General features: G+C 47.3%; 2 protein-coding genes across 2 annotated transcripts; both read right to left on the bottom strand.

Annotated features, from left to right (window-relative positions):
- Positions 1 to 14,816: 14,816 nt before the first annotated feature.
- Positions 14,817 to 30,218, bottom strand: LOC119432007 (protein FAM135A-like). Its single transcript, XM_037699457.2, has 3 exons — positions 30,113 to 30,218; positions 24,624 to 24,740; positions 14,817 to 15,736 (listed from the first exon to the last, which is right to left on the bottom strand). The coding sequence occupies exons 1-3, from the start codon at positions 30,174 to 30,176 to the stop codon at positions 15,540 to 15,542; spliced, it is 378 nt and encodes a 125-aa protein (XP_037555385.2). The 5' UTR covers positions 30,177 to 30,218; the 3' UTR covers positions 14,817 to 15,539.
- Positions 30,182 to 60,037, bottom strand: LOC119431430 (protein FAM135A). The gene is made up of 13 exons (XM_037698919.2): positions 59,823 to 60,037; positions 54,482 to 54,542; positions 53,285 to 53,414; positions 52,638 to 52,687; positions 48,183 to 48,436; positions 46,114 to 46,286; positions 41,056 to 41,305; positions 39,165 to 39,224; positions 37,599 to 37,696; positions 35,676 to 35,767; positions 35,134 to 35,234; positions 31,476 to 31,653; positions 30,182 to 30,223 (listed from the first exon to the last, which is right to left on the bottom strand). Exons 1-13 carry the CDS (start codon positions 60,035 to 60,037, stop codon positions 30,182 to 30,184), a joined length of 1,704 nt encoding a protein of 567 aa, XP_037554847.2.
- Positions 60,038 to 68,788: the final 8,751 nt, after the last annotated feature.

The following is a 68,788-nucleotide window of genomic DNA, read 5'->3' as shown; positions in this document are numbered from 1 at the left end:
TCGTCGCGGACCGAGAGGGTAGTGGGTCGATTTCCAAATTTTGCATGTTTGTGGAACTTTTTCTTCTGGTTTCTTTCTTTGTATTATGTTCGGGTACATTGTAAAGCTGACGTATTTCCGTGACGGAAATACGTCACTGAAGTCTTGGTGGACCCCGGCATAAAACACTTTCGTGTTAAAAGAGGAGGTTGACCGCGCCGGCGAGGGCGTTGCGGCGTAGATCAAAGCGTGTCGCTACTTTCTAACATCAAGGGGTTTTAAGAGAAGCCAGCTCCGAGCGCCCTCTCCAGGCTATGCACGATTGTAATGTTTACAATATTGGAGCCCAGCACGTGACCTCCACAGCCCAGCATTTGCATTTTAACGCGATAGCGTTAAGGGCCCCGTGTCGCAGAAAATCTGGCGTCGGTGTCGGCGTGGGTGTGCCGGCGTCGGTGACGGAGAAAAATCATCCAAACCGCGCAGGCCCTCCGCGTGGTGCAAGGCGTTAGTGAACAAAATTGAATGTCTCGACGTAAAATCCGTAGGAAAAATGGTAAAGTACAACTTCACCATAGCCTACAGACGCGATAGCGTCGGACTGTAATTTGAATGTAGGAGAAAACATAATTCTGTTACGAGGAAACTCAAACACAAACACCTTTTCCGGCATTTCTACCATACTAACACCGGCGCGCAGAGGCGAAGGTGGAGAAAAATTAGTAGCTCTTCCCCTGTCGAGGAAATGGGGGTAAGCGAAGCCTGTCGTGTGTTTCTTTGGTGTTCCTCCGAAGGAATTGCACTGCCGAGTACCACGTTGTGGTCGAACCACAAACCGGTCTCACGCACTGCAGCTGGCTCCGATCGAAGTTCCGGTTGAGAAATTCGCGTTGAAACCTGGCCGTTGCACCGGGGAAGTTGTCGCTAGCGGTGTCGAGGCGTGCACCACCGTTGTCGGGTTCCTGGAGGGCTAGACGACGCTGACGTTTGGCCTCGACATCGCGCTCCCTCAAATCGGGATCCGCGGCTCTTCGCTGATGTTTCGCCTGGGCTTCGGAAGCCCTCACGCTAGAATCAGCACGTCGACGACGAGCCCTTTCCCGAGTACGTTCTGGATGGATTTCCATGAAAGTTCTGCAAAATGAAATCTGTCGGTTACATAAGACAATCAATGCTTCGTACCCCCTTAAGCAATGGCTCATACCCCAGTAAACGCGGCCTCCCCATTACGATGACAGAAAAGTGAAATTCTACGTACGCCTGCAATGATTAGCGGCAACGCAGCCAGCTGTAGAAGCAGACGACAACGCCGGAGCAGTGGCACGAGCGCGCGCCGAGCACGAGCGTGTGCCGACCACCTGTGCAGCTCTGAGAGCAGCTGTCTTTACAGCGAAGCTGTTAAGGGCTCATTCTTCAATGGTCGCGTCCGGCAATAGAAAAAAAAACTTATTGGCCGTATGCTGTATGTGCGAGTGAAAGCGCGCAAGGGCGAGGGACGCGCGCTTTCACGGGGAGCGAACGCACGGCGGAGAGCAAACGCGATTTATGTGCGAGTGAAAGCGCGTGAGGGCGAGGGACACGAGCTTTCACGGGGAGCGAACGCATGGCGGAGAGCAAACGCGGTCTTCCCAGTGGAAGGGGAGCGGTGGGCGAGGAGGGCATCGAGGCACCCTATACTCCATGTCACAAGCTGTTGTAGCACTGTGGAAGCTACACGAATTCTTAGCCAATAGGAAGGCCGAATGCTCCTTGAGATGTGCTCATCCGCGCTGCGTCGTCTGGTCAGCGTCTGCTTGCCATCCATTTACATGCTCCATAGTTGGTGGATTGACGCAAAAAATGTTTTGACGCCATAACCATAAGCTGCGTTTGCATGCAAGTGACAGCAGGGCTTCGCTTTACCTCTACGCTTTTCCTGTAGTTACTTTGCAGCCTCCTTATTAAGTAATAAGGACAAACGCCCTCATAAATGTTCACCTGCGGCGCCGCAGCGTCTGCTCGGCGTCTATACTTGGCATTTGCTCGCTACAGTCATCCAGTACCATGCTAGAGCGGGGTAGTGAATTAATGATGCAGTGAACAATTAGGCTTTTATAGCGTTGCGCATCGTCAACGCATCACCAATGCTAATGCTGTGGCGCCATCTGCTAACTAGAAATCAAACCAGTTTGACGGCTTGGTGTCGTGTCTGTAGTCCTAGCAGCGTGAAAACAAACAGCTGATCTCAACAATTACGACAAAACATACCTAATGTTTGACGTCACCCTGAGATGAGACTTAGCGATGACGGATTTCGCCCCTTATTTCTTGCTGACATGGCGGAGAGTCAATAAAAAGTTTGTCGAAGTTTCACGTGAAAGGCGAAGCATCAATTGCGATAGCAAATTAGTAGAGAACTATACGGAGTAAGGATAGTAGTTTTATCAGCTGTATAAACTTGGACATGCAGCAGCACCAGCATCGCGCAGAACGGTTGTCGACGCTGTCGGCGTTTTGCCCGCGTTCGCACCGAACGCGCGTGGCGTTGGTGACTGTTGCCGGTGCCTCTGGGGGCGGCTCGGAGGTTTTCGACGAGATCAGAATGGGACACTCGTCGAGCAGCATCGGAAATCTTACCCACCTTCTAGCCTCGCAACTATTTTATATAAATACGCATTGGTGCCGCAGCTAGATGTCGCCTCCCCTCCCTATTCCCTAGGGAGCCTACATGCAACGCCGTTTTAAAACGGCGTTGCATGTAGGCTCCCTACTATTCCCGTCCCTCCATGGCCTTTCGCGCGACGGGAAATGACGCGTTTGCTCTCTGTCTCTCTCTCTCTCTCTCTCTCTCTCTCTCTCTCTCTCTATATATATATATATATATATATATATATATATGGTGATTGTAAAGGAGGAAAGAGACGCTTAATTCTGTAGCCCTTCAGGGAGCACGGCGCAGAACGCGCGTTTGCTCTCCGACGTGCGTTCGCTCCCCGTGAAAGCGCGCGTCCCTCGCACGCTTTCACTCGTACATACAGCAGACGGCGCGCGACGACGACGATTTCATCGACGTTGGACTCTATACGAAACCTCACGTCGACGGCAGAAATCCGCTTGGAGTGTCCATATAATTGCTATCGCAACAAAATATTAGGCCTAACATTAAGAGACAGGAGGAGAGCAGTGTGGATCAGAGAGCAAACGGCGATAGCCGATATTCTAGTTGACATTAAGAGGAAAAATGTGGTTGATCCCTCTTATATAGGAATCGGTATAGAACACGAAAGTGAAACGTGTCTTCACAGAAGTAGTGTAATGTTTATTGCACATTGATATATAATGTCTATTGGTGTTTTGTGGCTAAAGCGCCCTTAGGCGTTGATGCACCCACGCTGACGCCTGGTGGCACGTCTCCTCCATCACGACTACCAACGTCGATGACCATGAGCAACCGTCGTGCATATGGAAGCTGCACTACGCTGCACACGCTAGCACAACGCGAAAGACGAAGCACGTAACTGACACACTAATACAACGCGCAAGACAAAGCACGTAACTGAATCGTCACCGAGTCAAATCAGCGCGTACAGCGCGTCGTAATTGCAGCCTCCGCGATCAACTTCAGAAACATTTTCAGAGCTAATTGCGGAGGCCACGCTCCGCTGTGCTGAGTACGGTGAACGCCACCTAGGTGGCGTTGGTAGTGCTTCTTGATGCCAGCGTCCCTTCGAATGCTGCATCGAGGCGTCGTAGTACTGAGACCACCGAAGCGTTCACTGTCGGTGCGCGTTAAGGCCGGAATACATGGAGCGAATAACCGGCGTCCGAGCGAAGAACTTCGTCGGGCGGCGAACGTCCGACGGCCGGCGTCAAGAAATTTGCCGTCCGCAGCCGATCTGCCTGTCCAAACATTTTCGTCGGGCGAACGCCGCCGCCGGAAGCGTCTAGCGCGCAGCGGTGGACGACAGCCAATCAGGAGGCACTAGTTCCGGTCGCAATGCATGCTGGTGTTTCGCGCGCGCGCGCCTTTTCGCGTCGTCTGCAATCGCGTTGGTGTTGCCGTGTCTGCATGTCTCTGCACCGATTGAGTAGTTCCTAGTATGATCTCTCAGGAATCGCGTTGTATTTGTACATCCCATATCCGCTGATCTGCGAGGAAACAGACAAGCAGTGCAAGCTCTCTACAACAACCTTCAACAGAAATCTTCTGATCTCAGAGGCCACATGCTGTCGTCATGCCTATCTCCCGACTTCCCCGATAGATGGCGTTGGCATCGGATATTTCTTTCGCTAGGCTTAGACGCGTTCGAAACGAGAAGCGATCTCGAAAACTACTCAAGGTTATCCATAATACTCTGTCGTCGAAGCGGCCTGAGACTAAGCGAAAGCCGTTTACGCAGTCATTTGCTTCCAACTAAGTGAATTCTACAAGGACAACGCCAAATTCAGTTCGAAGCGGGCGGCCGGGACCGCCGCCAACACGGCGGCCAACGCGCGGCGGCGTTCGCCGCATGTATTGCAACACAGCAAACATCCTGCGTCGTGTCGCCGCGTCGTTACTTGACGCGTGAAGTTCGTCGAGAAAGTTCGCTCCATGTATCCCGGGCTTTAGTGTCATAATGCAGTACTTCTCTTTTCTGCTCATAGGCGGCGGCACCGCCCCGAGCAAGAGCGCGGGTACACGGAGGAGGCGCGTCTGTGTAGCTCTCTGCGAATGCGTTTGTGGCGCAATGGGTTAAACGCTCGGCGATCTATCGTCGCGGACCGAGAGGTCGTGGGTTCGATTCCCAAATTTTGCATGTTTGTGGAACTTTTTCTTCTGGTTTCTTTCTTTGTATTATGTTCTATGACGTATTTCCGTGACGGAAATACGTCAGTGAAGTCTTGGTGGACCCCGGAATAAAACACTTTCGTGTTAAAAAGTGGAGCTGGACAGACCATGTAACGCGTAGGATGGATAACTGGTGGGCCATTAGAGTTACAGAATGGATACCGAGAGGCGACGACGACGACGACGGCAGAAATCCGCTTTGGACTGTCCATATAATTGCTATCGCAATAAAAGCGCGAATTCGGATCGAATCGGGTGGTCGGCGCTGTATGGGTGCTGCCATGTTTCTATAAGTGATCACGGTTAAGGTGGCTATTACGGTCACCGGCGGTAACTGTCACAGTAATTCTCCGTATACGACGTGCATGCGCAAAGGCCATAACATGTCCCGTATGGCTGTACCGTATCATGTAGCGAGCAAAAATAAAACTCTCTAATGTAGCCAATAATCAGTCAGTTACTCCCGGAACTGTATATCGCTGCGCAAGGATAAGGATTGTGTACGCCTTGTACCTTCGGCAGTGCTGACAACAGCTTGTGAGATGGAGTATAGACTGTGCGTTTGCGTGCCCGCTCTCCCACTGCGGCGCTTGCGCGCAGCCCTGCCTGCCGCCAGTGCCGCCGACTCTCTCTGGCCTCTCGCCCGCCTCTCCCCTAACAGTGCCGACAACGGCGTTTACAGTGCCGACAACGGCGTTTGACAGCGGTTGTGTTTGGTCACACGAACAACGCGCACAACTGTTGTCGATGGCGGCGGCGTTTTGCCCGCGTTCGCACTGAACGTGCGCGGCGTTGCATGGTGACGTGTTTATGAAGAGCGTGCCAACCTTTGCCGTACACCCTATGGCGGTGTACCGTAGCGACCATAAGGCCACGGTCCCTGTGGTCACTAAATAAATGAAAACCACCGGATCATATATATTTCTCATTCTTTTATAGTTCAAATAACCAATTACACCATCACATCCTAACAGTCATAAATGGAAATACATAATTCCCACCAATGTACAGCTTCGCTGGTCTCCCATCTCCACCTCAGTGGAAGGGCTGACATTTTTTTACCAATCTTGTCTCTAACAAGAAATCAGTCGTGGTTAGGTAAAAAGAGACATGCTTAATATTAAACTTGTTAGGAATGCTACTTAAACTTAACAATTGTGGCAAGTGCGAGTGAAATAGTTAATCGAAATTGGGAGTATTACTTAGAGCAGGTGATGACGTTTTTTGTTATGGCTTACAAGCAGTGCTGCACTTTGCAAACTGGGTCCAAAGCAACGCTGTATCGTCTATCCATCCCGTGCGGTCGTTAGCCAGGTCAAAGAGCGCCTATAATACCGAGAAAACGGAAACAGATCGCGGGATCGAATCCCGGCCACGGCGGCCGCATTTCGATGGAGGCGAAATGCAAAAACGCCCGTGTGCTTGCGTTGTAGTGCACGTTAAAGAACCCCAGGTGGTCAAAATTAATCCGTAGCCCTCCACTATACGGCGTGCCTCATAATCAGAACTGGTTTTGGCACGTAAAACCCCAGAAAGAAGAAAACGGAAACAGTACTACTGCGCCTTTGACCACAGAGAAAGAAATTCAACATGAGCGGAGACGAACGAGGCATCTTTCATCCGGGATCTTTCATAATCAAGGATGTTTCATAATCGGGGATCTTTCATAATCCCGAACCACGCCGACCGTGCAGGCCCTGCGCGTGGCGTAAGGCGTTAGTGAACACAGTTGAAATTCTCAAAGTAAAATTCACCAGAAAATCGTAAAGTACGACTTAACCACAACCTACAGACATGATAGCGTCGTATCGTAATTTGAATGTACGAGAAAACATAATTCTGTTAGGAGGAAACTCTAACACAAACCCCTATTCCAGCATATTTACCATACCAACAGCGGCGCGCAGAGGCGAAGGTGGAGAAATAAGAAATATGCAGTTGCCGGGAAGCCTGACAAGCATTTAGGGATCTTTGAATGCTATCGCGTTCCACTCTTATAGACGAAGCTTAAGCATCCTCCAATTTATTTTTTGATGCGAAGCAGCTTACGGTCGGGGCTAAGTCACTCCCTCCCTCCGCCGTGCCGCGTCCACACCCGCACTGCGCATGCACATCTTCCTCCCCCTCCTCTCCTCTCAGCATTCCTCCTCTCCGACGCTCCTCTCCTCTCCGGATTGCGCAACGAATGGCAACACCTGCGGCTCCGCGCGCGATAATGCGAAGCAGCTTAGGTTAGAGGCGCGACAGTAGGCGCTGCATACTCCGCTGGGGGGTGCCACAACGCGCAGAACTGTTGTCGACGCCGTCGGCGTTTTATCCGCGTTCGCACCTAACCCGCGTGGCGTTGGTGTCTGTTGCCGGTGCCTCCGGGGGCGGCTCGGAGGTTTTCGACGAGATCAGCCATTACTCGTCGAGCAGCGTCGGAAATCTTACCTACACAACGTCGCGATAAGTGCCACGGACAGCGCCAGCGTCAACGCCAGTGTCAGCGCCGTGGTCGACCCCATGGCTGCTTCGCATACTACTCAGGGTTACCCTACGGGAAGATGGTGTAATTTTTTTCTCTAGTACTGCCTAATTTGTAGTTTTAACCTCAGTGAAATTCCACCAGTTCTTTGCATCTTCAGCCTTCCCAGGCAATTTGTGCTCGGTGGTTCCTATACTTTACAAATTCGGCATCTATGCTTTCTTGGTTGAGTATAACCTTACACAACTATCTGCCTACAGCAGAAGCAGATGGTGATGATGACAATTTTTATTGGCATGCCTTTTGAGCCAACGCGGCGACAAATAGACACGTAGCCTGCTTGATATAATCAGGTTTTACTACAGCTATCGCGCTCTAGCATTTTGCATATCTCTCTATCATCTTTTCTGTCTTCATTAAAACCTCGATCTCTATATCGTAGTCACCTAGCTGTGCCTGTAACGACTCCGGTTTTATCAATCCATCGTAGCAGTACCGATGGAAGCGAGATCTTGGGGTGGTTTATTGAACCGCAAAGCCTCAGAAACGTTATTGTGTTGTTTGCTGTCTAGTCGAACAACAAGAAGAACCACTACACATGCGGGAATGTAACAGTCTGCTGTCTGGCTAGATGGTAAATGACTAGAAGGGGATTGAGGGGCCAAGTAAGACGCGGACTAACAATTATTTGCTCTTGTTCGTGTCTTTTCTTAGTCTGTGTATCATTTTGCGCCTTAATTCCCTTCTATTCATGAACGTATCGCCGCAGACCTTCCTAAACCATAGGTTAATTTGCCCGTCACCTGTGATTCTAGTGGTACGTATAGTAGCTTTGTGCACTCTGGTTAAACGTGGGTTAAACTCGACGTGGCGAGTTTGATCTGCGCTGCCATTGACGTCTTCATCTCCACCATTCTGGTATTCCACAAATGCTATCGCGTATAGGCAGAAGCGGAAAACTTTCTACTGAGATAACAGAACGAAAATGATTGAAGCTGTTAGTGACAGTAAAGTGACAACTAGACACAGGAGAAAAGAACCTACTGAAGGGACGCAGAAGAGAACAGAAGAGCGGTAGAAACGGAGCTTGTCTCAATATCGGAGGCGATCGTCCCTTTCCTGTTTTACGCGCTTGGCCGTAAAAAGGGGATCTCGCCAAGGCAGGTCAGGCTTTTCGATGGCTTCTTACGACCGCCGGACAAGCCGACGGCTTAGAGTCGCGAAAACACGTCCTGGAAATGCGTTTTTTGGGACCGCTATATTCGCATTTGAAAACACAATCAGCTTGCTATATTTAACCAGTGGGCGAGGAGGAGGTCCATATAAAGTGTTATAATCAGCCGCGCCCAACGATTGGTGTGCCTTACGGAATGAAATCATTGCATTGTCAAATGCCGGATCAATTGAATGTCCGTCCAGAGATAGCCTACATAGCGTTGCAGTCTCAGTATCTTATCCCCATCAAAAATCTAATCAAGCTTCTTATATACAGGCATAACTATCGAATTTCATTGTGTAATCACGACTTATCGTAGATATGTTCGCAGATAGCACACTGACTTACATTTTATTTTCAAAGGCAGTGTCACTCAATATCATGTTCAGGCTGTTTCTAAATAAGACCTACACTATTACTTTCTCGGCATGGGCAAGAACAGCAGATATTTCATATTTTGAAGAAATGAGGGCTTTTTTTTTTCGTGACGTGTACCGAAAATTTGAACTGTGCAGGTTATTCGTTCTGAAAACCGTTACTGAATACTCGCTTTCTCTGAATTTTTATGCGTTGTACAAGGTATTAGTTGTTTTCCCCCGGTATCCTCGGTAAGCTATGCGGGGCACGATGTTTATATTTATTCCAATTACAAAGCAATGTTCTGTGTGACGACCCATCAATGCGTTTTTTTTTCTTGTTTTTTTTTCTGTGTAGGTTCATTACAGCTTTTGTAGAAACTTACTCATTATAGCGTTCCAGGGTGTCATACTGCCGCTAATAGAAATGTTTCCCAGGCTTCTTACAACAGCGCGAAATACAGACTTGAAATGCTGTGAAAATGGGAAAAATATTAAGCACAATGCGTTGTGAAACTTTCACATTCCTGCTTTAAATGAAATTAAGTGTTGCGGATCATTAATAAACCCTCGCTTTTCCATGTGGTTTCGTGCATCATACGAGATTCGTAGGCTGTTTCTTTGGAGTCCTCGGTGCGTCGAATAAGGGATCTTGTCTTATCGGGGGGAATTATGGTCATGGTATGGGTAATGTGTACGCAATGTTCCAAATGGGTGGGTTAAATGCGCCTTTTCCAGTAGAATACGTATGCAAGTGGTCCATGGCGTTATAAGTCTGTTTTGCGAGCGCTGTAAAACCTATACTGCTGCGCTGGCAATAGTACAACTACTGAGGTCAAATTTTGCGATCGTATACAGGGAACAATACGGCGAGTTTATGTGTGGTGATCAATGCGTGTTCATCAAGTACAGCTTAAAGAAAAAAAGACAGAAACGACCGTAATCCTTGACTTGGGTGTCTGCTAGTGTCACTCGCACCTCGGCGTTGGTGTAGCCTGGTTTATTGTTTTGGTTAACTGTGTTTTCCTTGTGTTAACTTTGGGTTATTCAAGTGAAGTACGACATAGGCGCAGAGAATGCTGGTGAATTCTTGAAGTGAACAATGTAAACTATACTATACTGCACTACACTACACTAGGTCTGGCGTAAACTATACTACACTACACTACACTAGATCTGGCGTCCTCGTCGTCGGAAACTCGACGGTACTCAACGCTTGGCTCGGCGTCCTCGTCGTCTACTTCCATGGCGAACGGAACGGGCAGGAAACCGAACTCGGAGGAGTGAGCGAACGGAACTGGCGAGAAACCACCACGCACATGGAGCCAAACCACCACGCACATGGGTGTACGGCAATTAGTGGCTTCTAATTATTATCTAATCATTCCTGTCACTTAACTCAATTTGTAACAAAACTTATGCTCTGATGTCATATCTATCATCAACATTTAGTTGAACCGTCGATTGCGTACAGTTTTTAAAGCGAATTTAACGCGAACCACAACAGTTTTAAAGCGAACCATCCCTACGGAGTAATTGGGCGGTGTTCTTTAATCTGACTTATAGTGAGCAACGCTAAATCACTTTGGAATCACGAAGTGGTATTTCTATGTCGGGGTTTCGATTATACATGGTGGAAAAGCGCTGTGCGCATGCGCAGAAAATGGACGCCTAAGTCTGCCTTTTTTGATTGCTTGCACACTACAGCGCCTATATGCGTGATTGTTGCATCATTGATTACAAATATATTTATGTGTTCGGGCTATTCCTGTGTGGAGAAACAGAGACAGAAAGTTTATTTGTATCCGGACTCTGGAGAGGTTAGCATAGCGACACGCTTGGCATGTGCAGTCGAGATCAGATCATAAGGGATGAAAGAAAGGGAGTGAGAAAAAAATATATAAACAAAAAAGAAAACGAAGGGCACAAACACTAACACATGTACACGCACAAAATATGCGATCCAAATAACCGAGGATTGCTATTACATGTTACAGCAGAGCACGTGGACAACGTGGGCTCGTTGTAAGAGTGGTTGCATGCATATTGTTAAAACATCGCACGCAGTTTCAAATGGGAAGTTTATTGCATCTCGTGTCATGTTTACGAGCTACCGTACTCTTCATTCTTTCCGGGGTCTCATGAATGTTATATAAAAAAGCTACAGAAATTCGGAGAATTGTCTACTAAAGCGTAAGCATTGTTTGGCTCGGCTGTGACTTCACTTTTGCTTAGTTTAGCTTACTTGCCTTTCCTAGCTTATGCACGTCTACCCATGGCCTTTCCGGTGGCAAAGAGTGCTTAGGCTTTAGTAGACAATTGTCAGATTTCCTCGTCGCATCCGACCCCTTCAATGCAATCTTACCAATTGAGCTGGAACGCCGGGCACGAGCGCGCCTCGAGGGAGCAGAGCGGTCGAAAGGGAAACCTGCTGCCGCAGTAACGCGTCAGGTGTTGGTAGAGGGGAGAATGCATTGCCGCGACGCCACGTCACCCTCGCTGTCGCTCTCGCAGGCCCGTGTTATGCGCGCGTTCCTTGTCCACGCAGACTCTCGCCTGCGTTGTGACTGTCCCTCGGTAAGACCCAATGAAAACGCGCCAAGTGTCTCAACGCGCTCGCTTGCCGGCGAGGTGTTCATAACTCGAAGGACGCTCAGCAGCGTTCACCTGGGCATAGAGCCACCCCAATATCTCCAGTAGGCCCGCACCCAAGTTTCAAGTTGGCCTACCCTCTAATTTAAGTACGCCCACCCCACATTTCAAGCTGGCCCACCCACAAATTTCAAGTTAGCCCGCCCCCAAATATAAGTTGGCCCACCCCAATTTCAAGTAGACCCAATCCGAAATTTCAAGTTAACCCACCCCCAAATTTCAGTTAGCCCAACCCTAATATAAGCATCCCCATGCGTTTTCGAAGGAGCCCTATGTAACTCTATGGGTATTGTATTTTATTCGATTTTTCTTCCTTGAAGTTGTACCTTATCGCTTAAAAGTACATTTACACCATCCTAACGATTAAATGTATAAACTTTGCAAATTACGCTTTCTTGTGCAGATACAAGGCATTACACGTTTCGCGTGCAGGGCTGGGGAGCTCGTCAAAGAAAGCTTCCGCTTTCATAGAACAATGGCATACAGCATTGTAGCACATTCACATAAGTGCGTAGCGGTTGCTTTACAATATCGTTCTTTTCGTGAACACCATCTGAGCGAACGTTCGGAAGTAAACTGCTCTGGTAGTTGAAGTCTTCACGCACAACGCTAGATGTTATTGTACATAACCACCACAGTTGTTCTGGCAATTTTAGTCAGTTCTTGACAAATATTTTTTTTCACCGTCTCATAAGGATAACGGCAAAATAGTGTTCATTAATTGCTGCACCGGCAGACTACAGGCTTTAAGCTCAATGCGACCAATGCTAGCATTTAAATAGCGAAAACGCAATATTCAATGTCCTGTTTTACAATATCGCGATGTTGAGAGCTGTTAAAACCACAACATGGACGCCGGCAGCGATTAACGAAAAAAAAAAATCTGCCCCTATCCACGCTGTGAAGGTGGTTGGCCAGCAAAGCTGTGGTATATCACCTGATCCGTTAGACCAAATGTGACATAGCATTGAAACGGATCCTGCCGAGCCTGTGCACGACGCCGTTGTGCACATTGACGTTGCTGTTCCTGACGCCACTGATTGTTTCACGCTGCTCTACGGGAGTCCTAACTATACGTGGCCTTTCTATAGTGCTATCAGAACGTAAATGAAAGCAGTTGCTAGGCCGGGTTCTTCTTTTACATATGAAAGTGTAGTTACGTCACTCCCTGTTTCGTGTGATTCAGTTGCCGCTTACTGGCAACTGCAGCTTCATTATGCAATCGTAATCTTTACCGGGAAACGCTTCCAGCGAACGCTATGCGCGAAGGCGAGCTTTCTGTTCTTTTTTTTTTTTCTCTTTCCTCCGCACGGCCGGCGCATGCCGTGGATGCGCGGAGGCGAGCGTCATCTGGTGCTGCTGCAAGGAACGCAGCGGCGTGCGTCTTCTGCTGTGATTGGTTGAGTTTTTGCCTACGGACATGAGTAAGAATTCTGTGCGCGTCGTCTGCTGACACACTGAGCCGCCAGCTGACCTTGATATTGTTTACTTTTTGTACATGCCTTGATTTGGTTAGAAAACACTCTCAGATGTTCAAGTTTGGATACTGTAACTGCTACGACAAAATAGAATGTAAATAAAATTGAAAAGAAGCTGGGCTTTCGGCCGCAACGTGACCAGAGAAGAAAAAATACCGCCGCCGCCCGCGGCGGCCAATCACCTAGGTGGCCTTTCTTTTACTATGGCGCCCCTAGCGGCAAGCGCTGGCTCTATATTAAAATGAGGCGGGAGTTTCGTGACCAGGAAAAGCTACTAAGGGACTGTGGTACAACTGAGCATCACTTGGCATTATTTCGTACAACGCGCACACACACACGCACGCACATACGCACGCACATACGCACGCACGCACGCACGCACGCACGCACGCACGCACGCACGCACGCACGCACGCACACACACACACACACACACACACACACACACACACACACACACACACACACACACACGCGCGCGCACACGCACGCACACACGCACACACACACGCACGCATACACACACACGCGCACGCATACACACACGCACATACAAATATAAAGTACGCGTCTCAACTTTCAGGCCACGCCGGCCGCATCTGCAGTCTCTCCGGGTTTAACACGGAGAAAGGTGGCCTCTCAGCTTCGGTGGCGCCGCAGCTCGGCGGCTTCATGCGACATATCAAGCTCTCCATAGAGTGACGGCGGAGTTTCGTGACCAGAAAAAGTATTGAGGGACTATGGTACAACTTAGCATCACTTCGTATAGCCAGGGCCAGCTAGGAACCAATCAGCTCCGCTGTGTCTTTAGCCTTGCGCCACTAGTACAAGCTACCCGGAATTTTCTTTTATTGCGATAGCAATTATATGGACACTCCAAAGCAGATTTCTGCCGTCGGCGTCGCCGTTGCGGTTGCCGTGACGTTCCGTATGACGTCAATGGAGATGAAATCGTCGCCGCGCGCCACCGAACGCTGTATGTGCGAGTGAAAGGGCGCGAGGGATGCGCGCTTTCACGGGGAGTGAACCCACGGCGGAGAACAAACGCACGTTCTGCGCCGTGCTCCCTTAAGGCCAGCAGAAGTAGGCGTCTCTTTCCTTCATTACAATCACCATATATGTAGAGCAAACGCACCTTCTTCCGACGCGCGAAAGGCCGTGCGGGGGGGGGAGGGGGAGGGAAGGGAGGCGACGTTTAGCTGCGGCACCAAGTGCCTATTTATATCAGAGGCTCCGGCAACAGTCACCAACGCCGCACGCATTTTGTGCGAACGCGGGCAAAACGCCGACGGCGTCGACAAGTTCTGCGTGTGGCCGGTGCTGCTGCATGTCCAATACAGCTGATAAAGCTACTATCATTACTCCGTATAGCTCTCTACAAATTTGCTATCGCAATTGATGCTTCGCCTTTCAGGTGAAACTGCGACAACTTTTTTCTTCCTATTTGCAGCTGCACAAGTGGGTAACTAGGTAATGAATGTCACATTATAAAATGTATGAGAGCAAGTACGAAAGAAAAGTTCTTAATGCAAAGCATTCTTTCACTGGGGGTCAACGTAATAATTTGTAGACACAATCGTCACGACGTCATCTGCGCACACGTGCTTGTCTAATTTGTGTACAAACCTGTGAGATGGTCCTCTGGTTGCTTATTAGACACAAAGCAAGCTGCCTCGAGCTTCGACGTGAGCTGACCAAAGCTGACATGGGCTGTCACTCAATTGTTTCCTTCGAGTTTTTGCCGAGAGCGATTTCTTTGAATTTACACACAGAACTGCGGCGTGGAAACTGCAACATATTGCAGTCGGCGACATCCTAAGAATGCAGTGGCGAATACACCACTGTCCAATCCAAAGATAATTTGTGGAGATGCACCAGTCAATTACATTCCCTCTTTTCTTTGTCGTCGACGTTGGGGGCGAACTTCTTTCAATATCAACGTCGCCCTGGAATTATGTTTTAGAGCATGGAAGCAGCACATGGCGCATATGTGATGGGGTTTTGTAGGTGGAGCTTGTATTGAATTCTTAGGTAGGTCATCGAATACAGAACAGTATCGATTTTCTATAACTTTTTTTCTTCCTTTTTCGGTTTTGAAAGGAAATGACCCAAAACAACTCGGGACCGTAGCATTTTTATCGCTTAACGTAATATGTCGTCCTGTCTACAAGGTACCCGAGGGGAGAATTGTTTAATTTCGTAGAACATACCCCGCAGATGCACACGCTTATATCAGGGCGATGGTAAATACCGCAATTGGTCTACGCGGCAACGACTGATCGGCCACGCAAGGTTTGCAAGCGAGCGCACGCTACGTCGGGTCTCTCTCACGAGACGCATTCGTTAGTACTGTCGTAAAAATGCGTCGTACGTGTAAACATCAACGCACTGAGTCCTCATTGAGTCGTGGGGCTTACTCCGCGCGTCATCGCCTGCCACGTTCGGCACGACCAATTCGTGCATGACACGGCAGCTTTGTGCGTAGAGTGGGCGGGCTGGTGTGAGTGGATCTGTACACCGGAGGGCGCTTCTGTTGCTAGGGCGCCTGGGTGGAGTTTGGCTGCTCGGGCTTGTGGCAGGTTCAGAGCAGATGTCTCGCGCATGCAACGAGCGCGATCTTCTGGACGAGTATCTCGCAGTCCAGTGGTGCGATGTGCACGTTGGAGGAGATTAGGGAACTGCGGAAAGGAACGTGCACCTCCAGCCGGACGAGGTTCAGGTCCGGCTTGTCGATGAGCGGCTTGAGGATGTTGCGCAGCATTTCCCGGTAGGCGGCGCCTGCGTATACGCCGCCAACGTGGCTGTGTTTAAATGGACTTATATTGAGCAATGCCGAATCGTTTTGGAATTGTGAAGTGTTATTTCCGAGTCGGGGGGTTTCGATTATTAGACGTGGTGGAAAAAGGTTGTTAGCGTGTGGAAAAGATAAACGCCAAAGTCTGACTTTTCTGAATATTGCTTGCAAACAACAGCGCCTATGTGTCAGTGTTGCATCACTGATTAGGAATATATTTCTGTGCTTGGGCTTTGCTTATTTGTATCGGGACTCTGGAGATGTTAGTCTAGCGACAGGTTTAGCATGTGCAGGCCAGATGAGGTCGCAAGGGATGAGAAAAAGGGAGGGAGAAGAAAATATATAAGCAAGAAAAGAAAACAAAGTGCACAAACACTAACACATGCGCACGCACAAAATGTGCGTGCAAAATAGCCGAGGATTGCTATTACATGTCGCAGCAGAGCACGTAGAAAACTTGCGCTCGTTGTAAGAGTGGTCGTATGTACTAGGCTAGAACATTGCGCGCAGTTTCAAAGAAGTTTATTACATCTCGTATCATGTTTACAACCTACCGTACTCTTCATTTTTTTACAGCGAAGTTGTTAAGGGCTCACCTTTCGATCGTCGCATCCGGCAATAGAAAAAAACTCTCATTGGCAGTATGCTGCTTGTGCGAGTGAAAGCACGTGAGGGCGAGGGACGCGCGCTTTAACGGGGAGCGAACGCACGGCGGAGAGCAAACGCGACTTCTCAGTGGAAGGGGAGTGCTGGGCGAGGAGGGCATCAAGGCACCCTAGACTGAAAGTCTCTGGATATATTTTTCAGCAGAAAATCTAGGGTTACCTAGGCCGTGCGTGTGCGTGCCCGCTCACCCACTGCGGTGCATGCGCGCAGCCCTGCCGGCCTCTGCCGCCGACTCTCTCTGGGCTCTCGCTAGGGTTGCCACATTGGGCTATTAATAGCCAAATTGGGCTACTTTTTACGCGGCTTGACGTCGAAAATTCCGAGTTGGCTACATGGCTATATTTGGGCTATTTTCGTATTAAGGACTTCCGGGTCCCGGGGACCACGTCAGCACTGACAAAATTTGGGAACGCCGGTTTATGAAAACCCAAAGCTCATTGCTGCTAAAAAGTTATGTAGGCAATCTCACAGGCTGTGTTTTTTGGCAATGTCGGCGCTGAATGGATGGCGTAAAGTCATCGCTGCCGTGTTTACACGTCTTTCCAGGCTAAGCTCTCCTTTGTTTTGGTTTCGGTGCTATCTGCTGCCGCTTCACGCGTGGTTCATTAAGAAAACCGTTCTCAAAACTCAGCATGGGCAAGTGGGCGAAATACAGCCGTGCATATAAGAAGGAATGGGAAAAGGACCCCTCTTTCAAAGGTAAATTTTACTTTATGCGCATATTTGGTTTTAAAAGCGTCTGGTGGTGCGTTGTTTCGGAATGGAGTAAGAAATTCGGCAAATTTCTTACTCTATTACAAAATGTCCGAAATTCATTCCGCATTTGAAGGCAACTATTGCATCTGCAAAGCATAAAGCCATTCAAATTTTAAAATATTGCAGTTGAGAATGAGGATGTTTTAAGGTAGGGTCAAGGTCTTGCGTGAGGCTCCCGCATGATCACGAACTTCGGCACAGGCACGAGCGCACTTTGTACTCGCTCGTCGTCTGCCGTTATCTCAAGATCGGTAGCCACGGCACGGTGCGCGTGGAGGACCGCTGCCGTTCCGTCCCCTCTTGCCCTTCTAGTCTTTGGAAACACACAGATATTGCCGGCCCACCGGCTTTATTAAAGAAAGGATAATCTAATGCGCTATAGGATATTTATTGCGTTTCTTTTTTGCAGAAGCAAGAACGCACGTGCGCCATTTTCACTTAGTGTGACGTAGTGACAGTAACGGAGGGTGCGCCAGCCTGGTCGAGCCGTTTGTGTTGGCGAAGAACGAGTTATCAGAGTGCGCGGGCTTGTTTCCTTTACTGTTGTCTGCCCCGGCGGGCTGACCACCCGTAAAATGAGTATTTTCGGAACGTGAGAATGCTTTCACTAGGTCTAACAAAAGTGGTTGCCTATGATAAAATAACAGGTAAATGAGCAAGAGGTATTTCCTTTTATTGCGATAGCAATTATACGGGCACTCCAAGTGCATTTCTACCGTGGTCATGGTCGTCGCTGTGAGGTTGCGTCTAAGTTAAACCACGGTAACCTCGTCGCCGTGCGCGTATGTGTTCCCTAGTGGAATTACATTTTATTTTTTTCAAGTCCCACTGAAGGTAAGTTACACAGCCCCACTCGGAAATTTGGCAACAAACGCATTCGTGCCTGCATTCACAGAAACTTACGCACACGTTTTCAGATTGCACGAATCTTGCAAGGGAATCCCCTGTTTAAAAATTGCACATTTCAACGCTTTGATACTATAATACCACCTGGGTTATTGCCAGCGTCGTAATCCAGGTGGCAATTGAAACTGTAAACTGTAATTCACCTCTTCTGCTACGGGCCAGCAGGTCGTTCCGTTTTTGTACTATTGCAGTCACAACTGTCCCTTCTTCGCACGAGGAAAATGCGAGAAGTTTTCAAGTTTTCTCCAGAGTCCAGTGTGTCTCTAAAACGGCAGCATTTGCTAACTCAGCGTCAAGCTGCTTTCGAGTAAAAAAATACAAAATTGAGAGAGAGAGAGAGAGAGAGAGAGAGAGAGAGAGCGGGATAGAAATAACACGCTTATTTTATGAATCAAGCTTAGGAAAGGCATCACTATTCTAAAATGCATTGAGCTCGGGCCGTCTCTTGGGCACTCGATCGTGACCAGTCGACGCTGATCCTAGAGGCTGGAGCGAGTAAAGCGAGGCGTGAACTAAAGTTAGCTCACAACGTACGGCTCAATAAATACTAATAGCGTCATCATTCAGTCGGAAACGAAATCCTTCGGCTCGTTGTAACAATAAGTGTTGTCTCAAATCCACGTCTGAGTGGCAGCTCTTACTAGAATTATTTTCGCAGATCTTGAGGCCACTGTTGTGCTGGTTGCATGTGGCGGAAGTAATTTTAGAGCCGGAAATACGCAGTAAACCATCCGCACCATCTATAAGACACCTGGAGAACATCATCAAAATTTTGGCTATGTTTTTGTATACTTTTGGGTAACAAAAAATTTGAGTCTGGCTATCTTTGGGCTACATTTTGAGATCATTTGGCTATTTTTTGTTGGGACCATCTGGCAACCCTAGCTCTCGCCCGCCTCTAGCAGTGTCGACAACGGCGTTTAGCCGTTCGTCACGTAGCCAGCGTTTTGACAGCGGTTGTGTGCGGTCACACAAAGAACGCGCACAACTGTTGTCGACGGCGTTTTGGCCGCGTTCGCACCGAACGCGCGCGGCGTTGGTGACGTGTTTATGAAGAACGTGCCATTGGTGCCAACCATTGCCGTACACCCTATGGCGGTGTACCGTAGCGACCATAAGGCCATGGTCCCTGTGGTCACTAAATAAATGAAAACCACTGGATCATATATATTTCTCATTCTTTAATAGTTCAAATACTCATTACACCATCACATCTTAATAGTCATAATTCGAAATACATAATTCCCACCATAGTACAGCTTCGCTGGTCTTCCATCTCCACCCGAGTGGAAGGGCTGACAGTTTTTTTTTCGACGTCTCATGAATGTTATAAACAATAGCACAATGGCATGTAGCATTATACAATCACATAAGTGCGTAGCAGTCGCTTTACAAATGGGTTCTCTTTGTGCATACATTTCATTAATATGTACTCGTAGAAATCATCGGTGCAGGTGTGCAGTGCTCTTCGAGCCAAAGTCATCACGCATTACGCTAGATGTTATCGCACATAACCACCGCAGTCGTTCTGGAAATTTTAGTCAGTTCTTGACAAATATATTTTTTTTTCATCGTCTCATAAGAAGAACGGCAAAATAGCCTTCTTTAATTGCTCCATGGGCAACTAAAGCCTTTAAGCTCAATGCGACCAATGCAAATATTTAGAGTTAAAACGCGATATTCAAGGTCCTGTTTTACAATGTCGCGATGTTGAGAGCCGTTAGAACTGCAACATGGACGCCGAATACGATTAAAAAGAAAAAAAAAGGGGGGGCTCCTATCCACGCTGCGAAGGTGGTTAATTGGCAAGCGAAGCTGTGGTATCACCTGATCCGATAGGCCAATGTGCATTGAACTGGGTCTTTCCGATCCTGAGCACGAGGCCGTAGTGCATATTGACGTTGCTGTTCCCGTCGCTGATCATCGTCTCACGCTGCTTTTCGGAAGTCATAACATTGCGTGGCCTTTCTATTTAGCTCTATCACAACACAAATGAAATCAATTACTAGGCGGGTTATTCTTTTACATATGAAAGTGTCGTTACGTCACTACCTGCTTCGTAAGCTGCAGGTGCAGCTTACCGGCAACTGTAACCTAATTACGCAACCGTAATCTTTACCGGCAAACGCTTGCGGCGAATGCTATGCGCGAAGGCGAGCTTTTTATATGCGTAAGCATTTATGTGGTTACCCAACGAGAGAAGTGTCCGTGCGTCCGTCCGTCCGTCTTTCACGTAAGACGTTTGCTTTCAGGATAGAACCAGCAGCAATGTTTTGGGGAAATCGTTTATGGCTAGGCGAAATCGCCTGTGTACAGAAAATTATCATCAGCATTGGCTCGAGCGTCGTAGTCCTTTTCCGGCGCTGGCTTGTTGGTGCCCCTCGAGTTGCCCTCGTGCTCGTGCTCGGCACGCCCTCGTGCCACTGCTTCCGCGTTCGTCGTTGTCGTCGTCTTCCACAGCTGGCTGCGTTGCCGCTCATCATTCCAGCGTAGAATTTCACTTCTCTTCTGTCGTTGTAATGAGGAGGCCGCGGTTATGGGGGTATGAGCCATTGCTTAGGGGGGTATGAACCATTCATTGTCTTACCGTAACGGACATATTTAATTTTGAAGCAATTTAATTTCGGAGAATCGCAAGCGGCAATTGGCGGGCGAATGCTGCTAACCACGCCGCCGAGCAAACTGGAGACATCGAACGCAAACGACAACGGCGGACGGCGGAAATACCGTCAGTGACGTCGTTCTCTACGTCGCAGCCGAACGTGTGTGTCACCTCATAATTGAGAAATACTTTAATGAATCCTCGGGATTAACCCAATGATAAACACCGGCTGTGCACGACCTCCGGGATGGGCCGTCGCAAGAGCCCGCGTTTCTATCAGAAAGCTCGCCTTCGTGCATAATGTTCGCCGCCAGCTTTTCCCTGTAAACACTGCGGTTTCACAGGCTGCTGCAGTTGCCGGGAAGCGTCAGAAGCAGTATGGGATCTTTGAATGCTGTGGCGTTGAACACTTAAAGGCGAAGTTTAAGCGTTGTTCAATTTTTGTCTCAGAATTACATACAAAGCGAGAAATGTGGCCGAATAAACGACACCGCGCTTGCTCGTGGGTGCAGGTTCCCCCCCCCCCCCCCCCCCTTTTTTTTTTTAGCTTTCGGAAAACGTGGACAGGCAAAACAGAAAATTTTGAAAGTGAGAAGCACTGAGCGGTGTTCATGGGAGAGGAATCGCAAAATCTGTGTGCATGGGCGCAGCGACAGAACATTGGGAATTGTCACGTGGTTAGGAGCTCTTGCTCTTGATATCGGGCCTTTAGGAGCATGTCCTTCGCGCCCTTCATTAGAAACAAACAAACAAAGAATGTAGAGGGTGTGAGAGCAATGTTCTGTAACTGTACAAAGGTTAGTCCTGTGGTTTTCCTCAAGCACAGCAGACCGACGCTTTAGTGCGCTGCGCCGGGAATGCCCGCGGGAAGGGAGGGATGGATCGATTCGCTGCTCAAACGCACCGGCGCGCCACGCATCTCGGAGGCTACGTCCATACTTCGTGGGTGCGCCGCTAGATGACGCGGCGTGTCGAAAAGGAGGAGCGACAGAGAAGCCCGGCTGCATTGCACGCATGGTACAGGACGTGGCTCGACTATTTCTTTCCGAATTTTCGTTTTGCAGAATGATCTAGCGCACTCTGCACGGACGGTCGCGCGCGCGTTATCTTGAAAGCAATCTTCAGTTGGCTCATACCTTTATGCGTGCGGTGTTCTCGTCGCTCAGTTGGCGTTGAAGCGATACACAGCACGAAGGTCACTTCGCTCGCTGTTGCAGCCGCGCTTCCTGTCGCCAGCGTTTTGACAGCGAATGTCCGCGGTCATCGAGCGTGATGTGTTCATGTTTGCATGTGCGCGCTGACACTGTGCTTAATTTAGTTAGCAAGCGAATATTTCCACGTTTTTACGGCCGATGAAACTACTATCCTTACTTCGTTTAGCTGTCTACTAATTTGTCATCGCAAGCGATGCTTGGGTTTTCGGGCGAAACTACGGCTCTCTTTTATCACCTATATACTGCCCAGCCAGTCTTGCGCGCAAATATATACAGCTGTCGTCTTGCCTTCCTCACTATCATCATCATCATCATCATCATCAGCCTATATTTATGTCCACTGCAGGACGAAGGCCTCTCCCTGCGATCTCCAATTACCCCTGTCTTGCGCTAGCGTATTCCAACTTGCGCCTGCGAATTTCCTAACCTCATCATCCCACCTGACTTTCTGCCGTCCTCGACTGCGCTTCCCTTCTCTTGGTATCCATTCTGTAACCCTAATGGTCCACCGGTTATCCATCCTACGCATTACATGGCCTGCCCAGCTCCATTTCTTCCGCTTAATGTCAACTAGAATATCGTCTACCCCAGTTTGTTCTCTGATCCACACCGCTCTCTTCCTGTCTCTTAACGTTACTCCTAAGATTTTTCGTTCCATTGCTCTTTGTGCGGTCCTTAACTTGTTCTCGAGCTTCTTTGTTAACCTCCAAGTTTCTGCCCCGTATGTTAGCACCGGTAGAATGCAATGATTGTACACTTTTCTTTTCAACGACAGTGGTAAGCTCCCAGTCAGGATTTGGCAATGCCTGCCGTATGCACTCCAACCTAATTTTATTCTTCTGTAAATTTCTTTCTCATGATCAGGGTCCCCTGTGAGTAATTGACCTAGATAAACATATTCCTTTACAGATTCTAGAGGCTGACTGGCGATCCTGAATTCTTGTTCCCTTGCCAGGCTATTGAACATTATTTTTGTCTTCTGCATATTCATCTTCAACCCAATTCTTGCACTTTCTCGATGAAGGTCCTCAATCATTTGTTGTAATTCCTCTCCATTGTTGCTCAATAGGACAATGTCATCTGCAAACCGAAGATTGCTGAGATATTCGCCATCGATCCTCACTCCTAATCCTTCCCAGTCTAAGAGGTTGAATACTTCTTCTAAGCATGCAGTGAATAGCATTGGAGAAATTGTGTCTCCTTGCCGGACCCCTTTCTTGATAGGTATCTTTCTGCTTTTCTTGTGGAGAACCAAGGTAGCTGTGGAATCATTGTAGATATTTGCCAAGATATTCACGTATGCCTCCTCCACTCCTTGATTACGCAATGCCTCTATGACTACTGATATCTCTACTGAATCGAATGCCTTTTCATAATCTATGAAAGCCATATAGAGAGGTTGATTGTACTCCGCAGATTTCTCGATTACCTGATTGATGGCATGGATATGGTCCATCGTAGAATATCCCTTCCTGAAGCCAGCCTGTTCTCTTGGTTGACTGAAGTCAAGTGTTGTCCTGATTCTATTGGAAATTATCTTGGTGAATATTTTATACAATACTGAAAGCAAGCTAATGGGTCTGTAATTCTTCAGTTCTTTAACGTCTCCCTTCTTATGGATAAGTATAATGTTGGCGTTCTTCCAGCTCTCTGGTACACTTGAAGTTGTGAGGCATTGCGTATAAAGGGCCGCAAGCTTTTCAAGCATGATATCTCCTCCATCTTTGATTAAATCTACTGTTATTCCATCTTCTCCAGGCGCTTTTCCCCTGGTCATGTCTTTCAAGGCCCTTCTAACTTCATCGCTAGTTATAGAAGGAGCTTCTGTATCCGGTTCATCACTATTTCGAATGGAAGAAGCTTGGCTGTTTGGCTACTGTACAGGTCAGTATAGAATTCTTCTGCTGCTTTTACTATGTCATCGAAATTGCTGATGATATTACCATGCTTATCTTTCAGTGCATACATCTTGCCTTGTCCTATGCCTAGTTTTCTTCTTACTGATTTCATGCTGCGTCCATATTTTACGGCTTCCTCAATTTTTCCCACGTTATAATTTCGAATATCCCTTACTTTCTTCTTGTTGATCAGTTTTGACAGTTCAGCGAATTCTATCTGATCTCTTGAGTTGGACACTTTCATGTTTTGTCGTTTCTTTATTAGGTCCTTTGTTTCTTGGGAGAGCTTCCCTACAGGTTGCTTTGGTGCCTTACCTCCCACTTCAATTGCTGCTTCTGAGATCAGCCTAGTTACGGTTTCATTCATTAGCTCTATGTTATCTTCATCTTCCTGTTCTAAAGCTGCATATTTGTTTGCGAGCACCAGCCTGAATTGGTCTGCTTTTACCCTTACTGCCTCTAGGTTGGCCTGTTTCCTCACTATATAATCAGAAGAATGCCGGGCTCATGGCCTAAACTTTAGTTTATTCAAAAAATCTTTTGAGCTGTCTGTAAAACTTAATTCTGCTCCAGAGATAACAAAAGGCAATGAAAAGTATAGATTAATTTCTTCTATGAAAAATCAAAGCAGCGGATGAAAGAGGCACCCCTGCTAGCCTTAATTGCATTAAATTTCCTATGTGTGACTGCTGTCACCTGATAAGTATGCCATGACAACTACCTTATTTTTATACCATGCACTAAAGCAATTTTGTCGGGTAGTTGTTTGTTACGGCATATGACCATAGCGAGTGCGTGACTCAGCCAATGGTGCGCGCCGAATATTTACCCATGGGCGTGGTATCCCTGACGATGTGCTTGGCCAACTTGATATGCGCCGAGTGGAGCGGCACGATGTAGTCGTCCGCTGAGCCCAGCAGCAAGATGTTCTTGAAATTAGTCATGGCTGCGTGACAACGTTAGTTGGGGTTTTAAGAGCAAGTCAAGAAAAATGAACTGCGTGATATACACGCCAAGTTTTGTTACAAAAATTCGGCACAGATAAGGACAGACACTACTTGCCAGACAAAACGATAGTTTTTTTTTTAAGGTGACAGCCTTATATGCCCCACGAAGCGAAAAATCAGCCGTCCGTCGTTATCATCTTATGGTACCCAAACCAACGTGACGAAGTGATGACGTCACGTTCCCGGCGCTGGACCGGCTGCGGCTCGCACTGCGAAATCCTACGGTGAACAGCCACGGCGCCGGACGGACGCCGTGGCCCACACTCAAAAAACCGACCTGGCCCACTCCCCAAATTGAATTAAGGTGAATTAAATTGGATTAAGGTGTATTACGGTGGATCAAGATTTGTACAAATTAGAGCAAGGTGGATTAAGGTAGAGTTTTAATGGGTAGAGAGAGGTAGAGTTTTTCAATTCAATTCAATTCAATTTTATTCACAACACACATACAAAGTTGTGTTGAAGGCTCCCCTGGCAAAAAAGCTGTAAGCATACAGCTTGACGGAGGCCAGGGGGGCCAATAATCGGCAGCAGTGTCAGTGAATTAGTAATAGCATTAAATGGCAATACATGAAGACGCATCAAAAACCCTATACCAATACTATAAGCAACAGTCACAACAATAAATACCTATACACTATAAGCAAATACATACAAGACATGCAAATACATGCACTACATACTAGATGCACTAATAAAACATGCAAGTAATACTCGTATATAAGACGAGATAAATACAGTGTATCAATAAAATTCATCAAATGCAAACATATTGCGCAATCGCCCTCGTGAAAACCCAACATCTTTATTTACACGCTTTTCAAGTTTATTCAGTAGCACTGGTACATTATGAGTTACAGATTGCAAAAGATAATTGGTTCTAGGGCACGGTACCAACCACCTTTCGCGTTCCCTTGTCAAACGAATACTGGAACGTTCTACAGGATTAGACACGCTATTTAGAAATTCAGCAGTTTTTGTTTCTGCAAAATGAAGCTGATGCAAAAGACGGTAGCTGTATGAGCGCTCGATATTAACTATCTTGTTTCTCTGAAATAGTTCTTTTGTTGGGTGAAAATAGTCGACAAGGCTTGCACAGCGAATGGCCTTCTTTTCTAAAAGCAAGAGCCTATTAATATTACTTTTTGTTGTTGTGCCCCATATTAATAAACAGTAGTTTAAATGCGATCGAAATAGTGAATGATAAAGTTGGAAGAGGATTCGAGAGGGGAACATGTGTCGACACCTGAACAACACGCCAATAGCTGAGGACAGCTTTTTTATAAGCATGTCGATGTGTGAATTCCACTGCAAATGGTTCGAAAATGTTACGCCTAACACCTTGTGTTCTGCCACTACTTCAATAGGATGGGGCCCCATGGTCAAGTTTATGGTAGCAACGGCTTTGTTTTTGGCAGTGAAAATGATGCCCTTAGATTTTTTAGCGTTGATGTGAAGGTAGTTACTAAGCGACCAGTCATGTAATTTTGAGAGGACAGAATTCGTGCGCAGTACTAAGTCGATGTCGTTATCAGCAGTAACAAAAGACTAGTGTCATCCGCGTATAAAATAAATTTAGTCTCATTGTCAATTTTATTTAGATCATTAACATATACGTTAAATAAAAAGGGGCCTAGGATGCTGCCCTGAGGAACTCCAGTCGGTAAATTCTTAGGTGTTGATACAAAACCGTTAATCGCCACGCTCTGTTGCCGATTAGTGAGATAAGAATGCAAGAGGGAGTGCGTCACTCCACGGATGCCGTATTGTTGTAGTTTAGTTAACAGTATACCATGATGGAGTGAGTCAAAAGCTTTACTGTAGTCTATGAAAATGCCAAGTGTTAATTGACCCTTTTCGATGCCCTGTAGAATTATTTCCTTTTGCACTAGAAGCGCAGACTCAGTGGACCTACCTTTTGTAAAGCCATGCTGGCAGCCGGACAAGATGTTGTGCTTAGAAAAAAAGCCACTTAGTCGCGATAAAATTATTTTTTCAAGGCCCTTCGAGAAAATAGGCAACACAGATATCGGCCGATAGTTAGAAATGTCATTTCTGTCGCCACCTTTATGTATCACCGATACACGTGCTTCCTTCATCTTGGAAGGAAAAATACCCGATTCAATAGCAAGATTGAAAATATGTGCCAAGTATGGACAAACAAGATCGAGCACGTGTTTCACTGGCCTAATCTGTAGACAGTCTATGTCGATAGCCTTGCTATTCCTCAGAGATTTAAACGTTTGGTATACTTCCGAGCAATCTGTTGGTTGAAAAAACGCTGTGTCGAGAATATTTGTATCAAGCACGTAAAAGGAATTGATTGAAGGTGCATGTTTTAGTGGCAATGAGGCATAATGTGCGCTGAAGTGCTCCGATAAAGCAGTGCCGGAGAGTGTTTTTCCGTTTAGTGTAATTTCGTTTAGATTATTTTGCCGTGAATGCGTTCCCAGTACGTTATTTATAATCGCCCACACACGATCAGGTGTGCGTGCGCTTTGGAAAAGGTGTTCGTAATATTCCTTTTTCGCTTTCTTTAAATCCTTAGTCAGCCGATTGCGGAGCTTCTTAAAAGCCGTCAGAATTGATAGATCACGCTTTTTTAGAAAACGGCTGTGCAGTTTATTTTTCTGTTTAATCAGACACATCAGATCACGGTTAATCCATGGCTTCCGTAATCGTTCCGTAATGTGGTGCAAACAATTTCATAGGAAAGCAGTGTATGTATATTTTACAAAATGCCTTCAAAAACTCATTGTACGCGCTTTCTGCGTCTGTTTTCATTAGTACAGTACTCCAGTCGTTATCTCGTACTTTGGTTCTAAACAGATCCAAACAGTTTAATAAGTGAAAGTGAAAGTTTATTTTCTTTTCAAAGAAAAGAGGGCGCCAAGACAAAAGGCAAGAGCCTGACAAGGTCCTGGTCACCACGGAGGAGAGCTTTAATGTAAGGTCATAGCTTAGAGCTTTGACCTTACAGGAAGAGCTTTAATGTAAGGTCATAGCTTAGAGGAGTCATTATGTTTTCACATTCAAATCACGTAAGAATACTTAAGTGACTGTCAACTTTTTTTTTCTAATCGGCAAAGTTGCGTTAGACTACTGTTTCTCTGCTCAGCCTAGGCGCATGTGAAATTCTGTAGTCTCAGGCATCCGTCGTTATAGATTGTACTCATATATTTCATGTCGGAATCGGACGCGTCTTGCCGAAGTTCATTACGATACTCATGCAGTGAACACACCTACATCTATTTACCGTGTGCAAGATATCATGACAAGATGTGCAAGACATCTTGGCGATCTTGTGATGCCGTACAAGAGACGATTTCCAGACATTTCAACATTTCTAAAACCTCTAGTACCCCTCTGGTGAAAAATTTGTTGGATATTTGGATATTAAAAAAAGATCACCAGCGATTTCTACTCCCTAAGGCGAAACTTGAACGCAGCTCTATACGTGTTTTCCTTTCGCGATATATTGGCTGGCGCGGACAATCTGTCTCGTGCGGCACGTTGTAAACGGAGCGAAGTGTGGCGCGACTGCCTCGCTAATCTGGAGATCGCGAGAGCCAGCGCGCGGGTAACGCGTGGGCGCGATTCACAGCCGCCGCCGCCGAGATCTCATAGACGACGCGCGCTACTATGGCGCCATCTCGTTCATCGTCGCCGCACTACGCTCTTCTTCTCACGCTTTCGCCATACCCTCTTCCGCTTTTCGCCTCATGGTTGCGCTGCACCCTGCTCTCCGCTTTCCTCCTCGCGTCTTTCATCTCCCGCTGCCTTCCGCGTTCGCTTTCATCTTTCGCCGAGTTCGTTCGCTCGGTTACGAGGTATGACGCCGAGGCACGCTGACACTCAACGGAGGAACGGGCGCCTAAGATCTGCGCTCTAAAACGGCTTGTAGCGGGTGTGGCTGTGCGCCACGAAATTTGGGGATATAAGAATCCCATCGTAGACGTTTTAGAACTATCGAGTATGATTCTCGCTTTCACCAGATGACCCCTGCAGACCTAAAAGTTACGCAAAAATCATTCTGTATTGGGCTGGTTGTCTGGTAATTAAGTCAGCTGGCTAGTGATTACCATATATAGCCGACTTGCGAATGCCGGCCCTTGATAACTAGTTTTTCTTTCCGCGAAATGACTTTATCCCACCCATGTACGCCCTCTGTACAAGCCAAAACACCGTCATGGTTAAATAAGCAACATTTCGTCGTCGTCATATAATGAAAAATGTACTAATGAAGCCAGACCCAGTGTTGCTCGAATCGGCGAATGGGCCAGATAGGAGCGGTATTTGGGCATTTTAATGCATACATGTACGAGTAGAACTGAAACACTAACAGCAAAAATCTTGTATCTCGCGCTCGTAACAATTCACAGTAGTTTGGTGCTGAAGTATCGTTCGCTTTGAACGTGCCGTTTAAATACAGTTAAATAGTGAAATTTTCATAACGTTAAGCAACTAGTCTAGGCAATTTATCTCGGTTTCTCCCATTGGCCTGCCCAGGAAACCAAGCTGTTAAGCGGGCATCGGCGAAGGGTCGCCTATGATAAAGTCCGTTCATCCCGCATAGCACCCAATTGTGACGTTATGACGTCTGGGTGTAGATACTTGTCTGCTCATTTGTAGTGTTTGTAGACTGCTTGATTTTATTTGGAAACATTAAGTAAATATTTTATGAACACAACAATCTTGAATATGCTTTACACCCGTGCGTCGTGATCAATTAGCGGAATAATGTCTCATGGACTTGTACGCTCGAGGTAATGAGTGTTTTCGCACTAGCTGCTGGATTTTGAGAATAACAGAAGGAAAGCACCGAAGTCTTGAAGGCATTAGATGGTGTGTGCGATGATATATTACTTAAACGAAAATGAAGTTTGTGCCCTGCCTGCTGCGCCTAAGTATACGCTTGGAGACAGAAGCATAGCGTTAACAACATTTAGTTTCTATTTAACTGCTCTTGCATTAGTACGCTGTGTTCTTAAAGGTTCTGCAAGCCATGCTCCATCGATACATCTCTTCTCGGTTAGCGTTCTAAGGCAAGGGACATTCTGGAGAAAAGCACGGGTGCTTTGCCCATGTTATCATTTTTGATGTTCTACACACTGCGCATATTCGTTCAACATGTCCAGTCCTTCTTGTGCGACCTCTTGGAATTACCGATTATTGGTTGAGCATATAGCGCATGTTTTAATAATCGCTGAAAGGCCACTTCAGGAAACGAGATACCACCCGAGCGGATTGTTAACAGACGAGGACATCAAAAGGAAACGCATATATGTGCTGAACTTTTCGTCGTACGTACCTTTGTCCTGGCTGAGACGGTATAGGTACGTCTTACGAACGTCTTGACTATCCACAAGCATCATCTGTTTCAGGGATGCGGTGTTTTCAAATCGTTGGAGATACCACATGCCTGTAGTAAAAAAGGACAACAGGTAAAGTATAGCACTAAGTTAGGACAGAGTAATACGGAGGCCTATTCCACTATGGGTAAGAGTTATTCATAGTTCGCTTGTGGAGTGACTTCCTCGAGAGAGGTTGTCACCCGCCCCCGCTTGTCGGCACTGATAGGTGAAAGAGCAGTCGGAACTACCGCTATCAAGGCGCCGGTAAGGAACAGTGCGCATCGATACGTTCTGAGCGGGGCGGGATATTGGTCTCAACTCCTCTGCTACCTACATTTGCTGTCAAGTGTGGGTTATTCATTTGATAATGTACCTTGCCTCAAAAGAACACATATTAGAGCTAAATGAGACTATACTTTATTTCATACATGAAACACTCCTCCTACTGCCCGCATTCGCCAACACAAAATAGTACGTTACATATGGAAGAGAGATATAGGTATGCGTAATGCACTTCGATGTAATATGGAGCTTCGTATTTTTTGTCGCAAAATATTACGTTTTCATTACATGGAATGTGTCGCAGATGCGAACCTATTTACCACCGAATGAGCGGAGTAACACGTTTCTGCAACAAATGGCCGCAGCGCACCGCTTGCGTTCGCGACTAAAACATAGTAAGTCGCATACGGGGAGCTCAAAGATGCACAAATAATACGTAATTTGACATAACCTTACATCCGCGAGTTGTAGTTGAAATGTACCAAGTAGTTGTTACGCAGAAAACCGTCAAAAAAAAAAAACTACTGCGTGCGAATAGCGCGAATTGAGACTTCGACAGGACTACTTTTCGTAGCTTCCACACCGTTGCCCGCTAAGTAGGAAACGGAGTGTTGGCGCCTTTGAAAATGCCGTCTGTGTTTCTTCGGCTGGGAACAATGACCCGTTGCGAACTGACAGCTGGGCGAGTTGATGCATGGGTTCATTTTAGAAACGGCGCCCACAGAAAACCACGGGAAGGAAGAGACACGATAGCACGAGCGCCAGCTCTCAACTCGAGGTTTATTCGCAGCATCGCCGTTGCTAAAATGAACGACTCATTCGCCCAGAAAACGAAGACCAAGGAGTGGCGCGAAGTTCATGCGGGGACCATGGCCGCGCAATGCTCCGCCCTAACGCAAGGCCGCTAATGGAGGCGGGCGTGAATCAGACTGGTGGCGCCATCTGTTTCATTTGTACGTACTGATCACTGGAAATCATGGGCTCCGAGATTTTCGCGCGCCGGCTGGTTCGCGCAAATCTTGGAGGCCATGTGCAAACCGTCTGTATAGAGCAGCTGTACTCGCCCATGTTGACGACGAAGGAGGTGTTGAAAACGGTGCCCACGTGCGGCCCACACAGCGACAGGAACGTGTGCAGGAAGCGATGCAGGGGCCGCAGCTCGGCCTTAGCAAGTGCCGAGCGAATGATGACGTTGCCCATGGAAAAGCCGATGAAGCTGCGCGGTGCAAAGACAGACATGCTGGTTGGCATGTTAAAACACTGCAGAAAGGTGACGCGGTTTTACTAAGCGCAGCAGTGACATTGCATTATGGCACAAAGTTATCGTTCTACTGTTGCCGCCATAGTAAAGCAAAAGGTAAATTCGTCACGAATATGAGTCACACCCAGAACCTCCGCACGACTTCGTTCACGTGCTTTGGTATTGTAGGCAATGTATTTGTGATTAGCCTTCGTAGAGCATCGCGCGCCTCCCACAATTTTTTTATGTTCTCTTAAGTTTTTCATCCGCCGTGGTTGCTCAGTGGCTATGGTGATGGGCACGAGCACGAGGTCGCGGGATCGAATCCCGGCCACGGCGGCCGCATTTCGATGGGGGCGAAATGCGAAAACACCCGTGTACTTAGATTTAGGTGCACGTTAAAGAACCCCAGGTAGTCCAAATTTCCGGAGTCCCCCACTACGGCGTGCTTCATAATCAGATCGTGGTTTTGGCACGTAAAACCCCATAACTTCAGTTTTTCGACACCGTCCTTATACGAAGTATATTAACCCGGCATCTAGCTTAGCAGCGGGGCAGTTATATTACAGGCGTTCATTATCAGAAACGCTGCAACAATATGGAAGTGTCCGCCTGTGTGCGGATGTTGCGGGGTCGGCTTCCACCATCAGCAATGCTGCCTTTCCAGCCAAATTAATTTGAATGTTTCTTTATTGAAAGCAGCTTGTGCACGTTACATCTAAAAGGTAGCCGATTGCAACTACAATTACTTCATTCAAAATGTAATTGACAACAGTGACCTATTACTGCCCCATTAAGTAATTGAGCAATTACTAAAGTATGACTGATTAGTTTTACGTTACTTTCTCCCCAACATTTAACATATCACAAATGCAACAAACATAACGGACTGGCCTTCAGTGTGTCCTCTGGAGCTTTTCACACATTTACCTTCACTAACGGTGGCTCAAAATTCAAAATTTTCGACGGTCGGTCATGTGTTCATCGGCTCCGGTCTGGGATAAGGTTGGGAAGTATAACATCGCTTGTGGGACGCTGTAGTCAAGGTTGAGGGGGAGAGTGCCTACGTTGGCAGTGAAGCTCGCCTCCTGGTAGCATGACCAAGCGGCATTCCCTATCCGGCTGTCTCCTCTAATACTTCAATAACTTGAAAGATTTTAGGGTAAAACGATCCCTAGACCACCCACCCTACAACTGCGTGCTTATAACTGAAATCTGCAAATGCGCCTGGTGATGGGGCCCTCTAAGGCTCCAAGTTCGGGAACTTGTTTGTTACGGTCTCGCATAGAAAAGTGCAACTCGTAGTTGTAGGACGCCTTTCTTGCGAGCGATATTTCGTTTGTTTTACTTGAGAGAAAATTCAATCTGGACTTTTGCCGCACGCACTTTGGGCACACGTGTCTATAATTTGGAGGAGTTACCTATTGTGAAGACGTCGATTCGACGAGCAGATGGGAATTGCCACGTGGACTAGAGTACCGCTACCCAGACTAAATATTGATCAAATAGAAAGAAACCCATACACACACATACAAACTGTATCGTGTGATCTAAAGATTGGGAAAAAAATATCACGGTCCATCAGGAATCTACTGTGCAAAGCGATTCGAGAGCGCTCTGATTTCTGGATGCTCTCTTGAGAGCTCTTATAGGGAAAAGCCTACGAGGATCGAAAGAAGAAAGAAAAGGAGAGAGAAAAAAAATAAATGAGGGAAGGAAATAAATAAAGTTGGATATCTGTGTATATACCCTCTGTAATTCTGAAGTCGCTCGTCCCTCCCACCTTCTATGGCGAGAAGGCTGGAATGTGAGTATCCAATCATAGACAAAACATCGCAAGAAGTGGACGTTGGTTTGCTCCTCCCAATACGACATGCTTTCTATTTTATCACTAAGAGGAAAGCGATGTTCGTTGGCCTTATATCACATAAGCTTCAAGCGAATGGAGATGGACGATGGAGCTCTCGAGATGAAGACAGCAACGTACGAGAGCGGCAAGAATTTGTAAAAAGGCCATTATATTCGCGTTTCTCCTTTCATGAATGCTTTTAGTATTTCTCATCTTTCATTTCCTTCTTTCTTCCTCGTCGGCATCCCATGCCGCAAGCACTGAGCACGTGTCGAACTATCCAACTCGGCCCTACGGATAAGGGCTCTGTGTACATTATTCTGTAGCCTACTGTGCACACTTGAAGTGCTTCAGTCAACCGAAGTGCGTTGTCAAGAGCTCGAGCTTTCGTATATCGCGAAGAAAGCCTTGGAAGTGCAGTTCAAACACGTGCCACTCGAGCCGGCTTATGTCGCCACAGATAAGGCCTTTTACGCAGTTTCTTATTCAATCATGTGATGAGTGTCTGCCTGAGTGAGATATTGCGATAAGAAAAAAAAAAAAAAAGAAAAATGAAGGGCCCGCTTCAGTTGAGTCCCTGCGAGAGTGGCCAATCTTGATTAAATTCCATTATATCACACCGAAATCAATTTTTCTGGTTTATTTTTTTTTTCAGAATAACTGTAGGCGTTTCCGGTACTGTCTACTTACAAGTTTAAATAATATTGTCGACCGTTTTCGTCGACATCCACAATCGCTTGAAGAAGTAAATTGATGCCTGCGTGGGCGCCCATTCAGTGGTGTTACAAGGTCCATATAGATTAATAGCAATTGAGGTTATCACAAGATCGTATTGTTACGAACCACCTCCTTGGACTAACGAAGAAGACAACGATCATCGAGACGTTGCTCGTGTTCTGCCATCTATCTTATTCACCTCTATAAATAGCCTGTCTATAACTCGTGCTTCGCTTTCCATCAATTTAACGCCCTGTCACAATATTTCTAGGCCGTCACGGATTTATTGGTTATCTCTGACTGTACTGTAGATTCACGCTGGAGTGCAATTCTAATTATTGCCCATTTCTTTTCGCGTTCGCGACAAAATTAGTTGAGTACGAAGAGGGAGACTAGACTACTACGTTCTACGACTACGAGTGTTCTACGACTAGAACACGAATTCGGAACCTTTAAATATCGCTGGCGTGATCCACCGTAATTTTGTCAGGATTTCAGTGCTAACTGTGCCGCCGAAGGTATATACAACAGGCTGTGTCAATTCACAAAAGTTTTCGTTCTTAATCGCTGTACGCCATTAGCCTGCTGTCATCAGTAGTGACATGTGTGACGTCACGAATGGCTCGGAGCTGCTCAGCTGGTCAATGTCGACGTTACACTGGGCCATAATTGCCCATAGTATGGCTAATGCTGGCTCACGTTGGGCTTCAAAGTCGATCCATCTATCTGTGCTGCTTTAGGGTATACGTAAGAAACATGTTTACACAAGTCAGGACATCACTAACCATTCACTCGATAGTGCTGACTGCTCGAATGATCTAAGCGTCCAATAACTGAAACCTATATCGGTAGAATGAATGACAAACCGCCCGGTGTATTAAAGCGCTCACCTTATCCTCGCCGGTTTCTTGGAGTATTTCTTTAAGTGCTCCACGATCTCGGTCGCGAGTCGCACGCCGAGGGTGTCGAAGTCCTTGAACGTTTCCTCCCGCTGGACACACGGTGAAAGTCGTCAGAGAGGACGCTTTTGTGGATCTCAAAATTTCTGACGAAGTGCACAGCAACAACGAAGTGCGCAGACTGCATGTATAATATACGGCTCGTGCAACACGGTCATGCGGGCGCAGTGGCTACGGAACGTTCGATGTGTGTGTGCGTTTGCGTGCTTGCGTGCGTGTGCGTGTGTTGAATATATCGACTGTATACAGTGACTGTATCGACATTAAAGTCGCCCAACTGAGAACCGAAGAGTGAGGCGTGTTACAGGACAACAAAACAATGGCTTGGGCTGCGTGTTACGTGGTAATCCATCAAGGAGGGTGTTCCTTCAAAAGTGCCTGTCAGCAGTTCCTCATCATTCGCGGAACGGTCGCGACACTTAAAGAATGTAACTTGCAGAATGTGACAAGTGCGCGCGAATATTGCAGCCTACCTCGTTGGCCCGGGACATGAGGAAGCGAATGTTGGAGCGAGGCTGGGCCAACTCGAGGAAGACTCGAAGCAGACGCATGTCTGTGGAGCAGCCTGCGCGCCAGAAGAACGGTCGCACAGTCAACCACAAAGGTTTACAGACCACGGGATCTCAGAAAACGTTCAATTTCGAGTAGCCTGTAACAGTATAGTTTGTAAAACCGAACATCACACGTATACTGTTCACGTATACTGGTAGAAGCTGTAATTGCGAATACTAGGCTGCGTTGAGAGGGGGGGGGGGGTCAGGCTGTGCAGATACCGCATAGACGTGGATAAGGGCGACACTTATTTAAACAATTTTTGACGAGGTACCGCCCTTACACAGGACCGAACCTCTTGATCAAAATGGTGCCGGCGTAGCCGGCCTCTTGTGCACACCCCGGATCTCGTGCAGGGGTCTGCTTTCGCCACCTTGTAGCTTCACGCGGAAGTACACAGCGCGCGAGTGGCATCGGGCACCGAACGTGATTGCTTCTCCGTTGGAGGTTATTTTCTCAAAAGTTTGGGCTGCGTAGTTGTGGGTGCGGCCCTTACACGGGTGCGACCCTTACACGAGTCTATACGGTATACGCTTCGGCGCCTTGGGGCTGGGAAAAATAAAATAAATAAATACAGATTTCCCTCAGATCTCGTGTTTCATAAAATTTTGTGGTTGACTGTACGTTGGCAATAGTGGTATGAAGGGACTAAATAAACATTGGTTGGTGCATATCTGAAATACGAATTAAGCATCTTTTATTGAGGATGGAAGGTTGTTATGCCAGAAGACAACGCTGATTCATTGATTATTCGTTCTACCGACCGACAGCTTGCATTTCCTACTTAGACTTGTTTGATGGGGCTGCTGTCCCGTACCCGCTAATTGTCGCGGGCGCATTGGCACAAGCATTTTTTTTTCTCATATTTCCCAGGCTTTCTATCTTCGCCGGGAAAAAGTCAACATACGGTGCGTACCTTGCTGGAAACATCTCAGTTTGACCTCTCTCGCCATTCTGTACAACTCCCTAAATTACATCTTGACAAGTCAAACATTTAAAAAATGTCACAGTTTCGCCCTAAGGGCGAAGCAATGAATGCGATAGCAACACAGCAATGTCATACGAAGTAAGGTGAGCGGCTTTGGTAGCAACAACACGCAGAACTGTTGTCGACGCCATCGGCGTTTTGCCCGCGTTAGCTCAAAATGCGTGCGGCGTTGGTGACTGTTGCTGGAGCCTCTGATATAAATAGGCACTTGGTGCCGCAGCTAAACGTCGCCTCCCTTCCCTCCCCCTCCCCCACGGCCTCTCGCGCGTCCGAAGAAGGCGCGTTTGCTCTACATATATGGTGATTGTAAAGGAGAAAAGAGACGCCTACTTCTGCAGCCCTTAAGCGAGCACGGCGCAGAACGCGCGTTTGTTCTCCGCCGTGCGTTCACTCCCCGTGAAAGACGCGCCCCTCGCGCCCTTTCACTCGCACATACAGCGTTCGGCGCGCGGCGACGATTTCATCTCCAAATGACGTCATACGGAACCTCACGGCGACGGCGACGGCGACGGCGACGCCGACGGCGACGGCGACGCCGACGGCAGAAATCTGCTTTTGAGTGTCCATATAATTGCTATCGCAATAAAAAAGTTAGCTAATTACTTTAATTAGCTATAGAGTACGAGGAACTAAACAAATATTGCCAGTGCGTTCTCATTTGGATTCCGACCAGCGTACACGTTGTCTTAGTCACTGTAACGATCGGTCTTTCCTTGTGAAAGGGCTCGTGCATGATAGCTGGGACCCTGTATAACGCTGCCATTGGCTTTAATTTGGGACGTCGATTTGGGACATGAGAATGGACCTGGGTCGGTGAAGGCATTATATGGTGGAGTCATAGTGTGTCCACACTCACCATACATGCCGTGCACCATGACGATCAGATGGAGGCTTTCCGGCTTCGGCGCCTTGGGGCTGGGAAAGTTCAGCAGCACCAACTCCGAAACGTCCGGCCTGCACCAAACGCGTTCAGAAACCTCGGGGGTATGGTGACCGCGTCATAACGGCGATTACACGAAGTGTCTAGCTCTGAATCACAATGAGCAAGTGCATAGGCTTAGAAGAACAGGCAGCTGGGCTAGCTGGTAATTAATTTTGTATAACGGCTAAGAGCGCAAGAAAAATTTAAGGACGCTTAAACTTCGCCTTTAAGAGTGGAACGCGATAGTATTTAAAGATCCCTGAATGCTTGTCAGGCTTCCCGGCAAATGCAGCTTTCTTTTTCTCCACCTTCGCCTCTGCGCGCCGCTGTTGGTATGGTATAAATGCTGGAAAAGGGGGTTTGCATTTCCTCGTTACAGAATTAAGTTTTCTCGTACATTCAAATTACAATCTGACGCTATTATGTCTGTAGGTTGTGGTTAAGCCGTACTTTACGATTTTTCCGACGGCTTTTACTATGAGAAATTCAATTTTGTTCAATAACGCCTTGCGCCACGCGGAGGGCCTGTTTCATCCGAGAGCCAAAATTGTCCGCGGTTCGAGATGATTTTCTCCGCCGCCTACGCCGGCGCGCCAACACCGACGCCGACGAAGGATTTTCTGCAACACGGGGCCCTTAATGCTGTCGCGTTATAACTCTCACATATAAACACGAACTTACGCAAACACCCAATAAAAAGAACAAACATTTCTTAGTGAGCGCTTGTGTGAAAAAGAAAAGGGGGGAGGGGGTGGGGGTCCTTTCTTGGATCTCTTGGAGAAGGCCATGGTCCCGTAAAGAACCTGCTGCGGCTGCTGACGATGGTACTGACTTAGCGTGCAACAAGCAGAATTAACCACGTAGCGCCCGTGATAAACTTATTCTTCCGTGTTCCTCCTCTCACCATTTCCCTTATGCTTTTCGCTACGTGTTTCAGCCTTATTCATTTTATCTTTGTCGTTTATCGATTTCACTCTAATTACAACAAACCAAGGAGGTCGAGGTATACGAACTGCTGTGACAGCTCGAGAGACCTTCGGCTTCCTGTTACAAAGGCAGCATGGTGTAACCCGTAAGAAAGCCATTGAAAACTGAAAGTACAGGGCTGTTAAAGTAAGGAGGTGGCTGCCTTCCCAAAGACATTGGGTTCTCAACCGAAGGGGGCAAACGCACCAGGTAGCATACTTAAATGAGGGATTTAACGAGGAAATCGGCTCTGGTCACGGGACAGTTGAGGCGCCGTTGGCAAAACAACAGAATTGCGGTGTCCACGGTAATTACATTCTCATCGTTCCTTAATTTGCTCCTTTATTATCATCGGGCAAGACAGAAAACTGGGCCAGTCGGTATAAGCTGACCATTTTCAACTGTAGCGCAAGAAAGATGGAGCGCACAAGAGAAGAAGAAGACCCACACGATCGCTATACACTTGAAATTATCTTCTTTAGTTTCGACGCGATGAAGTTACACGACAGTATTTCGACGCAGCCGTTGACTTACGTATGCCACGGAACCGGTATCTTCATGGATTCCCACAGGCTTCTCTTCATGTGGACGAACCTGTAACGGAATTCTTGGCGGTCAAGAACGCGGAATGAAACGTGCACGGTACGGTCCACTTTTAAAGGGAACACCTAGCTGGTAATAAAGCGAATATGAATGAAATGCTTCTATTATACTCTACGAAAAAAAAAAAACGGCCGATGGGACGCATTGGGCCCTGACATCTACCGATTAAAAAAAAATGTCACAGTTTCGCCCTCAGGGCGAAGCAATGAATGCGATAGCAACACAGCAATGTCATACGAATTAAGGTGAGCGACTTTGGTAGCAATATGAATTGTAGTAAACATGAGCTGATTAAGTAAGCAGGTGTGCTGCGGCGTAAGTAGACCGACATGAAGAGAGACTCGATGACCACGAGAAGGCGCGTGCGAAATGGTGGTGTTGATGAGAAGCGCTGCCCGTGGGCAGCGCGTGCGAAGGGACACACCTGTAGCGCTGCACTGCCGATCCGGGCAGCATTGCATGTGTAGCGTGCGTTGGAAAATGTGGCCCGACTATTACTAACTGTGGTGTGAGCGCGCACAAACAAACATGAATAGATCACACTGAATGACTGCAGACAACGACTGTCAAAACGCTGGCAGCAAGCGCATATACGCCGCAGCGGGCGAAGGTACGTGCGGTCTATCGCTTCAACGGAAACTGAGCGGCGAATACACAGCGCATAAAGGCCAGAGCCGTGTGGAGATAAGAGACGGTGCGAGCGAGCGACGAGCGCGGTTGTTGGCAGAGTAGAAATACGCCCCCCCCCCTCCCCCCGCTCCCTCCGGCGCTGGCTTCCTGCTTCCTTGCTTGCGCGTGGGAGATGAGTGCGTTCGCTCCCCGTGATAGCGCGCGTCCCCGCACGCTTCCGCTCGGGCATACGGAGCGCGGCGAAGATTTTATCTATACGGAACCTCACGGCGACGGCGACGCCGACGGCAGAAATCCGGTGGAAGTGTCCATATAATTGCTATCGCAATAAAATTAAGATGACGACGAACGCGCGAGCAGTGGCACGAGAGCGTCTCCAAGACCACGTGACGTGTGCAATTAGGCACGCACTAGGCGCACCTTTCGTAAGCCAGAACTGTGAAGCAGCCGTGGCTTTGGATCGGAACGTCATCAGTGCAGAATCTCCTCAGGGAGTTATCTGAATGATGCGTAAGCGTTTCGTAGTAACGACGTGGCTTTGAGTGCTCACACTCAACACTGCTGGTAATCCTAGCACTGCTCAGCGGCTGCGGTCGTCTCGGCGCCGTTACGGTAAATGCGACAGCGCTGCGGCGACACCAACTGCTGTGGAAGGTGGCGCAACGTGCAACTGATGAGGCAAGCAAACTACTGCCAGTAGCGGTGCCAGGTGCGCTGATGACGTTCCGATCCAAAGCCACGGCTGCTCCACAGTTCTGGCTTACACTAAAGGTGTGCCTAGTGCGTGCCTGATTGCACACGTCACGTGGTCACAGAGACGCTCTCATGCCACTGCTCGCGCGTTCGTCGTCATCTTGTACAGCTGGCGAACTTCAAAGCGATCGTCTTACGTGGAGGACGGACGAATGCTCGGACAGTTTTCTCGTTGGGTAACCATAGAAATACTTACGCATTTAAAAGTGCTGTGCGTGCCTTCGTGCCATAACTGAGCTCTAACTTTCAGCCTAAGTACTAAACTTGCGCTTCCTTTACCAATAGACCTTGTAGGTGTGTACAAGAAAACAGTGCGCGTGAGTCCTGCTGCGAAAGCGCAATGTGTCAAACGGAGACTAAAGAGAAACATAGGTTGACCTGTATCTAGTCTTAGGTGTAAGAGAAGTGCGTTAGGCCTATATATAGTGAAGATGCAGACCTCTCGGTGTCGTTGATGCGGTAGCAGCAGGTCGTCGAACTGCCCTGGTACAGGTCGACCAGCGCTGGCGGTAGCGAGGCCGCCGACGGCCGCCGGAGGCGGAAGTTGGTGGCGCGGAACTGGCGCCAACAGTTGCACACCTCGCTCTCCGGGTGCGAGGAGAGCGCCAGCAGCTCCATGCTGCCGGCCGTCAGCGAGTGCAGCGACGCCAGCTCGGCCAGTTCGTCGAGCTGCGCGCTGTTGTCACGCTCTGCGCGTATGGTGACAGCCGCCAACGTCGCTCGAGTTTAAGAGTAGTATAGTAGCTTTACGGTCGTGCTTGCAAACACACTGTGACTGGAAACTGCTCCTCTATTCTGCCGGAATCCACGCACGCACGCACTCACGCACACAACAAGTTTCAAAGTTTTTCAAACTGTGAAACTGCCCTGACGAAGAGAGTTCCACTCTCTAAACTCTGGGCATCAATAAACTTTTAGTTTTGTATATATACAGCTTACGTTGGCTAGATGGCTTACTAGATGGCTCACGTTGAGCAGGGCGAACAGGGAAGATTACGAGACAAGTCGTACGAACAGGCGTGTACAGATGCGCTATCAAATAGCTATTATTCGGAGTCTTAGAATATTTGCTTTTGTTTGCTTTTCTGTTCTTTTGCTGTTTATCCTCCGTGGTAGTACCCGCCGTGGTAGCTTAGTCGGTAGGGCGTTGGGCTGCTAAGCACGAGGTTGCGGGACCAAATCCCGGCCACAGTAGCCGCATTTCAATGGGGGCGAAATGCGAAGACACCCGTGCACTTAGGTTTAGGTGCAAGTTAAAGAACACCACGTGTCCAAATTATTCCGGAGTCCCCCACTATGGTGTGCCTCATAATCAGATCGTGGTTTTGGCACGTAAAACCCCATAATTTATTTTTTCCCTTTTTCGGTTTGTGCATTTTGCTGTTTACAAACATACACCCTGTCAAGCTTCCGGTTTAAATAGAGCGGACAAGAAACACAATGGAGAGACGCAGTATAGTGCGGCATAACAGAAGCCCGCACACTTTCAACAGTTTCCTTTTTCTCTATGGCTATACTCACCAATTTGCGAATCAATTTCACCGTGGCTTTCGCGGGAACTGACAAATATCTGTGCTTGAGACATGGCATACATTTCTCATATTTTAAGAACGCACTAAAGGGACCTCTCGTACATTGAATAGATACAATTTTTTTCTGACAGTATACAGTGGCAAAGGACACGCGACTGAAGTTTCTCGGGGCGCCGGCACGAAAGCACAGCGATATCTATGAGTTGCTCGACGGGCAGGTAATGAAACACAAAGAAAACGAAAGTATACTCAGACGGTTAGATCACACATGTCAGAAAGATTAAAAAAATTCAATAATAGCCAGTCTATCTAGGAAGCGCACCTTCTTTCGGATCCCACTTATGTCGTCGTCCGCACGTATACTGTGAAACGTGCACGCATGCGCGCTGCGCAGATATAGTGTGCAGCTCTCCATATCATTAATCTTTATTATCCACTCTCATTCATCTTACATCCCATCTCTGTTGCTCTCACAAACCCCTTTCCCAGCGCGGAGTATGAGCCGGACAGATGCACTTCACTCAGGCCGACCTCCTCTCCACCTCACTGCTGTTAAAGTTGCTCTCTCTGTCTCTGCGCGGTTCAATATATTAGAGATGACGGACAGACAGACTGACAGACTGACTTACCCCAGAAAGAAGAAGAAGGCTTGCAAATCAAGACAGAACGAAGGCGCCACTAACAACAGTGGGCAAACGAGGAAATCCTATGCACGCACGCACGCCTCCTTAGCAATTTTTGGGAAGTGGTGTACGTTTTAACATCATTTGGCTCTCTAGGAAATGACTCGGCCGCCTCTGCAGAATTAATCTATATTTGCATAAGGAAATATTTTCCGTAGCTGCAGTAAAAGATTAAGCAGATACGAGGCAATAGGAGTACTTCGTCGAACAAACGTCTTGCGCATTAAATTGAACGTACGAACATAAAATCTGAACCACAATCCCTTCCAGTTGTGTGATAAATGCCGTTGCCGAGTAGAAAGCAAATTAAAAACAGAAGTTCCAAGGACGGTTGCGCTGGTAAAAGAACGATGGGAAAGAAATATAGGTCAGATGCAGAGACGTTAGAACTGGGAACGCTGTGTATAAGTTCACTTCCGTTAATGAACGTTGGTTAGCTAAGTGAGCGGTCTTAGTTCGATCACGCGCAGAAACAAAAATAATAATCCGGTTCAGCGCAGTTATTTATACCTCTAGTTTTCGTGCAAATCTTTGTGGATGTATTGACCCATTCGTGTGGCCTGGGAAAGTAAAATGAGCAGAAATCGATTATGAGAATGGAGAGAATCCTGGCGCGTTATGGTAGTTGCCACGTTACGCTGGTGCATTTGAGCGTTTCACTTGGTGAGGGTATGCCAGCAAACGGAAACGATAACTAGAAAAAATCGTTAGGCAAGACACAGAAAGGAACAGGTAGGGTGCTGGAATAACGATTGACTTTATTTCTGAGAAACGGCGTCCACAAAGACAAAACGGAGCATGCGTGACAGCACTGCAAGTCACTTGAAAGCAAACTAATTACACGCGACAATCTTTATCTAGATACCGGAGCTCTTTTCTTGTCAAGAACACAGATGGTGCGCTCACGCACTTGTTTGGACCAAGTTTGTAGATATGAAAAGCTTCTATAATCTCTCTTTCCTTTTACGTCTCAGCTGTTGTGATGTCGGGGGTCCGACCGCCAACGAAGGTTCCATGGCTGGTGCCGTGCCAGGTGCCGGGAGAAGGAGAGGTCCAGAGAGATGTCCAAGAGATTAGAAAAGGGTTTTATATACAAATGTACATGATATTTTACACGAAGGGCTCCATGATTCTTGGAGCGGTCTACATGCTAACGTCTTTGCACGTCCGAGCGTTTACATCTCCGAGCGTCCACACAACACTCAAGCTCAGTTCATTTCCCCCTTTCCCTCATCGAGGGAATTCACGGTGGTTCTTCTTGGCCAATCACAGACGTCGAGCATTCGAAAAATCCCGCCCATGATGTGGCACCGTTTCGCCAGGCTCCGCCTCCAATGTTGCTCGATCGCCCCCGCATACCAGGCACCGGGTGGCAACTTGCGAACCTATGCTCGATGCTATTCCCACGGACATCTTCGAAGTTTGCCCCTTGCAGGAATTTGTGGGCTTTCCGTGATGGCCAGCTTGTCAGGTGGTCAAGAGATTGGAGGGCGGTGGTTGCTATCGTCTCGTCCGTCAGCTCTAGGCGGTCGAACAGCCAAAGATAGGAACACAATTGCTTGACCATTAGTCCCAGGTGGCGCTGAATTAGTCGCCAGCTCCTTGGGCTCGAGAAAACGACGTAGCGTGAACAGCACGCCACAGCTGCACGTCTACCGGTGAAGCATCCTTTGTGCCGAGGGACCGTCAGGCACAACACAGCTTTCCCGATTACGCCGTTTCTCAGAAATAAAGTCAGTTGTTAGTCCGGCACCATTCCTGCTCCTGTCTCTGTGTCTTGCTTCACAATTTTTTCTAGTTATCGTTTCCGTTTCCTGGCATACCCTTAGCAAATACTATGTGCCAACTTGACGAACAAGCCACCCTCATAAACGTTTCAACTTTAAGCAAATCTTCGGTTTCTCAGTGGCTACGGTGCTCACTGCTGATCACGATTGTCGTGGGTTTGAATTCCGGCCGCAGCAACCGCAATCAAATATGGGAGAAAATGCAGTTCTACTTTGATATATGCGCATGTTACAGAACCACCAGGGCATTGAACTTAATCCGCGGTGCTACTTTAATAACATAAATTGTGTTATTGTAATAGAGCACCGCGTTTATTGTTTCTGTGTATTACATGGCTTTCCCAACTCCACCTCTTCCTCTAACTCTCAACTTGAACATCGTACATATAGCATTTACTACGCGAGAACTCACTACTTCACTCACAGTTGCACTACAAAGTGTAGCTTTCTACTCTATGCGTGGGTTGTATTTCGATAGTAGTATTTGTACTGGCTCTCCAGTTCGAATCTATGTATTGCAGTGTGCGTGAGTTGCTGATTCTTAGTACTTAGTCGCCCTTATCTTCAATGTGCGATTCAACGCAACGTGTCGTTCACGTATATTTGTGTGCCTTGAATTTATGCACGTGCTTTGGTGAAACCCACTGAGAGCTTACGTGACCATGGGCTGCACGATTTTACTACTGCGCTATGTGTCCCTTGATCTTGAAGGGGGTTGTGTAACGTAAGATAGCGTGTGCTTCGGGATAGAGTTCTACGTCATTTTACTAAAACGTTTTGACGTTTAGTATATATATATATATATATATATATATATATATATATATATATATATTAGGGCGTAAGTATAGGGGGCTAGATATTAGCGCCACGTGGAAACAAAAATTTGAGTAGGAAGGAGAAACCCGCCCTGTTTCTTCCTGTTCCTCCCTAATTAAGTCCTTATTCCCACGTCGTAGGTACGCCCTAGTTTACCTGTATGACAAGAGTCAAGTGAGCGAATAAACAAGGCCTGTTTCCCAAAAAACCTCTTGCGCAAGAAATTTTCGCGAGGGAACATTTCAGCCGATCGGATCACTGGACACATTAGCGAAAGCGGCGAGCCAATGGCAAAAAGCGCTTACGAACAAAAACCTTTGTGAATTCGGGCACTTGCTAGTGCACCATCTTGTGTGCACTTCGCGGTTACGTGTAAGTGTTCCTGTGTGTTTCTCACCTGCGCGGCGTAACTTGTAATATCACGACGGCCGTAGAAGCTTTGCGAAGACGGGCCCTCGCACATCCTGGGGACGTATTCTGCGACGATCTCTTTCGGCGATACTATCGCCCCGGCCGTCAGGCGCGCGCTGATTGGCTGGTTGAGCAAAGCTGGGTGAGCTGATTGGCTGGTTGAGCGCTACGTCATGCGAAGGCTATATAGTATCGCCGAAAGTGATCGTCGCAGAATACGTCCCCTGGACATTGATAAGTAGCGTTTAGACAGTAATAAACTTGCCTTCGTCATTTATCGGTGTCACTGCGGAGAACGGCCGGTAGCGCTCTTCGAAAATGATGGGCGTGTTCTTGTGGTTGCCGTCCAGCGGCCAGCATTCAATTTCCAGCACGGGAAACGACTTGAAGTAGTTTGAGCCGCGGATCTTGCGAACCATCCGCCGGTACATGTCCTCGCTGTGAGGGCCAGAAGCGAATAAATCTTGGGAGACGCTTAAGCTTCGCCTTTAGAGTAGAACGCGATAGCATTAAAGGGTCCCCGACTGCTTCTCATGCTTCCAAACAACTGCAGTTTATGCAACCGTAATCTTTACCGGAAAACGCTTGCGGTGAACGCTACGCTCGAAGGCGAGCTTTCTGGTTCTTTTTTTTTCTTTCCCCCATCAGGCCGGCGCCGCCGCTACTGTGGATGCGTGGAAGCGAACGCCATCTGGTGGTGCTACAAGAACCGAGCTTGCAGCACTACCAGATGGCAGAATTTTCGCTCACGGTCAACGCCGCCAACTGCCGTGCTCAGTGCGCAACGGGCTCCTTTAAACTTTAAAAAGCGCCAACGCACAACCGAAAACTGCTGGCAGTTATTTTATTCACGTATTTATTTACACGTATTGCCAATCTCTTACAAGATTATAGCAGGGGGAACATGTATACATGGTTCGCCCACTCTTAAGGCAAACAGCTGATTAATATTCAAGCCAGTATAACTTCAGCATTGTTTCTACGTTACGGGGACGGTGTGGCTTACACGAAGCCTAATGTGGATGTATATTGATGATATTGGTATGTCGGCTCCATTTCAGGCTGAATTCAAGCTGGGCTACGAGCCCTTGAATATTAATGAAGCGTTTTCCGTAAAAGTGGAATACACCGTATACACTAGAACAAATGTCGCAACTCGGTAAAAGTGTACGATCATTGCATTCGACCGGTACTAACATACAGCACAAAAATTTGGTGGTCAACAAAAAAGCTTGAGAAGAAGCTCAGGACTGTACAACGAGCGAAGAAACGACTAATGATAGGCGTAACTTCCCTCCCGTAACATACGGGAAGTGGCGTGGACCGACAAGTAAACTCGGGTAAACGATATTCTTGTTGAGATTAAGAGGAACAAATATTGTTGGACAGACCACGCGATGCGTATACAGGATAGATAACCAGTGGTCTATTAGAGTCACATGATATATTCCAAGAGAACGGAAGCGCAGTCGAGGACGGCAGAAAACTAAGTGTTGTGACGAAATTAGGAGACTTGCAGGCACTTGGATGGAGGTGTCAGCTGATATGCAAGGCAGGAGTATAATTGGAGATAGCGAAGGTAAATTGGAGATAGCGAAGATAAATTCATAAATTAAGCTTCATGCGGTTATGAATAAACTGTTGGGGACATACCAGTAACAATACAAGAAATTAGGCAATTTAGCTAGACACGAGATATACTTAACTAGTTATTGTAAATGTGTTAAACGTACAGTTGAAAGCATATGCAGTACAAATAGACGTCTTATGGCAGCACCAGACACGTCGTTCGGTGTCCGTAGCCATAGAGCTAATATAACCACTCAAGCTCCCCGTAGTGCCCATGCATTGAAAATTGGTAACCGCGAGGGCCCCGCAATGTTGCTACTCTGTGCAGGCGCGCAGGCGCTGACGACGAAATGCGATTCAGAAGACACACGCAATCAACGCGATCCTGAGCTTCTCCCAGTATGGTGGCGCCATCTAGTTCAGGCGCCTGTCAAAGCATCCTTTCACGCACCGCAAATTTTACATAAAAACTTTATAAATAGCCATCGGATCCTTCAGAAAAATAAATTAATGAACTTTGGACATTGTCGATACGTACGTGCTACGTGTAAATGCTTCTTCTCGCATCATATTGTGAAAATATTTAGAGTTACAAAAAAGTGAGAGGTAGCAACATGGTAACGCCTTTGCGGTTGCCACTTTTTTCGACCAGCTTTCCCACTACAGAGTCCGTATACTAACTCTATGCCCGTAGCTAGCTCACGCTGTCCCGCGGTGAGAAATGTACTTGGAAGCGCTATACCAAAGACGTCACGCGCTACTGACCCGAGCACGGCGTCGTAGTACACGGCGCCCAAGTCCTTGTCGAGGACGAGGTATGCTTCGGCGAGCCTGGCGATTCGCGCCCTCTGAAGTGGCTCGTAGAGCACGAATCGCAGATCCTGGTGACCGGCGACCGCCTCGATGTACTGCTCCCACAGCACGACCAAGATGGTGCTAAACTTCTTGGCCTCCTCGTCCGGGAAGCGCACCGCCTCCGGTCGATCGAAGGTGCTGTACCGGCTCACGCGCAGGCGGGCCTGCAGGTGATGGTGTCATTTGGTCTCCAGCGCCCCAGAAATCTACGCCCCAGCGACGGATTCCTGTGAGTTACAGCAACCAATCTCGAAGGCTATGTTCTTTGCGAGCTGCATGCACCGGAAGCGATTGCGGGAGTCGGAAACACGTCACGCTTGCCATATTTAGACATCACCTATTGGGGGGAGAGTAAAGTGATAGTCAAGCTGGTATCCGTGCTCGATGAACGGTTCTCGGTTGTATTCGAGGGAAAGAAAATTACGCAGATACAATGCACGCATCGATCAAAATCGATTCGAAGTTTTGGTGGAACAGTTATTTAAACGCTATAACACGAAATGCGATGCCTACAAGTGCTGTTATTAATGCGAAAGCATTTTATGTCCCATGAAGCACAAAAGCCGACGTTGTCCGCAACGAGTGGTATCAAAAATCAACTTGACGTCAGTCATCATCGTCTTGCATACGTCAGTAGTAATACAAAAGGCAGTAAATGGTATAACAACGTTAATTAGTAGTAATTATGGGTAATTCATGTACATAAAAGTGAATTAAAGTGAGATAAAGGTGAATTGCAGTGAATTAACGTGAATTAAGGTTAGAACAAGTTAGAATAAGGTGACTTAAGGTGTAGTAAAGTGAATTAAGGTGGATTAAGGTTGGTACAAATTAGAGCAAGGTGGATTAAGGTAGAGCTTTGATTTAAGGTGATAACTTCGAGAAGTTATCACCTTGAAATAGAAATCACGCAAGGATACTTAAGTGACTGTCAATTTTATCGCGGTAGCAATTATATGGACACTCCAAGCAGATTTCTGCCGTCGGCGTCGCCGTGAGGTTCCGTATAAAGTCCAAGGGCAATAATATCGTCGCCGCGCGCCGTATGCTGTATGTGCGAGTGAAAGCGAGCGAGGGACGCGCGCTTTCACGGAGAGCGAACGCACGGCGGAGAGCAAACGCGACTGCTACCGTCGTGCGAAAGGCCGTGGGGGATGGGAGGGAGGGGGAGTGAGATAGTGCTGCGGCACCAACTGCGTATCTTGCGACCGGGCGCAAGGGGAACTCGCGGCTCAATCTCGCACGCGAAAGGAGGAAAGCGGGAAGGCAGCGCGGGAGGGATGGGGTGCGGCTTCTACTCTGCCAGCAACTGCGTACTTGTACTTTGCGCGGCTGCGGGCGGTCGCGCGCACCGTATCTTGAAAGCCATCTGAACACGGCTCCTACCTTTGTATGCGCTGTGCTTTCGCCGCTCAGTTTCCGTTGAAGCGATAGACCGCACGAACCCTCGCTCGCTGCGGCCGCCGCGCTTGCTCACGCCAGCGTTTTGGCAGCGGTTGTCTGCGGTCATCGAGTGTGATCTATTCATGTTTGCTTGTGCGCGCTGACACCATGCTTGTTAATTCAGTTTGTAAGCGAATGTGTCCAAGTTTATACAGCCGATAAAACTACTATGCTTACTCTGTATAGCGCTCTACTAATTTGCTATCGCAATTGATGCTTCGCCTTTCGGGCGAAACTGCGACGTTTTTTGCCATCCTATGCAATGGGTAATGTCGTGCAATGTTTATGTTTCTCCACTGAACAGGTAACAACTTTATTCTCATGCAGCATTTATGTTTATGCGCATACAGCTTTTACCAAGCTATGCCGAAATGCAAATAGCAGTTCACGCGAATCCACGTTGCGAGACCTCCTCGACGCAGCGATATGTAATGAGGACGAAAGTGATGTGCGTTGTTTGCCTAGGCAAGAACGGGCAGGAGTGTAAGAAGAGGCAAGTGCAGCGCGAAAGACAGCAGTATGAGGTTGAGTTTTATACACACGTTCCGCTTCTGCGTCTGTCACCTAGTGGAAATTGGCGTGCGCGCACGTGCTATAAGCGACGTGTCGTTAACACTTTCGGGACCAGGGAAAAACGCACAGTCTCAAAGAGTGTTATGAAAAACATTTTTAATAAATCGGATAAACAAGATAGACTCATGTGTTATACATCAAAATGAAGGTAATTGAATGGCCTTTCAGAAGCAATCTAAATATTATGCATAAAAATTATATACCTAATCAAGAAAAAGTGTCAAAAGGAAAGTTTAACCAAAAACACTCATAAAAAAGTTTCAAAAGGCATGCATATACAAGTAAAACTGTGAACTAAAAAAATTTCGAAATATACAAAATGTGGCAAAATGTCTTCTTTCTTAAATGTAAAGGTTTGGTCCACCTATCTATAACTGCCTTTTTTTAGCTCGCTTCAGCATCAGAGCATTCGTGTGCCCATCACAGCTGAAGGCTCTCATGCCACTGCAGGAAACAATTTCGAGTAGTAGTGAAACACAAGTGCACATCACAAGTTCTGCAGAAACAATAGTTTTTAGTTCAACATTAGTTTTTAGTTCAACTTTGTTGCGGTCATAGCACAGCTTGCAGCTTCTGCGCCTTTTTGCCTTTCTGGCTTGTGGAGCGTTCGTTTAGTGGAAGGTGGTGGAGGAGTGCGAGCTGGCTTGGCACCATCGAGGTTGAAAATCTGACAAACGAGTTCAAACACAACAAACGACCGATGACCGATGGCCCTATGGGCCGGTCCCGAAAGTGTTAAAAAAAATGTCGCAGCTTCACCCGAAAGGCGAAGCATCAATTGCGATAGCAAATTAGAAGAGAGCTATACGGAGTAAGGATAGTAGTTTTATCAGCTGTATTAACTTGGACATGCAGCAGCACCAGCAACGCGCAGAACTGTTGTCGACGCCGTCGGCGTTTTGCCCGCGTTCGCTCCGAACGCGCGCGGCGTTGGTGACTGTTGCCGGTGCCTCTGGAGGCGGCTCGGAGGTTTTCGACGAGATCAGAACGGGACACTCGTCGAGCAGCGTCGGAAGTCTTTACCACCTTCTTGCCTCGCAACGTTTTTATATAAAGACGCTTTTGGTGCCGCAGCTGAACGACGCCTCCCCTCCCGTCCCCCCACGGCCTTTCGTGCGACGCAAGAAATCGCGTTTGCTCTCTATATATGGTGATTGTAAAGGAGGAATGGGACGCTTAATTCTGCAGCCCTTCAGGGAGCACGGCGCAGAACGCGCGTTTGCTCTCCGCCGTGGGTTCACTTCCCGTGAAAGCGCGCGTTGCTCGCGCGCTATCACTCGCACATACAGCGTCCGGCGCGCGGCGACTATTTCATCGCCGTTGACGTCATACGGAACCTCACCGTAACGGCGACGGCGACGGCGACGGCAGAAACCCGCTTTGAGTGTCCATATAATTGCTATCGCAATAAAAAGAAAAGGAGCGCTGTCGTTAGCGTTGCATCGTTGCGAGTGGGACGGGGTTGGAAGGTGGTTGGAAGGCGAGTGGAAGAGAGCAGGGGAGGAGACGTGATCATTTTCTTTTACGTGTCAGTGCGCGAGCTATTTCGCAAGAGGCAAACGTGGGGAGAGTTCGCAATGAGTGCTTCGCTTTAAAAATTGTCTTAAACTCGAAACAGTTCGTGATAAACGGATGCCAGCCATTTGTAGTGTGGGACATATTAGCGAATGCCGGCTGGTGAATGGCAAACATATTTGACGAACAGCAAAACATCGTGAAATCGGCTGCTATTTTGTGCACGACTTAGGAAATAAGGTGTATTTTAGCGAAAAGCAAACAGTCGGCGGACTTGGACATCACCCCAGCCGTCACAAGTGTGATTGTATTGACACTCACAGTGTTACGCATCAGAGGCCGAATTCACAAAGATTTTCGTCAGAGCTGTTTGTCAGTGGGCGGCGGCTGTCTAACATCATGATTCGCTAGCACCTTCGCGTGAGATGAGTTCTAGCGTAAAACCCCTCTCCATGATTATCGGCCAAGTTCAGCCTTTCTATTTATTTATTTAATTGATTGATTTATTTATTCTTGTCCTATCGGCTTTACGTTGTCGGTGTAGGCGCGGCAAAAGCGGATACGAAATAAGTTTATCCCGGTCATTTAAACAAGTTTGTAGTGTGACTCGCCTCGATCGTCTCGTTCTATCTTCAAGGCCCTTTTTTTTTTTCTTCAGTCGGCGTTTTTTCTTGATGTCATGAACCAGCTAGTAAGAGGCGAGTTGTACTATGTAGTACACTACGAACCACACCGCGTGGAGAATCTCCCACAAACAGAAAAGTTCGCGTAATACCGCGAACGTTGTGCGCAAGCTACGTTCGCGTTTTACAAAACTATCAAACTCTCGCTTACCCTTTCTGATCCAGGATCATTTCCGATGTCCGTGTCTTTAGTTTTACTTTCTGAAACAACGAGGGACCTAAGGTTAACATTGCAGCCGCATAATGCAAGCTTGTCTAGCTTGCGCATCGTACCGACAACACGATGATAGCTCAGAGGACAAAAAGGGGGGCAGAGAGGGAAACGTTGATATTGGTAAATGTGGGAAGCTCGGCATGAGACAGCCTGCTTCTCTTACTCGTGCCCTATACACGCTGGAAAACGCTGGAAAGATTTGCGACCACTGAAATCCAAATGATGCGCGTCCTTTTAGTTTTTGTTGTCCTCGTTCGACAAACGGGATGAATGGCCATCTGGCTCAAACCAACATCCTGCTTCGTTCAAAAGAGACGCGTTGCGTTCGGAATTCACCAATGACGGGAAGACGGCCTCGTATCGGCGTCGTCCACATTTAGGGGGAAACACCTCGTCAGCATTCAAGCGCACATAGAAGCCTACACGTGACGTAAAATCTCGCCAACCAAATTTTCTACCATACATATCTGTATTAGGTGCCGTCACTTGCCCCATGAAGTAGAAGAAATGCTTAAATTTACATTGGCTTAAGTTCTAAGTCTGACGATTCTGTGCGTGATTTGGGAGGTGGAGGGCAAACCCACTTCCTCTGGTCGGCGTGGGCCGCTTGTGTTCCTCGAGGATCTTCCGTAGGTGACAGGCGGTTGCCGTGAGCAGGGAGTTCAGCTCCTGCTGTGCAGCCTTGTCGATGGTGGTCGAGTAGCAGCATGAGCTCTGCGCCGATGATGAAAGCAGCCGGCGTGGTGGACCGTTATAGTTGCGATAGTAGGTTATGTGAAAGCACGTTATGCTTTATAAGTGTGCCAAAGGATCATCGCAGATAAATACTGAGTAAATACACAGTTATTTGCATTCGGTTGAAGTGGTGATTTGGGCCAGTTGGTTATGCATTGCGAGATGCATAGACACGGACATAGAAGTGGGGTACAGGACACACGAAATGCGACTTACATTTAATTTAAAAAAAAGTGATGAAATACAGTGCATGCTATGCGCACTTTCAGTGCCCGCACTATTTTCCAGGTAATAAATTTCTTTGTTGGATAGCGACCGGGAAGGCATGCTTACATTTTGCTTTCGTTCCGTTTGCATTGTTTGTGCAGTGATTTGTCTGAAGCCTATCTTGTGTGATACGTGCCTCTCAGATGTAAATCGAGGAAAATATTACTTGCCATATTAACTTGGTGTTTTTACTGGTCCTTGTTTTTTTTTTTTTTTTTTTGAAGGCTCTCGTGCGTCACACGTACCTCTGAAATTTGAATCGCACAATTTTTTTGTTTCTTACGTATGTGTAATAACGCAAGGGAAACTACACACACACACAAAAAAAGAAGAAAGACGCAAAGGCGTGCATGAAGAACTCGGAGGCAGCATCCGTCATTCGCCGAGTGCAGGTGTAGATACGTTCTCCTAAGAGTGACAAGTTTTCTCTCAACACTAAGAAACACTGAGTTGAGTGAGTTGGTGCTGCTCAGTCTTGAAAAACACAAAATGCCAACCTGACGACGCATTCATGTTATGTACTCGATTTGCTTGTGTTTGTTGAGCTATACGTGTCTCTTTTCGATCCCGCAACTGAATACATTCAGACGGGATTGGGAACCGTCTTGTTAACGACTCAGTGTAAAGCGCTGTGTGATGGGACCGGTTATGTGAGTCAACACAGAGACGCGCTTTAAGTTCGCGGAAAACTTGCCGAAAAGCTCCCTGACGCAGGAGCGAAATGAAACAGCCAAGAACCTGAAAAGTAAAAAGGCTAAACGAACAAAAAGGCCACTCACCTGGCCATCGCACATGCAGAGCTGGCCGACCAAGTGACCCATGGACGCGTTCCTCATGCTCCTGAAAAAAAAAGAACATGGCAATGCTTTCTCGACAGAACGACTTGTTCACTTATCCTGCCTCGCTAAATGCGCGGTGCCGTGGGACGTGTGAAGCTGGTGTATGTTACGTAAGCGGCTGTATTCGCAGAGCTGTTGTCGCCTAAGAGCAATTTGTGATTATCAGGCTTACGGATAATCCGGCTTACGCATAATCGCGGTGCTCGATTAAGTCTTTAAATGGCCTGAAGCGTGAAGTCTGGGGGCGGGGGGTATTCTGTCAGTGTCCGCCTAGAGGACATGTCCATTTCGTCTGCTGCTGCAGTTCTGATTGGCTGGGCTGGGGTATGCGCGTCAGAAGTAGACAGGCGCCTTCAGACAATCAGCACGTCAGCAGCAGACGAAATGGACATGTCCATTACGTGAACACTTCAAGGAGCCTGAAGCGTTAAACGTGACTCCCGCGCCGGCGACATGAAGATACGTAGGTGTGACCAGCGGCGCCCGCTGCTAGCTGGGTGACGGCGCCGACACGCGGCGCACCGTTGCGGGAAGCTTACCGCTAGTGTGTTCTAGCCTTAACGGGATTTCGGTGCCCGGCATGTGTGAGAACTCCGTGCGCAACTTCACCAACTCTCTGATCAGCCAAACAAGCAAATTGTGCTTCGGTGGATCAGCGTACTATCTTGCATGTACATCCGTGAGCAAAGGTATACGGGCCGGGGATTGCGCGAAAAAGCCGACTTTTTCCTCAGCAACTTGAAATTGAGGACTGCAGTCCAAACTTGGCATTGCGAACTTTTCAGTGTACTCATCAATTCCAGTTTAATGCTTGTTAATTACGAAGAAATTCACTTTTTTCATTGACCCAGTGGTCCGTCTACTTTTGCCCATGGGTGTACTTATCCAAACGAATAACATTTTACTGTAGTGCATTATTGCGATAGCAATTACACGAACACTCCAGCCGTATTTCCGCCGTAGCCGTCAACGTCGCCGTGATGTTTCGCATTAAGTCCAAGTACGATAAAACCGTGGTGGCGCGAGCGCTGCAGGTGCGAGTGAATGCTGTAGGTGCGAGTGAAAGCGCGCGAGGGTGAGCCGAAGATGGTGGCTTGATCTCACGCCCGCAAGGGAGGAAAGCGCAGAGAGAGCGCGCCGTCATCCACAGCGCGCCAGGCGGGGAGCGGGGGGGGGGGGGGGGGGCGTTTTTACTCCGGCGGCGCCTGTGTATAGCGACTGAGCGCGGCGGCGCGGGCGCTATGTTCAAAGTGATCTGCAATTAGTACAGAGTCTAGGCGAGCCGATGGCTGATAGCTTCGTGTGCTTCGTGAGCTGTGATCTCGCCGCTTAGTTCGCGTTGAAGCGAGATGCAGCACGAAGGTCAGTTTGCTCGTCGCTGCTGGCACTCTTCCTCACGCCAGCGTTTTGACGAGTGTCCGCGCTCATCGAGTGAGATTAGTTCATGCCTTCTTGTGCGCGCTTGACACCGTGCTTGTTAACTTAGTAAGCGAATGTTTACGAGGCTATACGGCAAAAAAAACTACTATCCTTACATAGTATAGCTGTCTACTAATTTGCTATCGCAATCGATGATTTGCCTTTCGCGCGAGACTAACTGCAACCTTTTAAAAGGAGATGGAAGAGGTTATAATAAGTTACGATGGAGGGGTATACCACTTTTCTGTAATACCAAAAGTATGTCAGCGTAACCGTTTGCGAAGACTTGGAAAGTCTCAAAAGGTGCGGAAACGATACGCGGGTCAAAACGATACACGCCATGAATTTTGCCAGCGTCTGCTCTGGATTAGCAAATTGTTAGTAGACATGCAGTTAGGGCAACAAAAGACTCCAAACAAGTCTTGCAACCTTTTATTGCGATAGCAATTATATGGACACTTCAACCGGATTTCTGCCGTCGGCGTCGCCGTCGCCGTGAGGTTCCGTATAGATAAAATCTTCACCGCGCACCGTATGCCCGAGCGGAAGCGTGCGGGGACGCGCGCTATCACGGAGAGCGAACGCACTCAATCTCCCACGCGCAAGCAACGAAGCGGGAAGCCAGCGCCGGAGGGAGCGGGGGGGGGGGGGGGGGGGGCACTTTACTCTGCCAACAACCGCGCTCGTCGCTCGACCGCACGGTCTCTTATCTCTTCCACGCGCAAGCAAGGAAGCGGGAAGCCAGCGCCGGAGAGAGCGGGGGGGGGGGGGGGGGCGCACTTCTCCTCTGCCAACAACCGCGCTCGTCGCTCGCCGCACCGTCTCTTATCTCCACACGGCTCAGACCTTTATGCACTGTGCATTCGCCGCTCAGTTTCTGTTGAAGCGGTAGACCGCACGTACCTTCGCCCGCTGCAGCGTATGGGCTTGCGGCCAGCCTTTTGACAGTCGTTGTCTGCAGTCATTCAGTGTGTTCTATTCATGTTTGTTTGTGCGCGCTCACACCACGCTTGTTCATTCAGTTAGTAATAGTCGGGCCACATTTTCCAACGCACGCTACACATGTAATGCTGCCTGGATCGGCAGTGCAGCGCTACAGGTGTGTCCCTTCGCACGCGCGCTGCCCACGGGAAGCGCTTCTCATCAACACCACCGTTTCACACGTGCCTTCTCGTGGTCATCGAGTCTCTCTTCATGTCGGTCTACTTACGCCGCAGCACACCTGCTTACTTAATCAGCTCATGTTTACTACAATTCATATTGCTACTAAAGCCGCTCACCTTACTTCGTATGACATTGCTGTGTTGCTATCGCATTCATTGCTTCGCCCTTAGGACGGAACTGTGACATTTTTTTCGACAAACAAACAGACTAACAAACAAGAACAATTCAGGTGCGCAAAAAATAATGAAATTCTTGGCGTCACTGTCACGCACCGGCAGTATAGCTTGGCATCAAAAGTCAGGAAGGGAAAATGACTAATAAAGGCAGACATACTGTCATAAAAAAAAATCTGAGGTTTTACGTGCCATAACCACATGTGCTTATAAGCCACGCCGTAGTGGGGGGCGTCAGTTTAATTTTGACGACGTGGGGCTTTTTAGGCTTCATTAGCATAGGGTTCTTTAACATTAATTTCGCCCACATCGGAATACGACCGCTGCGGCCGGGATCAAACCCGTGACCTCGAGCTCGGTAGCGCAACGCCATGTAGCCAGCAGGCAACCGTGGTGGGTTCTCTTAAAATAAATATTTCTTAAGCCCCCCCCCCCCCCCCCCCCCCAAAAAAAAAAAATTCAATTTCGCCCATAATGCGAAGTAGTGACGCGATAGCTGGGGCAATGTTACGCTCATTATGTCTTGCACTGTCTCGCGCGGTATCATTTCGAGGAAACATTAGCGAATGCAATGTCCTTCCGAGAGTGGGATGGGAAGTGAAGTTTATTTACCGTGTCCAAAAAGAAGGAACCGGTGCAAACAGCTGGCAAGCCTGACTAGCCCTCGGCTCCCATTTCGATGTTCGGAAGAAAACCTATATGTGTTACAAAATTGGCGTTCGGGATAAGAGCGACGCTCGAGCAAGCAAAAACCAGTCAACGTGGCCCTGTCTCGAAGTTAAGTTGTAATGCCTCTTAAGTTGTAATGCCTCGTCACCGTACAGTCGTAATCGTCAGCGTTGCATCTAGTCCGATTCGTCTTCGTTTGTGGAGGTGGCACCCCCTCGTGGTGGAGATGCGGAGAGATGCGTTTTTTTTTGTGCTCCCCTGGACACTTCGTAATTCCGCCATGTTGTCGAATTCCGCCGTGTTGACGTTTTGAAACAATCATCAGGGAGGCCTTCAGAACTGTCCAGACGGCAAATTCGGCAATATGGTGGAATTTCCTGTCATTCCTTTCGGTTCTATGTCACTGACTTCATTCGCATTGTTTTTCTCTGGGAGCTGGTTTATAGATAAGCTGCAGAGCGCTCAGATCGTTTTAAAGAGTGCTCAGGAGGCCAGGCACAGATTGTCCAGTGCTAATTCAGGCGCAGTATTCCTTGCTACAGCATCGGCGGAGTGACTTGAGTGGCAGAACCATGCACGGGAAATCTGTGGGTCCAGAGTTCGAAATGCTTGCGAGATGCTTTTATAATATTCTGCCAAAAGCTATGGGATTTTAGTGAGAGACACCGACCGACATCAAAGCGACCAGGGGAGTGAGCCCCCATCTAGCAGCTATCATTGTTAAAAAGAAAGAAAAGAAAGAAAGAAAGAAAAGAAGAAAAGAAAGAAAGATAGAAAGAAAGGAAAAGCTCTACTTAGATTTGATTCACACAGCCGACAAACACTTCTTCCCGTTTCGATCACGTCAGCGGCGTCCGTCATGCGACAGCGTTTCCGCGCCGATTTCTCCTAAAAAAATGTGATGACTGCGTTTTTAGAGCATTGTCCAACGTTAATACCGTCCCATTTTGACAAGAAACCGGCAAAGAAACACTGTATTTAGAACGCACGCCACTGACGTGCCGATGACGTGACGGTTGATGAAACGTTTGCTTTCAATTAGTGTCGTGTGCCCCACAGAGCACCATGCGAAGAAGAGAGGGAAGGGGATCGGAGGGGCGCGCATGGGCACGCGGCGTGGGCTGCAGGGCTTCCAAGATAGAAAAAAAATGACGCCCCCCCCCCCTCCCTCCCGCGTTGCCTTCCCGCTTTCTTGCTTTCGCGTGGGAGATTGAGTGGTCAGTTCCCCTTGCGCCCAGTTGCAAGATACGCCTTTGATGCCGCCGCACAGCGTCGCCCCGCCTCCTTCCCTCCCATACCCCCACGGCCTTTCGCGCGACGGTCGCGTTTGCTTTCCGCCGTGCGTTCGTTCTCCGTGATAGCGCGCGTCCCCCGCGCGCTTTCGCTCGCGCATACGGCGCGCGGCGGCAATATTATCGCCGTTGGACTTTATATGGAACCTCACGGCGACGGCAGAAATCCGGTTGAAGTCTCCATATAATTGCTCTCGCAATAATAAACCTGAAGACCAGCTGACGTGTTGTATCTGTTCTCAAAACTTGTCCCTTCCCCGACTACGAAGCCTTCCGAAAAGGCCCTCACCGTTACAACGGAAACGGTTGTCCCTTCCCCGACGACGAAGCCACCGGTACAACGGAAACGAGATGGTGACGGGAAGGTGACGGGACGCGGGGCGTTTGACGGCTGTGTGAATCAGGCCTTAGAGTTGGTTATGTTGAATCCAATGTGAAATTATCCACACCACAAACAAATAAATTTGGCTCGGTACTTGGTGTTTCTATTTAGTGTCCCTTGAAGGAGCCACTGCCGATGACAAATATCAACCCGCATGTCAAACGGCGCGTGCGCTTACTCACTCGCCGCTGGGTATGCAGATTGTGACCAGGGACGCGTGTATGGTCATGGTCAGCACGCTGACGTTGCCCACTTCGAACACGAGCGGGTAGTAGTCGTGCAGGCCGCGCGCGGGGTCAAAGTTCAGCGTCAGCACGCGTGCCGTCACTGCCACGAACGGTGCCGGCAGGTGATTTCTCGCCGGCGGGTCACTGCGACCAGTGGGTGGGTGTTGCATCGGGTCACGGCACACGGATATATCATCCTCGTTTTCGTAAAAACAGTGACGTCACTGCGACGTCATTAGTGGCGCTTTGTACTGCGAAGTCAACTGCATCCGTTTCAGTTCGATTTCAGTGGTTGATCGCAATTGTTGATTTCAACTTCAGTTTGTTGACACCTCTTGCTTTGGTTCTCTGTAACCCACTTGTCTAAGTGTTCGTTTGTAATCTCGATTTTTGTCTAATACTTTGATTATGTCCAAGAAAATTATCACGTGCAACGCTTATGTTTTCTAACTGAGAACCGATTGCCTTTCTGTTTGCACTTTTTGTGTAATTGATTTTTTGGTTGCTATAATATGTGTATCTTTATTTTCATTTTTAAGGTAAAAAAAGTATTGTGGAGTTTAATAGAGTTGCTAGAGGCCACTACGTGAAACAGATAGCTGCCTACCCTTTGCTACTGCGAACCCGCTGGTTCTTGCAGCTGCGTGATTCTGTCGGTCCTGATCATTTTCGTCGTACAGGAAAAACAAGCTTTAAGCCGCATATTATTGCAGCCACAAATTGAAGCGGCTTGACGAGAAATAGCAAAAATTATTTAATTTTTATTTTGTCCATGCGCCTGGGCGCTAGCGTCGTCATACGTTTCTTGTTTACAAACATGCTGCTTGTCTATAACGCTATTCGGCCTTCAGGTGTATTACCTGAAAATGCGGATATTACTTGCACTTGCTGGTTGCAATTAAAATGTTTCCTATAATAACTTTCTTATTTATTCATTATGGGCCACTCCAAGGGAGCCCGCTTTTGCCGACTCGTTTCACCGCGGTGTCGGGGGATGCCATTGTCAATACCAACAACGATATGGACGTCGTAGCACCAGCATCGCGTTTCATTAGGGTTAGCATGCAAATTACTGTGTGACTGACATGGCTTATAGAGGGTGTACTTGCTCTTTATCATTCTTGGAGCACCAGATTTCCAGGCGAAGTTCGTACTGTGCGTCCGCGAGTCGCACTCGAACCTGGGACAGCAAGAAATCACAATTTCTATTCGTTTACATGCTTTCCGTGTCGCAAACAGTCGACGAACAGCAGACGAACTGCAGGCGAAACAGCAGACGAAACAGCAGACGAACTGCAGACGAGGCACGAAAAAATCTGTGAAAATTGAGAAATACTCGGTTTTCAGCATTCCCCTCAATGTTGCCTAGAACCAAAGTGCAGCGAATTGGAGGACGCTTAAGCTTCACCTTTAAGACGATACGATATCATTCAAAGATTCCTGGCTGCTTATCAGACTTTTTTCTCGTATATTCAAATTACAATCCGACGCTATCACGTCTGTAGGCTGTGGCTAAGTCGTACTTTACAATTTTTTTATGGATTTTACTTTGAGAAATTCAGTTTTTGTTCATTAACGCCTTGCTCCACGCGAAGGGCCCGCCCGGTCGGGGCGGTTCGGGATGATGCGGTTCGGCGTGATCATTTCTGCCAGACGTCGATGATTACGCCGACACCGACGCCGATGCCGGATTTTCTGCGACGCGGGACCCTTAACGCTTTCGCGTTAAAACGCCACAAGTAAACAGGTAGGAAATAGCGGGTAGGCTCTGACCTCGTGGCAACCACCATGCTGTTGTACATTTAGCACGATGATGACACTGCACGTTATAGCGATCCGTTTATCTACAATTCTTTATCGAAGCGTTGCAAAATATGGGAATAGAAAAAAAAAAGGTGGCGCCTGTGACGTCACGTGAATGCTCTCTATAGTTGAATGAATGGTTCACCTCTCTATGGCGTGATCAGAGATAAATGTAAAAATTATAACAGATAATATAGATAACGAATATAAGGTAACGTGTAGACAGTAAAATAGATAACATATATCCAGAGATGATCAATAATAAATATACACCACATTGCGACCGATCAATGCATTTTCCGCAGAACTGTTTAGATATGCGGTAGTGCGTGGAAGTTATTGACTACATCTACGACGAAAGCTAGCAAGAAAAGTGAGAACGCCACGTTCCAGTTAGGCGCCTTGCCGTAAGCTGACAAACGTACATCTCACTGAGTCGGGTTGAGCCATTCTCAGCTACGTTTGGCACGAGAAGTATATTTGCCTCTATTAACTCGTGTGATTGTGCTTATAGGAAGAAAATGATAGGAGATGGAGGGGGGGGGGGGGGGGAGGCTTACATCGTCTTTGAGGAAAAGGTGCACTTCGAAGCGCACGGTCTCGTGGAGGTCGTTCTGGATGGAGTCGCAGGTTCGCGTCACGAAGAACGACTTGCTGACGTACGTGGCGTTCAGCCGCCCTGCGAAAATGGAGGGTAGTCGATCGATCAGGAGAGCGGCATTTGCACCGTCCCCAAACTGAGGCTTTTCTTTTATCTGGGACACCCTCCATCGAGGAAGCATGCGGGAAAAGTCTACGTGAGTTATAAATTTATGCTCAAAAACAGCTTCGCGCTTTACATTCAAGATTGAGCAACAATAACAAGGCAACGTATTTTTTTTTTACACCATGGCTATTGTGCTTGTAGAAAGGATGGTTTTATTCAAGTGCGGTTCCGATTATGTGATATTCACGTGACGTAATTGCAACCTTTCGACAATGGCCATTTATAGCATGTAATTCTAGGAGTCATCCGCGTGCGTGCTAAAAAAAAGAAATAAGAGCATAAATGCACAAAGAAACAGACGGATGTTTTTTCTTAAGCAGACTTAAGTAACCTCGTTAGCACTGATGGCTGTCTCCAGTCATTGAGGATGATACTGCTAGTCCGGTGTTCGCATTATGCTAATAACGAATCTGAGTCCGAAATCGCAAAGCGGTTCGTTCGTAAGTTACTTTTTACGATTGGCCGAACGTCTTCGCTAATAATATGTCCAGCCTATGGACTGGTCGGAATTTGCTCTCGTGAAGAAATGAAACGTAAGAGTTTTTTTTTTTTTGTGTGTGTGTGTGTGTGTGTGTGTGTGTGTGTGTGTGTGTGTGTGTGTGTGTGTGTGTGTGTGTGTGTGTGTGAATATGAGTCCTGAACTTGCATCAAACTTACTTGCCGGTCCTAGAAGCACTTGGGAATAATACCTCGAATCTGCTTGCATCGATGCTCGAATCTGGTAGAGGCTAAAAGAATGACAGAAAGATTTTGTTGCTGTACCACCAGAAAAGTGCGAACAGCTGAAGTCGAAGGCTGCATTCAAATGTGTCAGACGCACCCCTCGGCGTCCAAGTAGAAGTTGTAGAGAGTGTACAGGTCGACAACGAAGTCGACCACTACCTCGTGTTTCATGCTGCGGATTTGTCTGAAATAGGGGGAAAAAACTGGAAAAAAAGAAAAAAAAAACAATAAAAAGAAACGAAAGAATAACTTTGGTTTGTGTCATAATGTCGTGCGCTGGAAAGCACAGGTACACACGGTTAGCACATATAACACACATTAATGACGGAACATATGAAAATACGTGCGAACAGGACGTCCTCTGAAGCGTCATGTGACGAAATCCAAATGAGTGGGCTTTGACTGAAAACGAAGTAAAATAATTTCTTTCCGACAAAATGACATTGAAAGGTTTTATAGAAGTTTGTGTTTTGTGACATATGTCTGCTGTGATAAACCGTTTGAGAGAAGAAAATTAGTTTGGGACGAAGTTTGATTTCACTGTTCAAATACATGTGACACGCAGATATGGCCTTATTCCACATTTGCTGAGTCGATTTCCGTAATTTTTGTTGAATTTCAAGAGGGGCGCACTCCAGCTGCTGTTGAAGGAAGCATTTTGATTTAAGACCTTATATTTCTACAATTCTTTAAAGTATCAATTGCTCTAAAAAAGATGAGAATGTGTACGTTTAGAGTTCGTATCATTGTGTCAAAATCGTATATCACAATCCTCTTAGTATATTTCTTCCCCAGCTTTGTGAACGTATACATTCTTCATTCCGTTGCTTCTCGATCTCATGTTTTGATAAAGCGCCGTGAGAACAGCGTCTAGCAATGAGAGAGAGAGAAAAAAAAAAGCTCTCTGCCGGCAGCTGTCAATGATGATTTAAGTAGGCAAGAACTATTTCATAATGAGTTGACTCCTGGCATCCGGATTATTATAGCGAAGCAGATAGCAGTGCTCCCGACTTTTTACTAGGTGATTCACCGGACAGTACGCACAGTGACTTTCGCTTTCGGAACATTTTCAGAACATTTCGCACTTACCGACGCTTAGTAATCGCTCAAATTTCGAACCAAGGTTGCAACTATAGGTCCGAACCCTTCGATAAAGCAAATAGCGTCTTTGAGTCTGTTCTGTTCTTTTTTTTTTTTGGTAAAAAACTAAATCGACTGAAACCAACGTAGCATGAGCTATGACCTCCAAGATTCGGCGACACGCACTGACAAATTCCGACGCCTGATTTCGGAGGCTATGCATGAGCCATACAGTTAACTAGAAAAAATTACTAGATGGAAATCTAGTGTCTACATGAGTTTCAAACATGGCGGTTCCGTAAGCATGGAAACGATGGTTAGTAGATGGATTTTCCTAAGCTTGGTCCTTTTGGCTTCGGCCGGCTTTGTATGACTTTGCAAGTTGATCGTTTTCAACGAAATATGGCGCGCTATAAATGCGAGAATTAGCAACAATTGCGCACGTGGGCAGATATTATAATCGCCTTGCCTTGCTTAGAAAAGTGCGAGCAATAAAACACAATAAGTAACGTTACAAGAACGTCTAACGCCACGAGCACACAGATTAGACAAATCCACGTACAACCATCAGCACCATGAAACGGACAACCAAATGTTTTTCAAGCGCCCGTGAGGGCTAAACACATATGTCTTTCACAAAAGTGTTCAATGAGACTAAATGTTCAACAAGAAAACAATTCATTATGAAACTGCAGCACGCACACAGAAAACGAGACGCAAGGCAAAGGCTACACACAAGCGCTGACTCGCAACGCAGTTTAATTTTGGAAAGAAAGCATGTGCAAAATGAGCATGTGCAAGAGCATTCACAATCATAATAAAATAATAAATATATATAGGAAGATATAAAAAAGTTGTCGCAGTTTCACCTGAAAGGTGAAGCATCAATTGCGATAGCAAATTTGTAGAGAGATATACGGAGTAATGATATTAGCTTTATCAGCTGTATAAACTTGGACATGCAGCAGCACCGGCAACGCGCCGAACTGTTGTCGACGCCGTCGGCATTTTGCCCGCGTTCGCTCAAAATGCGTGCGGCGTTGGTGACTGTTGCCGGAGCCCCTGATATAAATAGGCACTCGGTGCCGCAGCTAAACGTCGCCTCCCTTCCCTCCCCCTTCCCCCCCTCCCCCACGGCCTCTCGCGCATCGGAAGAAGGCGCGTTTGCTCTACATATATGGTGATTGTAAAGGAGGAAAGAGACGCCTACTTCTGCAGCCCTTAAGGAAGCACGGCGCAGAACGCGCGTTTGTTCTCCGCCGTGCGTTCACTCCCCGTGAAAGAGCGCGTCCCTCGCGCCCTTTCACTCGCACCTACAGCGTTCGGCGGCGCGCGGCCACGATTTCATCTCCATTGACGTCATACGGAACCTCACGGCGACGGCGACGGCGACGGCGACGGCGACGGCGACGGCGACGGCGACGCCGACGGCGACGGCGACGCCGACGGCAGAAATCTGCTTTTGAGTGTCCATATAATTGCTATCGCAATAAAAGTGTATAAGAACATGTATGTATGAAGTTACTATAGATTTTAGCCCACGCATCACGATATATCAGCGTTAAAAAACATTGCTGTTCGCTTTCATATTGCTGTAGACTCTATGCTGCCAATGCTCTCGTCATCCTAGGCGCCATAATGGAAGACCATCGTAGTGAGCAGTAGTGCCCATGACGTCACGTAAAAGTTACACACTCCCATGGTAACGGAATGGCTGTGGCACCAGAGTTCCAGAATGCTAATAATTGTCGCAAAAAACTTAATGATACGAGTACCTCCCGACTGCAGAGGTGAGCTGTTGCGTGATGTGGGCTGGTTCGACAGCCTGTCGGAAAGTAAGCATTCAGGCTTTTTATCGAACGATAAAGACTAAAAATGCAGTCATACTGTTGCGAAGGCTGAGCGACAAAAAAAAAAAAAAGGGAGGGGGGGGGGGGCAGTGAGTGTTAAATTTGCTTTTAAGGGCGTGAGGATAAAAAGCGCGAATCTCTGTACTGCAGCCTCCTCATTGCAAATTTAGCGAGTTCTTTCCAAATGGTACTGGGACAAGCTAGGATATTTGCCTTGCCTTGAAGAATAGATTTTTCGCTCGACTAAAGCGAGAAAAGTTCGGGAAAACTTACCGTTTAGCGAAGGATTTTTTCTCTACATATTAGCCTGCGGTGAGAGGCTGTGCACTGCGGCGGTTGAATTTGATCTTCTTCCACTTGATGATGATGATGATGATCCTTCACCATGGCTCGCACCCACTGAGGGGGATAGGCCAAGAATCGGGCGGCAGTAGGTAGCTAAAAAAAAATTCTTTTTGACAATGAGATACGCAAAGTAAAGAAGGCACAATCAAAAACAAAGAAAATTTTGTATACCTAGAGTATTGTGCCAACGAGCAGTCAGACTAACCGAAAGGTGAAAAATATAGTTATTATCAAGGTCAGAAAAAATACAATGTTACTAACGAATTTGGAGAAACAAATTTCAGTGAAATGAATACTGATCTGATAGGTAGAATAAGGTTACTATATTAACAGGGTAATCGTCTTGTTTCTGTTAAAAATTGAAAGACTGCGCAACAAACGTCTCTGTGACAATAGCCGAGGGAGGAGGCCCCAAATGATAATAATACTGGTGTACTTAATCTTAATCCAATTTTGCAGAGTGGAGCTTCGAGTAATTTCGTTCGCTGGTTTGAATAACGTCGGCATGATAAAAAGTAGTGGTCTATTGTTTCAATTTCCTTACAATTTTGGCACAGAGGGGACATCGTCAGACCAGCTCTGTGTAAATAGAAATTCAATTCCGGGATGCGACAGCGTAATTTGGAGAATGTAACTTCTAACTGCCGAGAAGGACACCACTGATTATTCCAGCCAAAACCGAGATGCTGAAAGTCTGTAGATGGGATCAGCGATAATTTGATTAAGTCATTTCGTAGGCTAAACGTTCTGAATCTCGATGCAGTGACGTAAGCTGTATCCGGTAAAATATGAAGCACAGGTCCATTTAAAGATGTTCTGGCTAATAAATCTGCCATTTCGTTTATGTATAAACCGCAGTGTCCAGGAACCCAGAGTAAATTAATTTTTTGTAACGTTGTAGGGATTAAATTTTGAAACACATTTAAGATAGTTGAATTCGTTGCCGAGGAAAGCGACACACATACCGACCGAGAGTCTGTTACTACGACAGCTGATAATTGATTCGGGGGTAGTTTGCGCAGTGCTAAAACAATCGCCAATAATTCTGCTATGAAAATAGTCGTGTAATCCGGAAGGCGAATAGAAAAGGACCAACTAAGAGAAGGAGAAAAGATGCCTACGCCAGCCTTTTCGTTTAACATTGAAGCGTCCGTGGCTATTATATTGTTTGTTTCCTGGTGAGAGAGGTAATCTTGTAATTGGTCATTTAAATATTGGAATGGCATTAGTTTAGCATTCGAGGGGAAGATATCGTCAAATTCAATTTGGAGGATTTTCTTGGATTGACTTATTGGGTGAATACATTGAATTTGTACATTCAGTGGTGATAGCTGTGCCTGTACGAATACGATCTGAGGGGTGTGCAGTCGCGACCAATGAGTATTAAAAAACGTACTTGGTTCATTAATGAAAACATACATTGATCTTCTTTGGGGAGAATCGTAAAACTTTAGGTACGTTTGGACAGTAAGGATTTGGAATCTACTAATTAAACATGGTAGTCGCGCTTCCATATACAGAACGTTGTTTGCAACAAACTTAGGGAGTCCAAGGCACAAACGCAGAGCTTCCTTTTCTAATAGTACCAAAGGTTTAATTTTATAAGCTGGACACCCAGAAAATAAGACACAGCCAAATTCCATGATTGGTCGGACATACATTTTATATATCATAATTAATGTGTTTCTTCGCAGCCCGTATCGTCGGTTACTGATTTTACGCAACCATCCTACAGCCCGAGTTGCCTTAAACGCGACGTTATCAATGTGGCTTTTCCAGTTTAGTGTTCCATCATATGTAATTCCCAGATATTTAAGAGAATCCACCTGAGGAATGAACTCTTGACGATACATCAGTGAAATGTGAACGGGAACATCTAAAGGAAAGAGAAGGAGTGCACTTTTACTAACGTTCAGAGACATATGTATGGTTTCAATCCAAGTTTCAAGCATAGATAAGTAATTTTGTAACATTTGATAAAGTGAATGTAGATCAGCATTCGATGCAAAAAAAGCGATGTCATCAGCATAAACGTACACATGAATGTCCTGGAGCAGCGGGATGGAGCTTAAAAATATATTAAATAAAACAGGAGATAATACTGATCCTTGTGGTACTCCCCTCTGTTGCTTATACCTAGACGATGAACATCCGTTTTGAAAACAGTAGAACTCTCTTTCCCTTAAAAATTCTGACAACCACGCCGTGATGTATTTCGGAAACCTGTAATTCTCTAATTGCTTTATCAGTATGCTATGTTCCACGGAATCATAAGCTTTTGCTAGATCCAGGGTCACTAATGCTGAATATTCTCTTCGGCGACGAGCAAGTTTTATGCGACTCTCTAAATCTAC

The sequence above is a fragment of the Dermacentor silvarum genome, chromosome 10, assembly GCF_013339745.2.
Source record: "Dermacentor silvarum isolate Dsil-2018 chromosome 10, BIME_Dsil_1.4, whole genome shotgun sequence".
Lineage (NCBI taxonomy): Eukaryota > Metazoa > Arthropoda > Arachnida > Ixodida > Ixodidae > Dermacentor > Dermacentor silvarum.
The sequence above is the reverse complement of the archived record's forward strand: the minus strand, read 5'-3'. Positions and strand labels throughout refer to the sequence as shown.

Coding starts and splice junctions, on each gene's coding strand:
- LOC119432007 (XM_037699457.2), bottom strand. CDS start 30,176: ATGATGCTTGTGGATAGTCAAGACGTTCGTAAGACGTACCTATACCGT. Junction 24,741..30,112: donor CCGTCTCAGCCAGGACAAAG/GTACGTACGACG, acceptor GTTGTCACGCAG/CCATGACTAATTTCAAGAAC. Junction 15,737..24,623: donor CAGGGATACCACGCCCATGG/GTAAATATTCGG, acceptor GCGTATACGCAG/GCGCCGCCTACCGGGAAATG.
- LOC119431430 (XM_037698919.2), bottom strand. CDS start 60,037: ATGCAACACCCACCCACTGGTCGCAGTGACCCGCCGGCGAGAAATCAC. Junction 39,225..41,055: donor CGCATCAACGACACCGAGAG/GTCTGCATCTTC, acceptor ATTCCGTTACAG/GTTCGTCCACATGAAGAGAA. Junction 37,697..39,164: donor ATACCGGTTCCGTGGCATAC/GTAAGTCAACGG, acceptor CGTTTGGTGCAG/GCCGGACGTTTCGGAGTTGG.